Raw genomic sequence first — 72089 nt, 5'->3', positions numbered from 1 at the left:
TCTTGGCTCTCTCCTCTGTATTCTCCAGTAAATATACACCCTTGCTTGGCACAAAAGAGTGCAATATCATCGGCGTGCTTATTGCCGAGAGAAACAAAATCCGTCCCGCTCCCATGTGCAGTACATTTCCCAACAGCAATTTCTTTAGGGCACTGCAAAGCTTCTAACAGTTGTCTAACATATTCCCCATTCCTGATGGGAGAACCAGATGATGTCTTATACCCTCTCTGAGACCATAGCTGTCCGAAATCATGAACCACACCAAACCCATACTGGCTGTCGGTGTAGATGAAGATTCGAATCTGATCAGCTGCCATACAGGAGCGAGTTAAGGTAATGATTTCTGCCACCTTTGCTGAGTTTATTCCTTCTAAACAAGCAGCTTCAACCACTCCTGTGATGGTACATACAGCAAAAACTACTCTCAATTGACCAACATTGTCTCTTAGGGATGAACCATTGACAAAGAAGATTTCATCAGGGTCAGGTAGAGGTTCATCAACAATGTCAGGTCTCGGGTTTGGTGCAAAGTTCAGTCACATCAAGACAAATTCTTCATTATCTACATTTGGCAAAGGCATCAATGCAGCGGTATTGAAGACCGAAAACCTTCTCAGAGTCAAATTCTTTGCAGCAACTATGACCTACTCGTAGCCTGTGAGTCTGTTATTGGTCAGGTGCTGTGTCTTAATCCTCGTCATCAACAGTTCAACTGAATGCAGAACATACACTATCAAAGGTTGAATCATAACAATGCTTTCACATCTCTCAATGCTGGCACCTGTTGCAGCAACGGATTTGAGTCATCCAGGCAAAGCTGAAGCTACTGGATCTAAAGTAGCTGAGAAGTAGGCAACTGGTCTACGGACATCTCCACGGTTGCCAGGACTGACAATGCGCTTCCTTCCCTCTCACAACAAAATAGTGAAAACGACTTGTTGTAATCAGGCATTCGCAGAGCCGGAGCACGACATAAGCCCTCTCTCAGGTCTAAGAAAGCCCTCAAACAGTCATTGTCCCATGATATAGGATTGCTCACATCTTTGTGCGTCAGCCTCTGCAAAAGCTTCGGCTTCAGGGAGAAATTAGGAATCCATTGCGACAGTAGCCAACCATCCCTAGGAACATTCTTAACTCCTTTTGAGTGGTAGGCACAGCCATACTCATATTTGCCTTAATGCGATCTGGTGACACCTTTTTCTTGCCTTTCTCATTTCGATGACCCAAATATTGCACCTTACTCAAACAGTACTGCAACTTGTTCGGGGACACCTTGGGGTCAATTAGGATGGCCCGCCACCCTAGCGGTGCTGGGACCGGCCGCCAGTGGTGTGGCGGTCTACGCACTGGCAATTAGGATGCCACTGCACAGTGCCAGCCACCTTGTCCACGCCAACATGTACCCCCTCCACCCTCCCAACACTCTGGGGGCTCACTACGGGCCCTCACATGAAGAAACCGCATGCCTTTCCTTGGCAGAAGGCACATTCCCTCCTGCATTCTAATATGGATGATGGTATCTTGCAGACACTGCCACCATATTGAGCCCCTTTTCCGCCTGGTCGACTCGTCCACGGGTGGAAAACCGGCAGAATGTCTTTCCATCCGCCGGGATCCACCGCCATCATAATATGGCGGGGGGAATTGGTAGGGGGATGGTGAGTAATGGCGGGCGGATCACCACCGCCATATGGGCAGTGGCGATCGACCCACTATTCTAATAGACCCCCTTGTGTTCATTCTCTGCTAAGTGATTCAATAGGGCAATCGTGTCAATCCTGCAAGCATCCTCCGCTTCTGATGCGACCAAGAGGTCATCAATGTATTGCACGAGAACAGAGTTCTGCAGCAACAAAAGACTCTCAAGGTTCTTTTTCAAGATCTGATTAAAGATTAATGGACACTCTGTATACCCTTGACGTATATGACACCATGTTAACACACAGTCTTCCAGCCCGAAAGTGAACAAAAATTGTCTTTTCTCATGCAGGGGTATCTAAAAAAAATGCTTGACACAGGTAAATTATAGTAAACCACTCGGCCTCGCATAAAATCTGGAATAGTATCACCGACGGATTTGGTACCCCTCGACAACATGGAACAACAATCGCGTTGACCTTTCAAAGGTCTTGCACGAATCTGAATTTCCCACTCGGAGAATTGCATGGACTGCCCATTATCTCCTTCAGAATCCCTTGCTTGATCATGGACTCGATTACAGGTTTAATCCCTGCAAGTGTCTCTGGTGACGAATTGTACTGGGGTGTTCTTCGGAAATCAACATTTTGCTTGACCTGAATTTTAACTGGCTCAACACCCTTGATCAGTCCAATCTTTTCTCCTTTAAAAATCCCACACATTCAGTGAGACAGAGTCTTTTAAGTCGAGTGGAAGCTCTTCCACTGTTAACACAGGATACATCTCTATGCACAAATGCTGATTTGCAACCTTAAAGGTGACCTCATCATCATAAGTCTGCCATTCAGCTCCCTTAGGGGTGAAATAGATGGCATAATTGAGCTTGCACAAGGGGTCTTGTCCTAAGAGACAGACTGGACTTGAGTCGCACACCACGAACTGGTGTTGACCTCGGAAAGTCCCTATTCTTACAGGAATTGGCCCAGTCAGTGGGTTAGTCATTTTCTAGTTCCCTACTCCTCCGACTTGGATTGATTGTCCTGAGAGGGGTAGGTTGGGAACAACTGCAGATCTAACAGTAGAACGGGTAGCACCAGTATCAGCCAAAAAGGTGGTAGGATGACTGTCAACATCCGCCTCTACAAACGGTCCCCTCTGGTCTACCTCTAAGACTGCCCCAAGAGTGCAGTCCTCCTACCCCTGAGGCACCGTCATTTCAACGTGACTGAGCTTTACTCATCTAAGTATTCAAAAAGGGGCATCTGTCTGTACGTTCTAGCTCCCTGTGGAATACTCGGAGGTTGCGGAACTTGCACCTGTGGCGCCAATGTCCCCCCTTGCATAGACCTGGGTCTCATCACCATATTCACAGCCTCAGGTACCTGCACCACTTCCTCTTTCTCCTGTTGGACCTGGTTTGCTAGATTCAACCTAAACTCACATTTCCAGTGCCCTATTTTGTGACAGAGATGACACGAAGTAGTCTTTTTCAGTGTCGCCACATCCATCCCTGTCTTGGGGTCTACAGGCGTTCCCTTTCCTTGGCCCTGGGCATTCCGGGATCCTCCCTGATTGTCCCCTGTCTTCTTCCTAGCATTCTTCCACTTGGCTGTATCTGTAGTTCCCTATCAGTAGTTTGCATTTGGACTAACACCAGCTTATCTTTAAGCTTTCTGTGCTTCGAGTCCACCTCATCACTGCAAAACCTGGCATATCACAATATTTCATCCACTGACTTATTCTGCCAGCAGATCAGATGATGCTAAATCATGAAACTAATTTCTGGTCTTAAACCCAAGACGAACTTTGAAATAAACTGTCCCATATCTTTGGGGTCTAAGGTGTCACTGTACTGTTTAAAGGCTTGTAAGAGCCTCTCATAATACTCATGCAGTGTTTCCTTTGGTTCCTGAATGGTTCAATCTATCTTGACCCAATCAATATCCTGTGGTGATATCTTGGGTTTCAGCCATGTGATTACTTGCTCAAACTTTTTCATGACAATAGCAGGATCCCTATCTGGTTCAGAGGTTGGCCAATCAACTGCGACCTTACAAGCTGCCCACAAGTCACCCGGTACTACAATGTTAAACAATGTGTTCAAGTCAACCCACAACACCTTCGAGATCTTAACAAACCGATCTACCTCTTTGTACCATTCGAAAGGGTTTTCCCTTATCTGTGCAAACTCATTCATAAAGGCTGCCAAGTCACCTCTCTACTCCTACCATACCCTCTTCTTGAGGTGGTGTTTCTCCTACTTCCTTTTTGGTGCTCTTCTTTTTGGACTATCCTTCCTCCCACTTTTCAAGCATGCTCCATGCACGTATTCCTATGATCAATTCCCGAATGTGAGCCTTCCACCTTATAACTCTTTTCTCTTCCAATTCCTGGTCACTATACTACAATTTATGACTTCCCTGCAACATCTTAGTTTTGGACAAATCCACCTCATACCTTTTTTGCCAAATTGGTTAGTTTCCCATGTGCTGACCTTGCCTTGCGAGTCACATCTTATGCACAAACAGCACTTCGTCAGGTTTGTATTAATCCACCATCTCCAGAGGCAAGTTCCCATGTATGATTTCATCTACTTCAGCTTTCAACCTCACCACATCCAACATCTTTGCTCTTATTGCAACTTTCAGCGTTCCTCGACTAGATGCTCCACTCAGTTCCTCATAGTCATTACTCTGACCTTCACATTGGTTCCCTTCCGCAATGTCCCTAAGAGCCGGTCTATTCCCTGCATTTCCATGATCCCAACCTCCTGTCATCCAATCATTCTGATTCCACATGGGTGGCTCCCACATCCTTAAATTAGATCTTGAATTGGCAAGGGACCTTTGACTCACTGTCCTTACATCCACTTGAGGTGTCCGCAGTGGCTGGCATGGGGTACTCAATTCTATGGATGGGTCTCGGTAGGTGAGCTATTCCACTCACTGTACCATTTCCTCCTGTCCCAGTTCCTTCTCCTGCTACTGACTGTGCTAGACTCCCATTCCTTACCTGGTCTGGATCATACACTGACACTATGATAACAGGCACTGTAAGAGCATGCGGCAACCTTGTGACACCTGCAACTCCATGAGTCTCTGATCCCGCGGGGGTCTGCGTTCCCATCCCTTCTGTTCCTGTTGAAATTCTCCCAACCACTGTCTTGCTATTTTGAGTCTGATTTGATTAATTTTTATTGTTTGGTTACTCAAAACCATTACATTAAGTACAAAGTTACAAAAATTAAAACATCAAGTGAGTCAGCAGGCAAGTCTTTATGGTGGATCCCTGGATGCTGGTGGGCTAAAGGAATAGTATCCATGATAAAAGTGGCCCAGCGTGTATCTGCAAAGTCTCTATTCATTTGTGGTTACTCAAAACCATCACGTTAAAACCAAAAAACAAAGTTACAAAAATTAAATCAACAAGTAAGTCAACGGGCAAGTCTATATGGCGGGTCCCTGGACGCTGGTGAGATCAGAGGAATAATGTCCATAGTAAAGTGGCCCAGCGTGTGTCTGCAAAGTCTCTATTTATTTGTGCCCTGGATTGCCATCAGCTTGGACCGTGTCTGTTGGATGAACTTGCCGAATGAGGCCATCTGCTTTACTATGGTCAATGTGTATAATTGATAGACCGCCTCCTTTGCGGTACATGTCCCCACCTGTCTTAAGATGGGCCTGAGGTAAAGGTTGCGTACTGCGCCCAAGGCCGGGCAGCAAAGTAAAAGATGATCCAACGACTCACGTTTGTAGTTGCAGAGCCTGCATTCCGGAGCTCCCGATCCTGCCCGTTCGAAGGCATATAGTTCTTTAAGGGGCAAGGGGTGTAGTCTGTAGGCTAAGATGTTGTGAAGGGCTGAGCGGCCCACGGCCTGCGTGAGATGGTGTTTGGGGTTGTGCACTGTGTGCGGCAGGCGTAGGGACTCATGGAAATCTCGTTTTGCCAACGACTCCAAGTCCAGTTCCCGGGAGCGAATGCGAACTTGTTTTTTAATCGCGTTTTTGATTGCCGTGTAATTGACTAGCTCAGGGTCCCAAAGCTCGATGGCGAGGTTGAGGAGATCCTTCACCGCGGTAAGGGTGGCTGTCCAAAGGTTCTCAGATTCCGTGAAAATATATTTCAGGACTGCCTTCAGTGTCTTGTCTTGTGCCACTGTTGTGAGATAGTAATATTTGCTCAAGGCAGCCATCTCTTCCAGCTTTTGTAGGTTGAGCGCAAATTCTAGGCGGACAAGAGTATTTCTAGTGCACTTGGGTAGTTGAAATAGTCTCTTATAGGCTCTGCAGTTGATTTTTTCCAGTTCCTTATTAAGTTTGCCCGGAAACGCTTGTTAGGCGTAATTGAGGGCCGGCGTTAGTTTTGCCTTGAGTACTCTTTGAATGACCACTGTAGATGGACTATGTAAGGTGGTTTGTAATTTGCAGAGGGCATCGGTGATAGTTTTCCCTGTGCATTGGATTTTCTTTAAAGGAGTGCCAGAAAGCCCTGACTCGTGGTAGCAGACGCCAAGATAGGTGTATTGCTGTGTGCTTTCCAAAGACAGGTGACCAAGCCTCCATTTGGCTAGTTTGTTTTTTTGGATAGCGCCCAAAGATTACTATTTTTAACTTGGAAGGGTTAGCTACCAACCTGTTTTTATCGTTATAAATTGCCAGGGCAGTCAGCTTCTTTTGTAGGCCTATCTTGGTGTGATCCAAGAGTACCAGGTCGTCGGTATATTGCATGAACTGGATTTTGGTCCCCCCGATCCTTGGAGTGGCTAAGGCTGCCCCGGACAGGGCTATCTCCATATCTGCTGTGTATAGATTGAACAACAGTGGTGCTAAAACGCACCCTTGTTTTAGACCTCGATCCGTGTCAAGCTTCTCAGATGCATGGGCACTCGAGAGTTTGATTCTGATCCACGTTTTTTGGTACAGCGACTGAATTGCTCTTAGCAGGGTCGTATTGATATTCCATTGTGCTAGTTTTCTCCATAGGATGGCGCGATCTACCCCATCGAACGCTGCAGAGTAGTCAATAAAGCAGGCAAATAAAGGGAGGCTTTTGCGCAACCGTGCTTGTTAGGCCAAGTAAGAGAGTGCGGTGATGTTATCCACGGTTGAAGACCCGGGTCTAAATCCGGTTTGACAAAGGGGCAAAAGACCTTCTTCGCTTGCCCAATCTGCAAGATCTAACAAGATGGCACTGGCGTAGGCTTTGCCCTCGATGTCCAGGAGGGCAATCATTCGGTGGTTGGACGGATCTGATTTGGGCCCTTTTTTGTGGATTGGGTGTAAGAGCGAGCCTCTCCAGGAGTCTGGCACTTCCCCCAGGAGCCAGCATTCAGCGTATAGGTGGGTCAGGTTTTCGGACCAGAATCCTATGTTCGCTTTAAACAATAGGCCTGTGAGGCAATTGGGGCCCGGAGCGCCGCTTTGCCTGATTTGTTTTAAGATTTTGGACACTAGCAATTTTACAGGGGGGGCCTTCTTGTGGGTAATAGCAGCTGGCTCTTCTCTTGCTGTGGGTGCGTTTTTTGGGTGGGAGGCGGCTTGGTCTTCGTTGTATAGAGCTTTTACGTGGGCGACCCAGGTAGAGGCCTCGAGGGAGTTTTCTCTGTGATTTGTGCCTCGTCCGAGATTGCTTAAATAGCTCCAGAACTCTTGCGATTTCCTAGGGCTCAGCAGGTCAAAGATTTTCAGCCATTGTGCTTCGCAATGTTTGCGTTTTGCGTCCCACACCTTCTTTGAATGGTTTTTTGCGGCCTCTTGTAGCTGTTTTTTGTCTGAAGCTGTGCCATTTTTCCTGAATGCTTTTCGTTTTATGTTCCGGTGTCCCTGGGCTGTTCCTTAGATGGACTGAGTGTGCTGTCGCCAGTTTGTAAGATTTTATTAAGGCGTTCAGTGCATTGCTGCCCCCAGACTGGTGACTTTGTGTGGGTGTGACCCTTATGTTGTGTATGTTGAGGTCACCGAAAATGATGCAATCCAATGACGGGAATTGTAGTAGTACGGCCTCTAGATGATTTATTAACATGGGCAAGTTGGCTGAAGACCCATGCGGGTTATGGTAAATGTTGATCACTAAGATAGAAAAAGTTCCGTTGGTCGAGAGGGTGCCTTTCAGAATGCCCGCCTGGAGCATGTTGGATTGGTTGTTTATTTCCCTGATTCAGCGAGTGCTTGATATAGACACATATCCCCCCTGATGGTCTTCCGAATATGTTGGTCTTTGTTGCAGGTTTGCCGTATTCTGCATATCCTCTTAGTGAGAGTGGATTAATTACACACGATTCTTGTATGCAGATAATATCTGCCTCCTCCAGGAATGTCACTGGGGCATGATTTTGTAACAGCGTTTTGAGTCCTGCGACATTCCAGGTCATGATTTTCAAGCTCTTAGTGGTCAGGGTTTGGTTTGTGTATTTCACTTGCACATTAGTCGTGCGTTGAGAGAAATAACCTATTTCTCCAGGGCAGTGCGTGTTAGGAGCTGGGGTTTAATGCTAACGGCAGCCAGGACCAGTCTTTACTCGCGCAGCCCCTTGTTACGCACAAGCGTTTGCCTTGACTCAGGTTTGTTGTTATCTTAATTGGGGTTCCGTTGGATAAGCCTGTGCTCGAGCTGCCTTTGGACTCCTGGAGAATGGACGCTGCATATGGGGCGTGGTCAGGGAGAGCGTTCAAGCGTGTGTGCCCCCCAGTTGGCTGTTCCTGGTTTTCCGAGCTGAAGAGCGGGTAATGAGTTTTTAAGATTAAAGGGTATTTTTGTACGGGCTGAGGCTTTATTTTTATGCCCCAGCTTTCCAGTAACATATGTTGTTTCTTCAGTGCCTCTACCTTGATTGAGCTGGTGAAAGTTAGCTCTGTAGTTTCATTTTTCTCCTCCAGGTCCGGCGGAAAGAAGTAAATGGTCTCAATGTCGGTGGTTTTTGTCCCTTCCAGCCCTGGGATGTTTCCGCAGAGTGTTAAGAGATTGCTGCGGTTGAGAATGTCCCACTTGCCCTGTGAGACGTATTCAGGGTACAGCATTATTTTCCAGTCCTGGGGTGTTGTTTGAGTTAGGTTGTTGGCAGAGTCCACGTCCTTCCAGTTTTTGGCCTGTATGCCGATGTGCGGTGGCTGTGCCGCACTGGGCGAATGGATGTTTGCCTGGTTTATTGGCCCTGTTGTCTGCTGGGGTTCCGCCACGAGAGTTGGGCTAAGTGGTCTGGTACTGAGTGACCAATTCCTGGCCAGCTCTGGTTTAAGGCCAAAAGTGCCTTGGGGTGCGTGCGGGGAAGTTTCCGACATTGCATTGGTCGCTATTAATTTGTTGGCGGCTGATGGCGCTTAGGTCGCTCTGCTCAATATGGTCTTTGTGTGAGCAGAGGGCTGGTAACTTGTTGGGCAAAACTCGCGGTCACTTAAAGGGGCTTGATTTGCTTCCCCATCGCATTGTCCTTGCGGGTCGGGCACTTGGTTTTGTGTTTTCAATGCCAGAGCTCGCTGGGGGGCAGCAGGGTAGGCCAGCATGCTCGGGTCTATTACTGAATTAGTTGTATGTAAGGCTTCCGCGGTTGGCTCAATTTTTCCTGTCGTTTTAGTATTGGCTGCCGGGTGGGTCACTTTCTGAGTCTCGGTGTGACCGGGCATCTGGTTGTTGGACAATAGCCATTGCCGGATTGAGCTGGTGGCGTGTGATTTATTTTTTCTCTCCTTGTTGAGTTTTTTCTAGTTTTTCCTGGATAGATTTTGGAGTTCTGGACTAGCCAGTTTGAGGGTATGAAGTGAGTCTTGATTGTTAGCCTGAGTCAGGGTAGCATTTGTTCCGCTCGCTTTCATCGTCGCTGAAGGCACCGGGCCCGCGGTCTTCTCCCCTTCAGGAATTTCTATGCTGCAAATTTGAGAATTAATTGTGCATTGTGTTTTTTGAAATGCACGGGCAATGTCCTGTGCTGGTAAATTCTGATTCTTGCTTACTTCGGTTTTAAGATCCTCGATTAATGTGGTCCTGATGTTTGGTAATTTTTCTAGACTGTGCAGAATTGGACTGCAACCACATGACTCTGGCTTTAAGTGAGTGCTGTCCTGTGCTCTCCGAATCAGAGAGTTCAGGTGATCAAATTTAGAGTCTATCCCGGAGATCAGACCTGCGACAATTTGTAAAATGTTGATTTGGGTGTCGAGCTTGTCCGCGTGCATTATTGCTGCGCCTGTCATTGAGATGAGGGCCTCGTTAATCAGCGATAGATGGTTTGTGATCAATGGGGCTTCTCCGCCTTGTCCGTGCCTCTATTCGCAGGAGTTGGAGGCTGGGCCATTTTGTCGGATTCCAGGGCGCTCGATCTTGATAAGTTCGGAGACTGGGTTTGTGGAATGCCAGGTGATGTCGGAGTTCTTCCTTTATTATCGACATAAATGCTATTAGGCACGTTGGGCATAGTCGCTCCGTTTGGAGTGGGGCTCGACTGAGGGTCCTCCAGGCATTGATGGATCGGAGCTGGGAGGCTTGTATGGAAGGGCCCAGGTGGAACCACATTTGGTGTCGCAGGCTTGAGAGATGTTCTAACGTAGAGAGTAATTATTTTTGGTGAAAGAGGAATGCCGAATGCCCAGGAGGCTGTGGGGCTCGGAATCTGCCCGTCCTCCGTTGCCTTGTTGATTGGTGAGTTGATCGAAGTCGGGCGGGGTTCAGCTGGTATGGGTGCTTTGGGGCTCAGGAAGTCTCTTATGTCTCTGTTTCCTACTGGCCCGGTGGATGTTTCTTTTGCACTAAGGCAAGACTTGTGGGCTTTTAGGAAATTCAGATCTCTCGGGCGCACTGCCTCAGTTTTTACGTTACAGTGTGTGATGTGGATGGTTGGTGTGTAGTGCGTGAAGAGCAGGCGGAAAAACACCCTTAACCGTCTAAAATAGTCAGGAGACTAAACATATATACACAGCTATGCTCTCGCAACTACAATAAGGTATCACATATACAGTACAATGACTGATGAGTATCAAAGAAACAGAAGCAGATTCTTTAGTGTGTTCCTTGTCACAGCAAGAAGATGGTTTATTTTCTCCAGACTTGAGGAATGTCAAACAGAGCCGACACGTGTTTCGTCGTGTACAGTTGAGTCAACACGACTCTTCAGGGCTTAGGGTTCAGCTCAATCGAATGGATTGAAAATAAGTCTGGACTTAGTGTTCATGTTCTATATAGGTAGATAGGAGAGAGACACTTGTTTCTCAGTTCGTGACTAATTAAGAAGGGTATGTTCAAAAGAGTCACGTAAAAAAGCACTTTTTTCTTTGCATTCGTACCCGAGAGACGACGACCGGGAACCACAGGAGGAGGGATACCATATCACGGCGCACCGCCACAAAGGAAGCGCACCCGTTTCCTGCGAGCCTTTCAATAGATGGATCCCCTCCCGGTTACCACCTGATACACACCAGTATTCAGAGTGCTAACACTCGAAGATTTTCTCCTAATACAATAAGGCAGAATACAAAGAAAAAAGTGCTTTTTTACGTGACTCTTTTGAACATACCCTTCTTAATTAGTCACGAACTGAGAAACAAGTGTCTCTCTCCTATCTACCTATATAGAACATGAACACTAAGTCCAGACTTATTTTCAATCCATTCGATTGAGCTGAACCCTAAGCCCTGAAGAGTCGTGTTGACTCAACTGTACACGACGAAACACGTGTCGGCTCTGTTTGACATTCCTCAAGTCTGGAGAAAATAAACCATCTTCTTGCTGTGACAAGGAACACACTAAAGAATCTGCTTCTGTTTCTTTGATACTCATCAGTCATTGTACTGTATATGTGATACCTTATTGTAGTTGCGAGAGCATAGCTGTGTATAAAGACTTGTGGGCTGTTGACTTAGGTGGGCTGTGTGTCTTCCCTGGTGGGGCTACTGGTATCGGAACTGGAAATTTCACCGGAAATTCCAGTGAGGTCGGTGTTACTCCGGTTGCTCCGGCTGCTCCTGTTTGTTCTCCATCTCTGAGCCCTGGCCCTAGGTAGGATCCCCCTATTTCTGGGGGGTAGAATAGCTTCACCTTCTGTCTCCTAGCTGGTCTGTGAGGGCGAGGCTTCTCCTGTAGTTGTATTAGGTTCGAGTTTCTGGTCCTAATTATTTTCAAATTTTGGTTGTCTCACCTGTTTTGACTGGGCACAGCACCCACAACTTAGGTGGGGGGCCTAGGTGGAGCAAGCCTCTCCCCCTCCAACGACACCGGGATCTGCGGGCTCCCCTTGCGGGGGGGCAGCCGGGGAACCTCGGCGTAACTGGTGAGGCTCTCACTGCCCACCCACGGCTCACCGCACGCTTCTACTGCTAGTCTCTCTAGGAAGAGGCGAGGTAAAGCGTCTCCGGCATTTGCCTGCAGCGTTTTCCTACTCCCTGCGAGGGAGGTTGGCTCACAAGCTGGCGCTATGTGTGATGGGAGCGACTGGCCACTCGGCGTTTTTCTGCGGCGTTTTCCTGCTCCCTTCAGGGGAGATCGGCTCGCTTTGATAGAAGCGGCTGGCCACTCCTGGCCACTCCTGGTGCTGGAGGGAGATGGAGATGGCCCCTGCCTCAAGATTGCCTTATTACCGCTTCCACTGTGGCTCCCGCTGCCTCATCCGTGTCTCGGCGAAATCCGGGCCCCCCGGCGGGGAAACAGTCAACCGCCCCAAGCCACGGGTTGCCTCTGCCGCAGGATTTCCTCTGCCGCCGAGTGCACAGGAGGCGGCTGGGGGGGGGGCGTCGGTTGGTGCTCACTGCCACCGGATGGGAGCCCGCGGCTCTCTCGCTTGACTGAGCCCAGTCCGACTGGTCCGGGATTGGCTGGCTGGTTGAGGTCCAGGTCCGGGTCCAGGCTCTCACCAGGCTGTCTCTCGCAGGGTGCGGGCCACCCCCGGGACGTTGGATCAGACAAGCTGTTGAGACCGCCGGACTGCCGCAACCAGGTCCACGACTTGGGCTCACCGCAGCACACTGCCTGCAACACTGCCTGCGAGAGACAAACCAGAACCGGAGCAAACCTCGGTAGCTCCTGTCTCCAGCTAATGCAGATGCTGTGGCTGATTCGCGTACCCCAGCAGGCCTCCTGCTCCTTCAAATCCACGCTGGTCTGCTAGCTTCCCCTCACCGGACCCGCCTCTCCACGGCTCTCCTTACTCACCGGGTTCAGGATCAATTCCGGACCCGGGCGCTGCCACAACCGCTGCCGCAACCGGATCCGCTGAGAGCCCGCTGGGAGGAGGTTTAGCACTCCCGCAGCCTTCCACTGATCTATCCAGCCGGGCGGCTTACCGGGAGCTTGGCGCGGCGGCGCTCGGTGCTGCTCGATGGAGTTTCGGCGTTTGGCGTTCTGTTCTGTTCTCTGCTCTCTACTGCACTCTGCTGGGGACAACTAGCTGCACACCCATGAACAGATTGTTTTGAGTCAGTGACCATCCATTTCCCTCTGCAGTTCCTGCCTTTCCTTCTATTTAATTTGTATTGTATGGAGGTGGCCTCTCCGACAATAGTCTATCTATCAGCCTGCCATCGGTATCGCTATCGTCCTCCTCAACACATTTCTTTTGGGCATTTCCTACCTTTACCAACAATGAGAACAGCCTATCTCCCTCGATAGTTTCTACTCTCCATCTTTTCTCCAACGCGTCCCATCACGCATCTTGGAATGCCCTGATCGACCTTTTCACTCTTTCCTGACTTCGATATCTGTTCCTGTCATGGGCTGCTCTAACTCACGCATGCAGCACCTCAAACTGTGTTGGTCTGGGTAGGGGTCGTAAGAAAGATATCATTGTTTTAAATTGATACCACACCTCCAACCTGAAAGTACCATAGCGGGGAAAAGTAAATTCTTCATTTCTTTCAGTCATTTTATGCTAATTCTCGAGCCAAAGTATGGTGTGCAACCCCACATTAGTGGCCCTGTAATCGGCTGGGGTATCCTCGGGTGGAGCTTCTTCTCCTCCTCGAGAACCACCCTTCTATCTCCTCTACACATATCTCATAAAACTTTAAAACAATTCATGGTGAAATCAACTTTTTACTCTTTCCGTAGAGTTTAGTTTGCTTTCTGATCTCAATCCACCAATACCAGTGTGGTTTCACACCAACTGACCTATCACAGTGCGGCACTCTCTGTCTTCACTCTTCATCCGCTTGCAGCAGTTCCCCTCCTTTACAATCTGTCTCTCACACACTCACGCGTCTTTTTCATACAAATGAAATAACTGTCCGGAAACGACTTCTCTGACTGTCTGTCCACCACACGACAGTCTCTCACAATTGTCGACCTCAACACTGGCAACTGTCTGTCCGTGAAATGACCGGACAGCTGCCACCGACATCTGTCCATGAATGGCCGGACAGTCATGCACTTAATTGATAGGATCCAATCACTCTGGTTTCACATGCAGTATCCCATGACCTGCGTAGGTTACCCACGCACTCATACACACATTTCTCTATCACCAGTAGTTTGGTCAATGACATCACATGACTCCCACAATCTCATGTCAGACAATTTCAACTCTGGGTGTCTTCTACACCATAATCTCTTATCCCAGGATATCAAAATCAAATTTCATGGACCGCACGCGTTCGGCACAAAACCAAAATCACTCAACCCTCATTCCAACTCCGCAAGACATCACAAACCAAAACAACACTGCAATCTAGCAGACACCAAACCCTGTTCATACTCTCCCACGAACTGCTGCTTCCGCCTTACCGTCACTTTCCATCGATTTCCATCCGTCGTCCTCCGCTCGCGATCCGCCGGACAACCATCGCCTTGGGCTATAGTAAGACTGACTCAACTGTTAAAGAAAATGCATCAAGGGTTTCCAAATTAGAAGCTAAAGTTGAGGATTTGGAAAATCGGGCACGGAGACAAAATCTCAGACTATTTGGAATTCCAGAAGGAATGGAGGGGACCGACCCGAGAGGGTTCGTGGTGAAATTATTTCAAAGAGCCTTCAGCGACCTTTCAGATTGGGATTGGGACTCCCAGTTACAGAGAGTACATAGGTTGCCTTTGTTTCAAAAAAACAAAAACAGTAAATTCCCCAGACCATTTTTGATTTATTTTGGGAATTTCCTATTGAGACAAGCCGTCTCATTTAAAGCCAGACCAAACAATCCTATAACTGTTGACAACCTTACCTTTTTTGTGAAATCTGACCTAAGCAAAGGCACAATGGATAGACGTTGGGAACTTCGAAAAATGATAGACGCTTTCAAAAAATTAGGATGCATGGCTTATCTCCAAGAGCCTGCACGTCTCAAGGTTATACATAATGGTCAAGTGGCTTTTTTTACTGATTTCTCTGTGGCAGAACAAGCTTTGGAAAGAATCTCGTTGGAAAAGGAAAAGGAAAAAGAAAAAGAGGATAACTGAACTACAAAACTAGAACTCAATATTAATGATACAACTCCTTTTTTTTTTTGACCGCTCTTTCTGATATAACATTCAAATAACTTTTGGCTTATATATCTCTTTACCCTAATATCTCATTTCCCATTACCGTCATTCTTTTTCTTTTGAGCGTGGGCTTATATATTCCTTTCTTTTTCTAGGTGTGGTCAAATATAGATATACATATGATGTGGTAGGGGCAGCTTCTCATGTAAGCTCCTTCACTACGCTGCCCATCCAGCGGCAGCAGAAGATAGAGGGGTGCTCCACCCTAAGGGACGTGAGGGTGCGAGGGTGGGGGGGGGTTCTTGCAAGGGAGGGGGTGGTAAAAGGTGGGGGGAGAAAATGTGGAAAAAATTGATTGCAAGATTCGACTATGTCTTAAAGAACACTAGCAAATACGTAGCTAAAAAAAAGAAGGTACCGACAGAGGGGAACCAACTACACTGGAGAAACACTTCGATATCAAAATGCTCAAATTAAGTTTGCTAAGTTGGAATGTAGATGGTTTAAATAGTAAAAACAAAAGGAACTTAGTACAAGAAGAAATTAAAATGTACAATCCTAATTTTGTACTTATTTCAGAAACCCACATTAAATATCAGGATAGAAAGCTGCTTTCTCAGATAGGATATCAATTGGTTGTATGCTCCACGCTAAATGAGACCATTAGAGGGGTAGCTATTTTAAAACAAAGAGGAACTCGATTTGATACTATCAAAACTGCTTCAGATGCTCGGGGCAGGTGGGCAATAGCACAGATGCAAGGTGATAACAAAAAATTTGTTTTATGTGTAGTATATGGACTGAACATTGATGATCCCAAAACATTTGAAGAATTGAGTTTAGAGCTACTTGAATGGGAGGGAGAAAGTATAATTGCTGGGGACTTTAATTGTGTTATTGATTATAAAGTAGACTCTACAGGGCAAAGCAACTCTAAAAGAATGTATAAAGTTCGATCAGCAATTGTAGAATTAGCAAGATTAAACAATCTGAGAGATCTATGGCGGTCTAAACATCCCCTGATAGCAGGTTATACCTATTATTCTGCGCCACACAGATCTTGCTCTAGAATAGACATGATATGGGCATCGGACCAAATAGTAGACAATTGCAAAATTGAAATCTGCCCAAAAATCACTTCAGATCATAATCCCCTGCTACTCGAATTTGTAATAAAAGAACAAAAAAAAAGAACCACGAAATTTCACATTCCCAAGATACCTACTGGCTGATACAAGATTTGTAGCACTATTAAATAAACATATACAAGAGTTCATCTTGTTAAATATTAACTCTACTAATATTAACATCGTATGGGATACTTGTAAATGTAGCATTAGGGGGTTTGCTCATCAATATATACTTAGGTCAAACGCAGAGAGTCATAGAGCTAACAAGAGAATTATTTCTACTATATTAGATACTGAACTACAACTTGCTGACGCAACACGACATTCAAAAAATGATATTGAGGAGATCAGACTAAAACTAGTCGATTTACAAGCAGGACTAAAAAAACTCTAAGAGAAAGATATAGTGCTAAAATACACAAATATAAGTTTGCTCAATACGAAGGCGGTGATCGCATAGGCAAAGTACTTGCTTATAAAACTGCGGATAAAAAAGCCAAAACTAAAATTAAGGCAATAATAGGAGCAGATTTAGACACTTATGAACAAGCTGACCAAATACTGAACCAATTTGTCAAATATTATCAAAAACTTTATACCCCCGAAACTACACCTTCTAAAACCGCAATATTACAATATCTCAATAAACATTTAACAACACATAGGGTGCCAAATATAGAAGTTCTCCAACAATTAAATTCAAAAATAACTTTAGCTGAAATAAAACGTGCAATTGATAATTTACCTTTAGGGAAGGCGGTTGGAGAAGATTGTTTGCCTTTAGAAATATATAAATCTTGTGCCCAAGAACAACTACCATTATTAGAAAATGTGATAAACTCAATCCTTCTATCTAAACATTCACCAGCATCTTGGAAAATTGCTAAAAAAAATTTTTTTCTCAAAAAGGGAAAACCTGAAAAAGAGTGTGGATCTTACCGCCCAATTTCTTTGCTCAATTCAGATGCCAAAATTTTCTCTAAAATCCTCGCCAACCGCTTAGCCCTTACAATGCCAGATATGGTTAACCTACAACAGCATGGCTTTGTAATGGGTAGAGACACCACCACTCATGTAAATACGTCTATCACAGCCTTCGATGTGGCGGAAACAACTCGCACCCCACTCGGTATGATTATGTTAGATGCGGAAAAGGCATTTGACCGAGTGGGGTGGGAATACTTGTGGGAAGTTTTAAAGAAAATGGGAATATCTGGTTCCTATTTGGAATGGGCAAGCTCCCTATACGATGAACCACTGGCCAAGATAAGTTACGGAGGCAAAGACTCAGTTTGTTTTAAGATAGGAAGAGGAACAAGGCAAGGGTGCCCCCTTTCCCCATTACTTTTTGCTCTCTCTCTTGAACCCTTTCTAAATGCATTAAATGATCAGGCTAATATCATCCCAGTCAATCATGGGGGCAAATCCCTCAAATTAACTGCCTTTGCTGATGATATCGCAATATACACAACGGACATAAATAAAGCTATGCCAGGGATCATCAATGAAGCGGAAAATTATGGAAAAGTATCAGGGTACAAACTCAATGTGAGCAAAACACAAATTATTGTTAACTATACCCCTGATGAACCTATCTATGATATCTGCCAAACTGCTATATATTTAGGAATTAAACTAGCTGCTAATGTGGGAAAAATATTAGAAATGAACTATGAAGCTTTTCTAAAGGAAACTACCATAAGTCTTAAAATATGGCATAAAATACCTCTTAGTTTATTAGGACGACTTAATTTGATCAAAATGAATATATTACCTAAATTACTTTACTTATTTAGGGCTATACCACTTCAGCCGAATAAACTTTTTTTAAAAAAACTAGATGGTATATGTAGCAGCTTTCTATGGGGGTACAAAAAAGCACGAAGGGCTATTAAATTTTTGAAATTGCCAACATCTAAAGGGGGACTTGTTTTTCCGGATTTTAATCTGTATTTCTTAGCCACTTTCTTTGGTCGAATAAGGAGCTTAATAAAAAATGAAACTCCTTTATTTTTTCATCAATATATGTTAGGCTCTGAATGTAAACAATTCCTACTTCGCGTACACGACCCAAACTACTTTAAACGGGTCAAATTCAAGACTGCCAAGCACATCATAAAAATTTGGGATAAAATTTTGCTCATTGACAAGAGCTAATTTTTTAATGCCGAACTTAGACTCTGGAACAATCCTGGTCTCCCTGATATCTTCTCGGATGGGACAGGAAATCGTTGGGTTAGCCATGGAATAATCACATTGGGGGTTCTTTATGGATCAAATGGTATGTTAGATTTTGAAAACCTGAAAATAACAAACGGCATAACTAATGATATGCACTTTAAATATAGACAAATACGACATTTCTTTTATAGCAAAATGAAAATAACGGAAGTTACTCAATCAGACTTACTAGAGTGTATATATTCAGACAAAATTAAATCACTAATAAAACTGGGTTATCAACACTTAATTAAGGGCAAAAGCGATAATACGAATAAAATTGCATCAAAATGGACTGGTAGACTTAATCTGGACATACACCCTACACAGATTGCATTTGCACTATCTCATTTAAATAATATAGTACACTCTTCCAATCTCAGATTGCAATCCTATATAACAATTACAGAACTTTATTATACACCACAAAGAATCTCTACCTGGACTCAGGGGAACTCTACAACAGATAAAACTAAATGTTCAAAATGTAACCTATATGCTGCCGGAATTGAACATATGTTATTTTCCTGCCCCGCATTATCTATTTATTGGAATGGAATAATGGAAATCTTAAGAATTAAAGAGATAGCAACTCCGGCACTCTCTGCACACTTAGTTTTACTAGATATTCAAGAACTCAACTGTCTCAATAAAGATCTCATAACCATACTGTTTGCATGTGCAAGATTAGTTATAGCTAGGACATGGATATCTAAGGACCCTCCAAACGTTGCAGAATGGTGCGCTTTGGTTAGCGAAATAAGAACTATGGAACTTACATTAGCTAAACATAGAGGCCCAAAAGCCTTTATTAAAAAAGAAAAGATTTGGAAACATTTTTTTGAATTATAAAAGTAGGAATTTTCATCTATAGTAGACTATTTACTCTTTCTGAGAACTTTTCCTTTTTTCTTTTCATTTGGTTTCTTATCCTATCTGTTGACCTTCTTGAATACTTTAAAATCTAATACAAAGCTAATACTATGTCAGTTTATTGTTATATGATTTATATATTTGTTTTATCATGTTGTATGTCTTATCTTGCAATAATAAAAATAAAAAATAAATAAAAAGACATCACATTTTTCTAATTCGTCACCAGTTTTGTGGGTATTCCTTTTCACTTCCCATTGAAGAAGTGGATTTCCTCTTGCTATTGACAGGAGTTTTTCAATGCAGGGCATTTGCTCCCAGTAACACACATTTCCTATCTCCCCAACAAACCTGGTTGTAGATTTCCTGACACAAAAATCTTTGTGTGAGTAAAGCCATATACATGTGCTAAACTAACTGTTCTGAATTTAAAAAAAAGAAGATTTTCACATATAAATATGTCTATTTCAACGTGTAAGAAAAGCTTTGGGGTAGATTTACAAGCCCCTTGCGACACTTTTGCACTGCCATTGCATCACTTTTGTGACGCAGCTGCGGCATAAACAATGCGACCAATTAACTCCATGACGCATCTAGGGAGATGCGTCACTTTGTAAAGCCCTGCGTCATATTATACCTGCGTCACTCTTCATCCGCTTGCAGTAGTTACCCTCCTTTACAATCTGTCTCTCACACACTCACGCGTCTTTTTCATACAAATGAAATAACTGTCCGCGAAACGACTTCTCTGACCGTCTGTCCACCACACGACAGTCTCTCACAATTGTCGACCTCAACACTGGCAACTGTCTGTCTGCGAAATGACCGGACAGCTGCCACCGACATCTGTCCATGAATGGCCGGACAGTCATGCACTTAATTGATAGGATCCAATCACTCTGGTTTCACATACAGTATCCCACGACCTGCGTAGGTTACCCACGCACTCATACACACATTTCTCTTTCACCAGTAGTTTGGTCAATGACATCACATGACTCCCACAATCTCATGTCAGACAATTTCAACTCTGGGTGTCTTCTACACCATAATCTCTTATCCCAGGATATCAAAATCAAATTTCATGGACCGCACGTGTTCGGCACAAAACCAAAATCACTCAACCCTCATTCCAACTCCGCAAGACATCACACAACCAAAACAACACTGCAATCTAGCAGACACCAAACCCTGTTCATACTCTCCCACGAACTGCTGCTTCCGCCTTACCGTCACTTTCCATCGATTTCCATCCGTCGTCCTCCGCTCGCGATCCGCCGGACAACCATCGCCTTGGGCTCTACGGCTATGGGGACCCAATGAATACCTTCCTCTAGATCTTCTCTTACTTCAGAGATAACCAGCTTACTCTGCTACCAAATGATTACGCCAGATCCATATCTCAATTTTTATCAGATCTTACCATTTATAAAGATCTTCGGTTGACTGGACCTTTTTATCTGCTGAGAAGTATAAATGGGAGAAAACCAATACAAACGCCTTCATCAATTAGACTCATCAGTTTAGACTCGGGAAAGATTACTGACTCCGACTTTACAATTTAAGGGTTTTATTACAAAGACAAAAATAACTGAACATACAAGCACCTCATTACGAGGTTGAAAAAATATTTAGGCACTAGTACAAAATTCATTCTACGGATTAACCTATTTCAATGCAACATGAAAATGATAAGCAATTCCAAAAAGATTAGGCAAGCAACAATTGATCCAATATCCAAATTAGTCTTCATCAGTTTTACAGAAAAGGAAAATTAATCAGTTAATTCGGTCCCTACTCTAACACTAAGGTAACATCTGTACAAAGCAAAGTCGAGAAAAGCTGTCAGCTCATGAAGACTTCCTAAGTGCATTCATGTCGGAAAGGGTCAGAGGCCAAAGCTAAGTATTCATTCTAGAAATTGATCCCTTCTCTTACCTTCCTAACGTCTCTCTGCTCTCATCTGCCCTCTCTGCCTCGTGTGCCTCTCCTCCCTCTTGGCACTGTCTCTAATACAAAATGATCAACTCAAAGAACACACCCCAAAACACCTCCTTTGGATGGACTTCTTCGGCAGGTGGTTTTCCACAACTTGCGCTTTGTCCAAGAATGGTTGAGTTGTCCTTGGGTCCCAGACTTCTCCAGCGAGCTTCCAATTATCAAATTCTACTGTAATATTGTAACAGGTCTCCTCCATACATAACTTTTAAAACAAAGAGCATCAGAATAACTACTGAGAAAAATGTCCTTACACCTGCAACAGAAAGCATATGAACAAATCAACCTTGCGCGTACAAATCTGCTGACTATTCCTTCCCAAGGAAAAATACTTCAGGCCTACTCAATTTTGCTAACATAAGAAACCACTGACAGGCCTTCCATGACAAAACGTACATTTTCATTTTCAGGCCTTTACACATCCAAACCTAAACAATTAATAATGTTACAACTGTAAACATTAAATTTCTATTAATTTAAGGCAGAATTAATCATCTCTACACATGCAAACTTTTATAGCGCATGTTTAAATCTAATGGATTGCATTACACAAGACTGATTCGTGAAGCACTTGCAATTGAAAATTACTTTTTAAATGTTGTTTACACTTTTCTACCTACATGAACTAATTTTCTAGCATTACACATACATTGTTCATTATTACATCCACATTTTCTAATGATTAATACTTAGTTCAACCCAGGATATATATGGGTGTGGACAACCAGTGACTATGATGCACCCCTACAAATTTCAGAACAACATGACACTCTATCCCTCCTATAGAAAATGTACATCTACTTGCTGATGAAAAGTAAAACAAACATACAAATCTCTAAAATATAGAAGGCAAATTAAAAAAGTGAATGTTAATGTTGTCAGACATCAGCCTTGCCTGGGGGTCTGTAAAGAGTCAGTATTTGCTGTCAACTCTAAATCTAAATTCTATGCGAAGTCCATATTTTGAACAGTAAAGATGCAAGAGCATGATGATAAAAAGTTCCTGAAGTTCAAAGTGCTTGAATTTTTAATGAAGGAGATTTGACTTTTGCACTTTTATGTATTACTACACTTGCACATTGGATCTCTGACAGAATATCGACGTAAGAAATATCGATGTTCAAAATATCTGAAAAAAAATATCGACTACAAAAATATAGACTCAAATACCTTGACAGGTAAGTACCAAAATATTGAATCAAAATATCGAATGCTAAAAATATAGATGTAAAAATATTGACTTAAAAACATAAATAAAATTAAAATATTCTATGTTAAATATATATAATATTAACATTATCTTTAACAAAATTAATTAAATGTAATATATATTTTAACTAAATATAAATAAATAAACTTAATTTCCAAAATATATACACACAAACAAAATATGTTATACATATACATATAGTTACTTTAAAAACATAATTAACTATTATCTTCATTTAATTTTTAAACTTTTAAATTATATAATGTTTTTTTTTTTTTTTTTTAAACATTTCTGTATGTATTTATCCCTATTTATTTTGTGGCCATCTCATTAGTATTTATCTATAATTATTTTGTGGTAAGGGAATAAATAGAGTCATAATTGGTTCATTTCCACATTTATTTGACTAATAAACATGAGCTCAAACTTTAATGCCTGTCACATTTTAGCAAATTCAGCAAGCAAATATTGCAAAACACAGGTAATTATTAGCAAGTTACTACACATATATTTTATTATATACCTGTATTTTTAAGATATCTTAACCTGTTTTTTAACTTCCCATGCTATATATCTGCTCATCTGTTGACTTGGATTTCACAACAGACAGCCTGGAAAGTGACTCATTAGAAGCACAATTTTCAGTATTTTTCCACTTTTAAAAATAGATGTAGATGAATTACATTTATTTATTTCTGAAATTCCCAAACGTTTTTCTGATTACACCAGAAAACATTCCCCAGCCCTGGAAAACTTGCGAATTATGTTTTTGTACACCCAGGTATATGTCGTTATCTTTTTACCTGCAAAAAATTCAGAGGGGGTAGACATACCTTTTGCTCTCCTCACGTAGCTATTACCATCTAGCCCATCACGGTGAAAAGCACTTTTTCTAATTCGTCACCAGTTTTGTGGGTATTCCTTTTCACTTCCCATTGAAGAAGTGGATTTCCTCTTGCTATTGACAGGAGTTTTTCAATGCAGGGCATTTGCTCCCAGTAACACACATTTCCTATCTCCCCAACAAACCTGGTTGTAGATTTCCTGACACAAAAATCTTTGTGTGAGTAAAGCCATATACATGTGCTAAACTAACTGTTCTGAATTTAAAAAAAAGAAGATTTTCACATATAAATATGTCTATTTCAACGTGTAAGAAAAGCTTTGGGGTAGATTTACAAGCCCCTTGCGACACTTTTGCACTGCCATTGCATCACTTTTGTGACGCAGCTGCGGCATAAACAATGCGACCAATTAACTCCATGACGCATCTAGGGAGATGCGTCACTTTGTAAAGCCCTGCGTCATATTATACCTGCGTCACTCTTCATCCGCTTGCAGTAGTTACCCTCCTTTACAATCTGTCTCTCACACACTCACGCGTCTTTTTCATACAAATGAAATAACTGTCCGCGAAACGACTTCTCTGACCGTCTGTCCACCACACGACAGTCTCTCACAATTGTCGACCTCAACACTGGCAACTGTCTGTCTGCGAAATGACCGGACAGCTGCCACCGACATCTGTCCATGAATGGCCGGACAGTCATGCACTTAATTGATAGGATCCAATCACTCTGGTTTCACATACAGTATCCCACGACCTGCGTAGGTTACCCACGCACTCATACACACATTTCTCTTTCACCAGTAGTTTGGTCAATGACATCACATGACTCCCACAATCTCATGTCAGACAATTTCAACTCTGGGTGTCTTCTACACCATAATCTCTTATCCCAGGATATCAAAATCAAATTTCATGGACCGCACGCGTTCGGCACAAAACCAAAATCACTCAACCCTCATTCCAACTCCGCAAGACATCACACAACCAAAACAACACTGCAATCTAACAGACACCAAACCCTGTTCATACTCTCCCACGAACTGCTGCTTCCGCCTTACCATCACTTTCCATCGATTTCCATCCGTCGTCCTCCACTCGCGATCCGCCGGACAACCATCGCCTTGGGCTCTACGGCTATGGGGACCCAATGAATACCTTCCTCTAGATCTTCTCTTACTTCAGAGATAACCAGCTTACTCTGCTACCAAATGATTACGCCAGATCCATATCTCAATTTTTATCAGATCTTACCATTTATAATGATCTTCGGTTGACTGGACCTTTTTATCTGCTGAGAAGTATAAATGGGAGAAAACCAATACAAACGCCTTCATCAATTAGACTCATCAGTTTAGACTCGGGAAAGATTACTGACTCCGACGTTACAATTTAAGGGTTTTATTACAAAGACAAAAATAACTGAACATACAAGCACCTCATTACGAGGGTGAAAAACTATTTAGGCACTAGTACAAAATTCATTCTACGGATTAACCTATTTCAATGCAACATGAAAATGATAAGCAATTCCAAAAAGATTAAGCAAGCAACAATTCATCCAATATCCAAATTAGTCTTCATCAGTTTTACAGAAAAGGAAAATTAATCAGTTAATTCGGTCCCTACTCTAACACTAAGGTAACATCCGTACAAGGCAAAGTCGAGAAAAGCTGTCAGCTCATGAAGACTTCCTAAGTGCATTCATGTCGGAAAGGGTCAGAGGCCAAAGCTAAGTCTTCATTCTAGAAATTGATCCCTTCTCTTACCTTCCTAACGTCTCTCTGCTCTCATCTGCCCTCTCTGCCTCGTGTGCCTCTCCTCCCTCTTGGCACTGTCTCTAATACAAAATGATCAACTCAAAGAACACACCCCAAAACACCTCCTTTGGATGGACATCTTCGGCAGGTGGTTTTCCACAACTTGCGCTTTGTCCAAGAATGGTTGAGTTGTCCTTGGGTCCCAGACTTCTCCAGCGAGCTTCCAATTATCAAATTCTATTGTAATATTGTAACAGGTTCCCTCCATACATAACTTTTAAAACAAAGAGCATCAGAATAACTAACGAGAAAAATGTCCTTGCACCTGCAACAGAAAGCATATGAACAAATCAACCTTGCGCGTACAAATCTGCTGACTATTCCTTCCCAAGGAAAAATACTTCAGGCCTACTCAATTTTGCTAACATAAGAAACCACTGACAGGCCTTCCATGACAAAACGTACATTTTCATTTTCAGGCCTTTACACATCCAAACCTAAACAATTAATAATGTTACAACTATAAACATAAAATTTCTATTAATTTAAGGCACAATTAATCATCTCTACACATGCAAACTTTAATAGCGTATGTTTAAATCTAATGGATTACATTACACAAGACTGATTCGTGAAGCACTTGCAATTGAAAATTACTTTTTAAATGTTGTTTACACTTTTCTACCTACATGAACTAATTTTCTAGCATTACACATACATTGTTCATTATTACATCCACATTTTCTAATGATTAATACTTAGTTCAACCCAGGATATATATGGGTGTGGACTACCAGTGACTATTATGCACCCCTACAAATTTCAGAATAACATGACACTCTATCCCTCCTATAGAAAATGTACACCTACTTGCTGATGAAAAGTAAAACAAACATACACATCTCTAAAATATAGAAGGCAAATTAAAAAAGTGAATGTTAATGTTGTCAGACATCAGCCTTGCCTGGGGGTCTGTAAAGAGTCAGTATTTGCTGTCAACTCTAAATCTAAATTCTATGCAAAGTCCATATTTTGAACAGTAAAGATGCAACAGCATGATGATAAAAAGCTCCTGAAGTTCAAAGTGCTTGAATTTTTAATGAAGGAGATTTGACTTTTGCACTTTTATTTATTACTACACTTGCACATTGGATCACTGACAGAATATCGATGTAAGAAATATCGATGTTCAAAATATCCGAAAAAAAATATCGACTACAAAAATATAGACTAAAATACCTTGACAGGTAAGTACCAAAATATTGAATCAAAATATCGAATGCTAAAAATATAGATGTAAAAAATATTGACTTAAAAACATAAATAAAATTAAAATATTCTATGTTAAATATATATAATATTAACATTATCTTTAACAAAATTAATTAAATGTAATATATATTTTAACTAAATATAAATAAATAAACTTAATTTCCAAAATATATACACACAAACAAAATATTTTATACATATACATTAAGTTACTTTAAAAACATAATTAACTATTATCTTCATTTAATTTTTAAACTTTTAAATTATATAATGTTTTGGTTTAATGTTTTTTTTTTTTAAACATTTCTGTATGTATTTATCCCTATTTATTTTTTGGCCATCTCATTAGTATTTATCTATAATTATTTTGTGGTAAGGGAATAAATAGAGTCATAATTGGTTCATTTCCACATTTATTTAACTAATAAACATGAGCTCAAACTTTAATGCCTGTCACATTTTAGCAAATTCAGCAAGCAAATATTGCAAAACACTACACCACAGGTAATTATTAGCAACTTACTACACATATATTTTATTATATACCTGTAATTTTAAGATATCTTAACCTGTTTTTTATCTTCCCATGCTATATATCTGCTCATCTGTTGACTTGGAATTCACAACAGAGAGCCTGGAAAGTGACTCATTAGAAGCACAATTTTCAGTATTTTTCCACTTTTAAAAATAGATGTAGATGAATTACATTTATTTATTTCTGAAATTCCCAAACGTTTTTCTGATGACACCAGAAAACATTCCCCAGCCCTGGAAAACTTGCGAATTATGTTTTTGTACACCCAGGTATATGTTGTTATCTTTTTACCTGCAAAAAATTCAGAGGGGGTACACATACCTTTTGCTCTCCTCACGTAGCTATTACCGTCTAGCCTATCACGGTGAAAAGCACTTTTTCTAATTCGTCACCAGTTTCGTGGGTATTCCTTTTCACTTCCCATTGAGGAAGTGGATTTCCTCTTGCTATTGACAGGAGTTTTTCAATGCAGGGCATTTGCTCCCAGTAACACACATTTCCTATCTCCCCAACAAACCTGGTTGTAGATTTCCTGACACAAAAATCTTTGTGTGAGTAAAGCCATATACATGTGCTAAACTAACTGTTCTGAATTTAAAAAAAAGAAGATTTTCACATATAAATATGTCTATTTCAATGTGTAAGAGAAGCTTTGGGGTAGATTTACAAGCCCCTTGCGACACTTTTGCACTGCCATTGCATCACTTTTGTGACGCAGCTGCGGCATAAACAATGCGACCAATTAACTCCATGACGCATCTAGGGAGATGCGTCACTTTGTAAAGCCCTGCGTCATATTATACCTGCATTAGGAATAATATATGAAGGGTGGGCGTTCCCACGCAGGAAAGTCTTATAAAAGTGACGCAGTGAAATCTGCAAGATTTCACTGCGCCACTTCTAGGACGCCACTGAGTTAAAACCTTACGCCTGCTTAAAGCAGGCGTATGGAGTGACTCAGTACAATAAGTATAGGCCTCAACATGCACTGCTGGAGTTGATTCGTAACTGTGCCACGACTCCAGCAATGCGTGACTTTTGGGAAAACAGATGCATCATAATTTCTGATGCATCAGTCAATCCTTGCTCCATGGTTCGCCGTATTGTGAATACGGTGCATCCATGGTTATGCAAGGGTATCGTAGGCTGGCGCAGGGAAACTGACACATCTGTACAGATGTGTCAGTTTCGTGTAAATCTGCCCCTTTGAGCATTGAGGTCCATTCTGTTTTTATAACTCAACTTCCAAACATATCACATTTTCTCAATTAAGTTGTATGTGCTGCACCTTAAGTGTGAAATCTTCATAAATGAGCTCGCGAACACACACACACTTACTTTCTCTCTCTCTGTCTCTCTCTCTCTCTCGGACATTTGACTCAGAAATTCAGAAAAATGCTGCGGACAAGGATTTTAAGAATGATCCTTTTTGTTGATCATTAGTAGCCTAACAAGAAATACCAGTACTGAGCAGGTGAATACATTCATCCATAAACTGCTGAAAAAGGCCATCCTAATTAATAAACTTAAACATTGGGAAATATCTCCAATAGATTTCCCGTTAAAAATGGGAAGGTTAATGAAAATCACAGATGCTGATCATTGCAGTTGCAATAATGACAAAAAAACCTCCCCAAAATACGTCCAGGAGATATTTCTACCTTACTCAAAACTTAGACGATTACATTAAGTACTTTGCTCGATTAAGACGTGTCATCACCTCTAGAGAATTGGAAAAACACATGTATTGCCTCCGGGTGTGCTTCGTGGTGGGGAATTTTTTATGATCTTCAAATTGTCCTATCAATTTCAATATTGTGCTAACTTTCACAAGTTAAAAATTTCGGAGATATTTAGATAACAGTAGGTATTATCTCCCCTTCGAGTATCACACAAGCATGAAATTAAGACTTTTCCCTAGGCGGATTTGCAGGTCACACTAGCCTCCAACAGTGAGTACTAAGTCTACTGAGCTAGCTAACTATCTTGCATAGTTTTTTACAACCAAATGTTATTGCTTTTTCTAATGTACACAATAAAAATCAGGTGACAAACCACTTGTGGGGATAGTGTCCAACAAATAGGTAAAGCCCATAGGTAACATCAAACATCCTCAAAACCGAAGCCCTGATGGGCCAGCCATTTACCCTAGACCCTCTTAACCTTCCATGGATACCCTCTCGAAGTGTAAATCATTCCTAAAGTTTGTCACACCAGTCCATTGCGTCTCTCCAGCCTTCCAATGGTGGGGAGAGAGCCAGAGTTTGGCAAAGTCTCTTTTGGCAACTACTGTCCCAATGCCTAGGAGGATGCACTCTTCCCTCAATCCCCCCACATCTACAATGAAACTGAGCAAGGCAACCATTAGGGAGGGCCCTATTGGTCTTCCGATCCCCCTGGAAAGGGTTGTGAACACCCTCCTCCAGTATCTCTTTATAACAAGGTGCTGCCATGTCATGTGATAGAAATGAGCTTCCGTGCCCAAGCAGCGACTGCTGTTCGGGGCGAGCAATACTCCAGCCCGCCACAGCTGTAGAGGTGTGAGATAGGCCATGTGGAGATACTTAAGCTGGCCGAGCCAGAATCTGGAGGGAAATACCAAAACTCTGGTGGCCATACATGCATCACTCCAGTCCAAATCATCCATCGGTCCTACCCATTCCTTCCATTTAATTTTTAGCTCTCCAAAGGAATTGGGGCATTGGTGACTAGGGTTTCATATATATCTTGGAAATACCTCCTTTCGATATAGGCCCTATCAAGAGGCAAGCTTCTGGGAGTTGTAGTTGGACATGGTGTTGAGGAACTCGTGGTGAGAATAAAGAGTGTGCCTCAATTGTAGGTAACAAATATTTGGGACTTTTGTAAGGAGAATTACCCCCCGGTCCCTCCTGACCTCGTCCCATTCCTTAAAATATGGAGATGACCATCTCCACGACAGAAAAAAGAAAAGTTGCATGCTGGGATACCCTACCTGCTCCCTCCCACTGAGAGTACATAAGCGGTACCAGCCCAGTATGCAGCCTGTTCTTTTTTCTGTCTTCCGACAGAATTGATGTGGAGTTTTTGCTTTCTCTTACCTGCGGTGGCTTCAGGGTCGTCTCGTCGGGCTGCTGGGCTGTCCTCTCCGTCCCTGATGTGCTCCTCTCTGTCACGTCGTGCTGCTGGGCTTCACGACGTCCTGCTCCGCGTTCTCCTGGCCTGCCGGGCTTGCCAGGAGCCGCGTCGGATGCCGCCCGGCCCTTTGCGGCGGGGGCGCTGGTTCTCCCGGTCCTCTTCCGGGTTACTGTGCGCATCTCCCTGAGGCTTGGCTGGCTGTGGGAGGCGCGCTACTATGGGTGTTGGCGGGTCCTGGGGGCTCTGCCGGGCTTGCTCCTGGGATTCCGGCCTCCGTGGAGTTTGCTCACCTTCCCAGGCCAGGGTTCGAATCCTGCCTCTGCTGTGACGCCATCGGGATTTTTGGATGAGCTGTGCCATGCCACTGGGATGCGTTCCCCTCATACTGTGGGGCCTTTGCATTGGCAGTTCCCATTTGTTTGGGGCTGAGTCGTTGCAGCCAAGTGTTCGCCTTCCTCCGGTTGATGCCACTTGTTGCTCCAGTGGTTCTGGTTTCTTCGGTGCTGTGGTCGCAATGGTGTGGTCTGCACTGCCTGGCGCTGATGTCCTGGAGGGCACCTGGGCAGTATATTGGGGGCGGTGAGCTGTTGGGGCGCTCCTCCTGCCCTCCTGGTGAGTACCGGGTAGCGGTCCCTGTTTCTTTCTTTTTTATTGTCCGGGTTTCCTGCTGTCTTTCTTTTGCAGGTTCCTCCTGGGCCTGGTCCTTGGCTCCCTGCCTGTGGCCGGTGTGGATCTTGCTGTGGCCTCGGCGGGGCGGACTCCTCTGCCCGGCGCTGGTGTTCTGGTGGGCGCCTGGACAGTCTGTTGGGGGTGGGGGTGGGGGTGCTGTTGTGGCCCTCTTCCTGCCCCCCTGGTGAGTACTGTGTATCGGAGGTCCCTGTTTCTTTCCTGTTCACTGTCCTTGTGTACTGTATGGTGGTTAAGGCTGTGTATGGGTGGGTTGGCCTTGCTGGACATGGTTCCGTCTCTTGGCCTGCTGTTGTCCGTGACTGTTGCTGGTGGGAGTCGTCCTCTGGGCGTCTCCCTGCCGGTTGAGTGTGGTGTGTGCTGTTTCCTCAGTTTCATCCGCATGTCACTTGGTCTCCTGTGCTGCCTTGGCTCTTCTGCTGCTGGGGTTGCTGTTACATGCTTGCTGCCTTGGTTTGCCTTCCCCATGCCTCCTCGGCTGGTTGTGTTCTGTTGGTCAGGGCGGTGGGCTGGTGGTGCGTTCTTCCTGCCACCTTGGAGTCCTTTCTCCTCCTCTTGGGTTGCGTCTTTGGAGGGGTTTTGGGTGTTTCTCCTGTTTTAGGGGCCCCTGCTACGTTCGGGTTGGCCCCCTCCTTTTGGCTCTCTCAGGAGTTCTTCGGCCTGACTTTTTTGCGGGGGGGGGGTCCCCTGTTGCTCGGGCCCCCCTGCAATGCGGTTGTTCTGCCCCTGGTGGGGTGCACTTGTGCCCTTGGAGTGGTGTACATTCCCCCTTTTTTTCTTTGGGGTTGGGCTGTTCTCGCTTCCTGCCTGCGCCCTGGTTCCCTGTGTTCTTTTGTGTTCCGGGGACGCATCTGTTTTCTCCTGTGTGCCGTTGGCATGCCCCTTTGGTTGGCTGGCCCTTGCAATGTGGATTGGGCTTTTTCTTCCTGTTCCCCTGGCCTGAGTGCTGTTTTGGGGGTTCCGGTTGGGCCTTGACGGGCTTGTGTTCTGACTTTCTCCTGCTGCTGCGGCTCCCTGTGCTTTCTGGTTCCGGGGTTCTTGCTGGCTTTCTTTGCTGTTACCGTCTGGCCTCTCCCTCTGGTGCTTGCCGCTTGGTGTAGGTCAATTGCCGCTTGTGCTGTGCTCTGCGGCTGTGTTGCCCTATGGCTTTGGCTTTTGGTCCTCCTGTTGCCTGGCCGTCCCTTGTGCGGTGTCTTCCTGCTGGGCCGTGGCTCGCTTCTGCGGCCTTCTGCTGCGACTTCCTTTCACCCCTTGGTTCCAGCCCTTCTGTTGGTTCGAGCGGGGTGGGTGCCTGTCTGGGTGCCGGCCTGCCTGCCTGCCTGCCTGCTTGCGGTTCTGCGTGCTCGGGGTGTCTACCTTCTGGTGGTGTCTCCCCCTGGTTTTCGGGGGGGGGGGGTTGTTGTGCCTTTCCTCTGTGCTGGTGGGCCTTGGCCTTTTGGTGGTGTTGGCTCGGGTTTCTTCTCGCCTGCCGCCCTGTTTCCCTCCGGTGGTGGCTGGGATTTGTTGGTATTCCTTAGCTTTTGCTTTGGGTGGCCTCTTGTTCTTTGGTTGTTCGGCTCTTATGCCCTGCCCTGTTGGCCGTGCCTTTTCCCTACTTGTGGGGTTTGGGTGTCTGCCTCCCCTGGTGTGTGGCCGGGTTTCTGCTTCCCGCCCCTCTCGCTCTGCCTTGGGTTGCGGTTGGCTTTGCTTCGGGTCCGGGGCTTTGGGGGCCTGGCGTTGGCCCTGTGCTCCCGCACGGGATGTTTTCAGCCTGTGCCCTGTGCTCTCTCGTTGGTGCTGGGGTGTTCCTTCCCGCTCCCTTGTTGAGTGGTGCGCCTTGGGCTTCTTCGGGCTCCTCTCCTTTGCTTTCGGTGCCGGGGTTTTTTCCCGTGTGCTCTGTGGGCCGGGGCTCTGCCTCTGTTGGTTTTGCCTTTCCGGTCCCTGTTTTGGCGTCTCGTTCGCTTTGCGTTTGGGTAGCTGGTGCGCCTCTTGGCTTAGTTGGGCTTTGTGCTGTGGGGCCCTTCTTTGCTTCGGGTCCTTTTTTGGTCCCTGCTGGGGTCCTTTCCTGGCTGCTCCTTCTCTTGGGCTTTGTCACGGTCCTGGGTTGGTCTTCGGTCCTTTCTGGGTCCGCTCCATTCGGTTGGCTGTGGCGCTGGGTCCGTTGTGTGGGCTCTGGGCTTCCTCCCTCTGGTTCTCCTTTCTCGGGGAGGTCTGGCTGTGGTTGGCTGTTGTGCCTTTCCTGTGCCCCTTCCTGGTTGGGGGTTCCTTTTTGCCTCTCCTTCTGGGTCCTGGTGGTGCGGTGTTGTGTACCTCCTGGCTGGCTGGCCTGCCTGTTCTACGGCTGGTTTCTTGGGGTTGGGCTGTGGGCCTTGTTGTTGGCCTTCTGCCTTTGGGGTTTCGCCTTCGGTTGTTCCGTGGTGTCTCCCTTTTTCCTCCTGGGGGTTGGTTCCTCCTTTCCGGTTCTGGGGTTTTGGTTTCCCTGGTTCAGTGTGGGACTTTGTTGTCTTTCTTGGTTGTGCCCTGGTTTTTGCCAGTTCTGTTTTTGGGTTGGGCTTTTTGCTCTCCCTGACCTCTGTTGTGGAGGTTGCTGTTTTTTTGTCCGGCTGCCTCCTTCTTTGCGGGGTTTGCCCCGGTCTTGGTCGTTTCTGGGGCGCCGGGTTCTTCTCCCAGTTGGTTGGCCTTTTGGCTGCTGCTACTCTTCGGAGTCTCTGCGGGGGTGGGCCTTTGGTCGGTCCTGCCCTGTGGCCTGGTTCCTCTGTGGTTCCCTGTTGCTGCCCTCTTTTCGGTTCTGCTGGGGGCTTCCCCTGCTGTGTTGTGGTCGTCCCTCTGCTTTGTTCCTTCCTGGTCCTTCGGCTCGTCCGCCCTGTGCGGGCTGTTCTTTTCTGCCCTTGTCCTTTGGGCTGGGTTGGCCTGTTGGTCCCTGGTTGTTTGGCCGCCTGGGTCCGGGGGCTTCGCCCTTGGGGGTTTCTCGCTGGTTGGTTGCCCTTTCCTGGCTCCGTTCTCTGTTGGGGCGCACATGCTTCTCCTGGGCTTCCTTTGGTCGTGGGGGGGGGGCCTTGGTTTTGGCCCCTCTGCTTGCTCCCTTGGGGGCTTGGCTCTGCTTCTGTCCCTCCCTTCTGGCTTGCCTGGTTGGTGGTTCTTGTTTCCGTGGCGGTCCCCTTCTGGCCTTTGGGGTCTTGGTTCAGGCCTGTGGGGTACTGTTTTTTGGTCTGGTGCCCTTGTTGTTGGTGGGGTTCAGGAAGGCCGGGTTCTCTGTTTTGGTATTCTCCATATTTTAAGGAATGGGACGAGGTCAGGAGGGACCTGGGGGTAATGTCCTATTACTTACCGGTAATCTTCATTACTCCTGGTCCCGTTGACCTCGTCCCATTCCTTACTTCCCTCCCTCCCTCCCTTGGGGCCGGCCTTCCTGTTGGCTTGGTGTTTTCAGGCTGCATGCTGGGCTGGTACCGCTTATGTACTCCCAGTGGGAGGGAGCACGTAGGGTATCCCAGCATGCTCCTTTTCTTTTTTCTGTCGTGGAGATGGTCATCTCCATATTTTAAGGAATGGGACGAGGTCAATGGGACCAGGAGTAATGAAGATTACCGGTAAGTAATAGGACATTCATCTTGGAGGGTTTGAAAGGACTTTAGATGAGATATCTTCCACACATCTCTCACGCTTTTGATCCCCACACTGTTCACATTTTTCAAGGCCTGTGAGCAATGCTGTGGGATGTATCCAATTACCCATCCAGAGGGGTGTTTCTGTAGTGATTTTCCAGACCCATACAATCCATTTTTGTGCGGAGCTCCAGGACCAGAGGACTGCCTTAGTCACGTCAGGAAGAGACTGTGGGATCGGGCTACCCTATAATAGTTTGAATATGTTGTCAGTCTCCCCCGATCCATGACACCTCCGGGCAGAACATTGGATCATTTCAACCCCTGCTCAGCTACTCATTGATTTTTATAAGTTGTGAAGCCCAGTTATACAGACGTATGTCAACCATGCCCATTCCTCCATCGTATAGTGACTGGATACATTTCAGGAGTGCCATCCTGGCGGTCGGTTTGACCTTATATCATGCATATTTAAAATACTTATTTCAGGATTACATCGAGTTCATTTGCAGGCTGTGGTTTCCCCCTCTGAGAAATGAAAACAACCATTGTGCAGTTTTAAGCTTATAAAAGACATTTTGACGTTTTCAATAAAATCTTGGTCAGCACAGGAAATATCTAGGTTGAGAATGCACATGCGGAAATCCCTCGTTCAATCAAAGAGCAAAACTTGCCACGTCATTGCAAAAGCACGTGCAAGCACCTCTGGTTGTTTTTTAGGAGCTCAATTCATCATGGAATTCGTTCAACTGGTATCAGACACGATTATGCTGGAATTGTGTATTGTAGTATTATGGACACAATTGGTTACGTTTGACCAGCTTCATTTTCTAACTTTAATTTGAATACCATATTCATATTATGGGTATAGCCGCATTCAGTGGAACCCACCAACTGAGGGCGACGCTACATTAATCTCACCCTTCTGCGCAGCTGCGCCAGAAGCCTGATTACTGTCCGTGTTCAACAGGAGCTGGCTGGCTGCCACCGTCTCAACTGAGGTGCTCGCCTGCGATTCCGCAACTCGTTCGGGCTTGTCTTGCTGTGCGTCCCTGAAACGTTCGGGTGTCTGCCTTGTGCGTTTAGAGACCGGGGCCTCCTGCTGTGGGCTCGCTCTAACCCCTTGCGCCAATGTTCACAGTGCCCAATCGATGCTGCCTTTTTTTGCGACATCCCATAATGCTGTCAACAACCAAAATTCCTCTGGTGTAGCTGGGGCCTCCTTGCCACCCGTGCCTGATTTGGTGGCATTCTGCGCAACTGAGGAAACAAAAGAGAGTTATCCATTGGCCAATACCTCTTTCCCTTTGCCCTCTTGACAGGCCTTGTGATTCGCGCGCACCCACCTTGCGCTCCCTCTTGCTCGCCTTGTGCTCGATCTGCCCGGGCAGCGGGAATACTTACAACCCTAGTGTCCCTGGTTAGCATCGAGACCCCCCCACCCCCAGGGATACTCAGCCTACTCACTTAGCCGAGTGTCCCTAGGGGTTTGCCATGCTTCTAAACCCCCAAATCCACATGCACTTTATGTCATACAGGCAGAGCGTGCCAGAACAATCCTACCTGCCAAATGCTGCCAATGCAGGAAAACTCTGCCCGAAGGGGACATATTTCATTTGTATTCATGCCCCCAACTCCACAAGGACTTTAGGTCATTATTGAAAATTTGGCCTTGTGCAATTAACATTCCTCTGCACAAATACTCAGAATGTCCTCTCAAGATGATTAAATGACCCACTGCCTCGTGGTTGATGGTTCCCAATTGTGTGTTACTCCTCCCTTGTTTATCTAGTGAATGGCATTGTGCTTACAGCAGTGCCTTGTTACCTTCTTTTTTGTTTTTCTTCACTTGAGCGGCATATCCGAGTACGCAATAGAGAGAAAAAAGGATCCCTTTACATGCTGCGCACTTGCCTGTCCATGGCAGCGCTTGGCTCTACCCGCCAACCACGCACTCTTAGATGTGGGCCATGTTGCGTCGATGCACCCGGTTCGACCCCGGCTGGTGCCTAAATATCACTTGCATTCCCCTCCTAGCGGGCCATAATGCGCATGACTCTCAGCATGCTCTGCTCCGACCAGGGATCCCTCCCCCTCCATCATCATCCCATTGCCGAACGTTAACGTGGGGAGCTAAACTCCTCGCCCCTCCATTCCCAATTCACCGGGCCTGCATTTCCTCATTCTCTGGGGTAGGCTTGGATCAGCAAGTTCAACCAGCGCACAGCGCCATGCCTTATGGTCACACCCACGCTACATAAGATGGCTTACTTCTTCCATAGGAGTGCGCAGAGCCATGCCCTATAGCCGCCCTGGCGGCTCACGGCCCCCAAAACCCTGGCATGCCATACTACCTAAAAATGCTTATTCCTTATCCTACTAACCTTTCCCTTCCGATTTCTAAGCAGATAGGTCCTCTCACTTCGGCATGCGCCCGTAACTTGCTGGCGGCTCTGATGCGCCGGGTACCCATGGCGAGAGGACAAAGAGGGCTTCCCCCAGTGTCACGCCCTTTTATCTCTTCCCAGGGAGGGGTTTGCCTGCGCACCTTGGTGACGCATTCCAGTGACCTCTCCCGCTTTTTGGGGAGCGCCCTCTTCTACCCTCTAAACCGGAAGTTCCCAAGGCTGCTCACGTCTGAGATGCCAGTAATGGCACCCCGCCCCTAGGTGTAGGGGGTTCCTACCAGGAACTCAATTCATCATGGAATTCTTTCAACTGGTATCAGACACGATTATGCTGTAATCGTATATTGTAGTGGTTTGGTGTAATGGTTTGGCGGTCTAGCTCCCCGCAGTCACGTGACCCTGAGGAGATATCGCGAAGGGGCGTGACACGGGGATGGGAGCAGAGCGGCAGTACAGAGACTGCCGATGTGACCGACTCTCCCCTACACAGAGAATAGCATAGATAAAGGTACTGTTAACCAGTCCCATAGTCCTGTACTCTGTTCTGTGCGGCACTACACTAACCCCACAGTGCGACGAGGCTGACTGACCGGCGCCCCGGCCCAACGGCTGACAGGTAGGGGAGAGCCAGCATTACTCCAGGCGAGGCTGCGCACTACTTTCGCGCTCTTCAGTGTCCTCGCTCATAGCACCCCCCCCCCCCCGGCTGGGAGGCTGTGGTGCTCCTTCCAGTGCAGTGCCCTGCTCGGCGCTTCAATCTTGGCGCACATCTCACCACTGAGCTTCTACTCACAGGATACCAGCCTCTGCACCACACAGCGCAATTGCTCCCATGGTACTGCAGCCTACAGTTGCATTTTGAGGCTCTGCGCAGTGGGCCTGCCCCCAGGCCTGCTTTAACGTGATTCTTCCCCCACCAGGGGATAGATTGGCGTGCGCCACCCTCACTGTGCACCATTGGCAGGCAGTATCAAACACGGGACACCCACCCTATTGGATCCAGGTCTCCCTTCTTGCACCCAGGAGCCACAAAGCCTCACTGTGGTCTACCCACTGACACGTGCCAGCCGGTGACCCTGGTAGCAGCGCCCTCCAAGTCCACACAGGGCCGCCCCGTCCTCATGACCAGCAGTTGTCATCCGGGCCCTACAAGTGCCGTTCAGCTCCACTGCAGTCCTCTCCACACGAACTGTGTGTGCCCAGACCTTTTCCTTAACCAACCCCGTGCCCTTCCTGCCTAAGCCCGGGGAACCAGCCATGAAGTGGGCCGATTGGAAGGGGTACTTTGAATTACCTCTCAGCGTTAGAGGACGAGGGCGAAGAGGAATTCTCAAGCAAGCGGAGGAAGAAGATCCTACTACATAATTTAGGACCAAAGGGCTTGTGCGTTTACGACCAGATGGTAAAAAAGACCAGGGCCTCGACCGACGACGATGTCTTCCAACATGCCCTCGAAGATCTGGACAGCCATTATCAGCCCGTGATATGCACGGCCATAGACCGTTACAACTTCTTCCAACGGAAGCAGGTGGAAACAGAGTCAGTGGAGGACTATGTGGCGGTCCTCTATAAGCTAGCCATTAACTGCAAGTTCAGCACCCTGCACGATAACCTCATATGGGACCAAATCATCATGCACTCCACCCACATGAGTGTCCAGGTGAAGTACCCCTTCCCGAGATCATCGCAAATGTGAAACCTGCGGAACTATCCAAACGATGCAAACTCGCAGCCAAGAAAGACACTGCACCACAAGCCACAGTGTGCAAGATCTCCGACTGCAAGGTCCCATCATCGAAAACCGCGACGGACTCTGTCTCCTCTGCCAATCTACGTCTAGGAGCAGAGGTCCCAGTCGCACCCCTCCGGGAAACAAGGTGCCTGTTACAGATGCGGCAGCCACTCCCACATGGGCAACGACAAAAGATTCCCAGCGTTCCATGTCAAGTGCTCCATCTGCAACATCACAGGACACTTCGGCAAGGTTTGCCATTGGAGGCCCAAAAACGCAGCAGTTACATACATCCAGAACGTCTCTGATGAACAGGAGTGGGCGGAACTCCCAGACCCGGATAGCATCCTGGGTATCGAAGACCACATTCTGGGTGTAGGGGCGGTCCTACACAGAAAACACCATCCTGCAGGTTGTCCATAGGTGGCGTCCACGTTGTCATGGTGGCGGACTCAGGCTCGCCCTACACCATCATCCAGAAACAGATTTTGGATTGAGACACGCCCAAGTGGTGGGCGATCGGCTTCACCCTATGGATGTGTCACTTGCACAGGGGAAGGGATCCCCATGGTGGTTTTCTTGCAGCTCCCGTTTGAATTCTAAGGACGGCACACCACAGCAAAATTGTGCATGGCTAAAAAGGGCCCTCAGTCCTAGGTTGGGCAGACCAGGGGCGCTCGGGATTCAGCTCAACCCCGGCGGTGACATGCAAGTGCTTCTGATGGATGACACACCCATGCCATCCTCACTCCAAGCAGAGTTACCCACTGTCTTCAGCGACCAGATTGGGAAGATGTGCAAGTTTTCCCACAAGATCATCCTAAAAGAGAAAGTGGTACCAGTCGCCCACAAAGTCAGGAACATCCCATTCAACTGCAGAGGAGCGGTACAGTTAGAACTCAAACATGTAGAAGACAGCGGCATCATCGAACCGATCGAATGCGCCGAATGGCTCGCACCTTTTGTGGTGGTGCGCAAACCAAGTGGGAAGATCTGCCTCTGCATCGATCTTTGTGAATTTAATAAGAATATCATCGTGGAAAAATTTCCGTAACCAAAAATCTATGAATTGCTCGCCCAGACCAAAGGTATCAAATGGTTCCACACCATCGACCTCAAAGCTGCTTACCACCAAGTGTCACTCCACCCGACATGTTGAAAACTTACATCCTTCATTACACCCTTTGGGTGCTACTGGTTCAGACGCATGCCCTTCGGGCTCGCCTCTGCAGTGGCTGTCTTCCAAAAACTTATGCACAAGCTGTTCCAAGGGGTCCACGGCGTCCTCTACTTTCAAGATGACATCCTAGTCATGGGAAAATCCAAAGCTGAACACAACGACATTCTGCACACCGTCTTACACACACTGGCAGCAAATGACCTCACGGCAGAATAAGAGAAATGCAAATTCGGTCTCAGCAAGGTCACATATCTGGGGCATGAAATCAGCGACACGGGCATCACCCCCAAATCGGCGAACATGGAGGCCATCATGTCAGCCCCTTTCTCCGACAACCAAAGGACGACGTTCGCTCATTCCTGGGCCTGGCGGAGTTCTATAGTAAGTTTGTCAGGAACTTTGCGACAAAAGACACACAACCTCTGCCAACTGCTCAAGGAAAGGAACAGTTTTGTCTGGTCGGAGGAAACGGTAGCAGAATTCTCAGCCATCAAATAGGACATCTGAAAGGCTGTTCCTTTACATGGGTTCGACGGCGCTGCGTCCAGCATCCTCACCACGGATGCTAGTGACAAAAGGCTGGGAGCGGTCTTCTCCCAGAAGGCGTCCAATGGCACCGAGACCACTGTGGGGTTTGCGTCAATATCCCTCACCCCCATGAAGAGAAGTGCATTGTCTTCGAGAAGGAAATGCTAACTGCCCTCTGGGTGATGGAGAAATTTTGCCAGTACCTATGGGGGTCAAGATTCACACTCCACATCGACCACAAACCCCTGATTAAGGTTCTTACATCCAGCTGCAATGTGACTGCCACACCACACATCGCCAAAATGACATTGCGTCTGTTGGACTTTGTCTATGATGTGGAATACATCCCGGTCCTGGAGAACAGAGTGACGGACGTTCTGAGTCTAGCAGCAGCTATGGAAGTCCCCGTCATGTCATCGGAGTGGGAAGAGTACAGTGTTGCCTTCATGACGGATCATGAATACACCATCAGTGCCCAAGACTGGGCAGACGCCTACACACAAGACACAGAACTCTCCCAGGTCAAGACATATGTCACACAAGGCTGGCCGGAAAAGAGGCACTTCGACAGTAACCTGAGAACAAAATATTGGGAACTCCGCAATAAACTTTCCATTGGCAAGGATTCCGTTTTCCTGCTACGAGGGGAGAAGGTGGTGCCCCAGAAGGTGCTGCACTACCGTATTCTTCACATCAACCAAGAAGGCCACCTGGGCATCGTGAAAGCCAAAAGGTGGATAAAACTGCTTTACTGGTGGCCAGCCATGGACATCCAAGTGGAAAGGTTGGTGAGGGACTGCACCCACTGCGCCAAAACCCTGGTCACTATGAGGCCCCCCATGGGCGAGTTCCCCACTCCCAACAACCCCTAGGAGTACCTATCCATCGGCATAGTTGGCCTGATCCTGGACACCTGGGGTACACCCAAACACCTCATTGTCATCGTGGACCGCTATTCCAAGTGACCAGAAGTGGAAATTTGCGACTCCGTAGACTCGGATTCCATCATCACCCTCCTCCACAACATCTTCCTGAGGGAGGGCATCCCCAAGTCCATCACCAGCGACAATGGTCCCAAGTTTATGTCGACCAAATGGAAGACATTCACCAACAGAAATGGAATCCGGATCAAGCACACCCCAGTTTACCACCCAGCGGGTAACGGCCAAGTGGAACGTTTCAACTGTGTGATAATGGGCTCGATCAAAGCAGCCATCAGCGCTGGAAAAAAGTGAGAATCCGAAGTCAGGAACCCGGTATGGGCATACCGCATCACTCCCACCTTGACAGGCTACAGCCCGTTTAAGATCTTAAAAGGCAGAGAACCCTTCACCAGGGACAACACAGCATGGATGACAATGAGACTTCAGAGCAAATGGTCTCCAGCCATTGTCCGCAGCAACATAGCGAAGGCACAAAGCATCTACCTAGCACATTACGACAAAAGGAACCAGGTGCGGGACACCTCATTGGCAGAAGGGGAATGGGTCTGAGTCAAAAAGGGTCAATCAGGACTCAAAGGAGACAGCAAATTCAGTGAGCCCCGGCGGGTGGTGGAAGCTTACACCCGCTCTGCCTTGTTGAGCGATGGCAAGGCCTGGTCCCAATCCAGAATGGCCAAGTGCAATAAGATCCTGCATTGGGGCATGGGCGACAGTGAACCAGAAGAAAGCCCCCGCGTAGCGGGAGCGGACACACCTCCTACAGACCAAACGAGTGAGACTGGACCAGCCAGCATGCAGGGAGAAGCACCTGGACAAACAGCGCCAGATCCACCCAGCCAGGACACCGATGATGGGTGCATCCCGGGTGTGACACTCAACGCCTTCCGGAGAGATCAAGAAGGCGGCACAGGGTCATATGGACCCCGCGGAAGAAGAGAGCAAGAGACCACAACGCATACCCAAAGGGGCCGTGTAGTGAAGCTACTGAAACATCTCAGTGACTTTCAGTTGTGAACTCATCTCTCCCTCCCTCTTTCTCTCTCTTCCTCTCTCTCTCTTGCTCTTGCTCTTCCCCCACACCTGTGGGCACAGCTTCAGTTGTTCAATATTGTTAAGAGGGAAGATGTGTAGTGTGTGGTCTAGCTCCCCGCAGTCACGTTACCCAGGCGTGATATCGCAATGGGGCGTGAACTGGGGGGCAGGAGCAGAGCGGTATTACAGAGACTGCTGATGTGACCAACTCTCCCCTACATAGAGCATAGCATAAATAAAGGTACTGTTAACCAGCCCCATATTCCTTGTACTCTGTTCCGTGGGGCATTACACTAACCCCACATATGGGAGCATTTGGTTACGTTTGACTAGCTTCATTTTCTAACGTTAAATTGAATACCATATTCATTTAGTTTATAAAGAGTATTGACAGCAAATAACCCACAACAGAATGTAATCAGATTCAGCCAGCAATGCAACCGTAACTGTTACATACCTTGGGTCCAATCATTAAGTCACCCAGTGTATGTAGTAAGAGAGTAAAAAAGTGCACATGTAAGTCAGAGTGATTTCGGATGCTAAGCCACATTTATTTCAACACTTTGGCATGGATGATTAGTATTGTTTCTGCAATCATATTAATTTGCTGCTTTTTGCTATTTATATATAAAAATATGGGGTAACATATTTGTTTGTTGTAAAATGGTGATTTGGCACCTGGGGGAGTGTAGACTCTCCCAATTCATAGGTTACTGCTTCACTGTCAATCAATGCAGTACTATGTTAAATCAGTATGTGTTACCTAGCAGTGAGGCTTGAATTAATTCATCAGATGTTTTTTTTTCTTTCCAAGCATGGAAATGTTGAAGGCTGCTGAAAAAAGCGTTAAACACAACATTAAAAATGAACTTTACAATTAAACTTTTTGTCTCCACTGCTGCCTCAATTTCCCTTTTTCTTGTCTTTGCTTCTCTCTCTAAAGACTCTCTTCACACTGAGATAATTGTGAAATCATGTGGGCATTGTTTGCATAATTGAAAGCACGCCCTCAAATGAGACTGGCACCACTTGACAGCTCTAGTAATTACCTGGTCAAATGGGACTGTTTCTATTATAGGCTGTAAAATGGTAGCAGAATTCAGGTTTTACTCTTTATACGTTTAATTATGCAGCTCCATTTGCATGCAAATAGAGATATGATTTTCCTCTTAGATCTTTTGATTATTATTGTGACAGCATAGTTAAATAAAGTTTTTTCCCTTTCAGTACTTATACATTATGTTACAAAGACATAGGGAAATAGAAACGCTCTATGAAAGAAGTGAATGTAATAGCCAAAGAAAACAACATTATTCTACTGAAGATATTTAAAGAGTAAACTGAAGTATGTATTGCTGTTTAGTGAGTTTTATCAAATTTGTGGTGATATAGGGCTACCCCCCTTCATAACGCCTAACAAGTAATAATTAAGGGACATTGGTGGCTCCTCCGCTAAGGTGGAGGAGCTTGCTCCACTGATCTTAGAGCAGTGAAAAAGGGAAAAATAAAATGATAATAACTGAACGTTATTATCATTTAATTTGTGGTTGCTGCGGGGCTGGGTTAGGGCGGGCGGGGCTGGGCTGGTGGCTCAGGCAGGAGGAGTGGACTATGCACACTATGGGAGTCATTAGGATGGCGGGCCATAGGTGTGGGGTCCAGTTGCAGAGATTAGAATGCGCCCGCCACACTGGTGGGCACATTCTGCATTCCTGACATTGCGGCGGGCGGTGCACTCAGCACCGCCCACCACCATGCCAGGAAGGTATGTTGTGCATGGAACTGCAGGGGGTACCATAGGTACCCCCCATGTGCACCCCCACTCCCCCGGAGTCCCGGGGGGCCAGGTACGGGCCCCGCAGGCCAACTCCGCATGACTGAAAAGCATGTCTCAGGACACATTCTAATATGGCTGGCGGTGTCTAACAGACATCGCCACCATATTGAACCCTTTTCCGTCAGGTCGACTTGTCTTTCCGTCCGCTGCGGACCCCCAGCCATTGTAGATGGCGGGGGGTCTTTGCTGCGAGGATGGTGGGCGGATCGCCCCCGCCGAGCCGGCGATGACTACCGCTGGCCCGACGGGGGCTATCTGCCCGCCATCCTAATGGGGCCCTAAGTGTGCATGATTTTTTGGCTGGCCGTTTTGGCCGGACAAGCAGTCATGTGCACTTTGCTTTTTACCACCAGGCTGTAATGTACAGCCTGGAAGGGGTTATGTACATGCTTCCTGTCCCAATCTGATCCACAGTGCTCAGACCAATCAGAACGCTGCATAGTAGCATTGTGCTTGGTTCTGGAGAGCTTGGGTGCCCGGGTGCTTCCTGCAGCTTCTTCCGCACTGGAGTCATGAAGAGCAGAGACGTAAGGAGAGATGCGTCTGGCGGAAAAGTTAGGTGTGTTTTTTTTAATATTTTCAAACTGGCCCCCGTCATCGCCGCCCTGCCCCCTGCCCCACCCGCCACCCCTATTCCTTACTAGCCACCACTGTTATACTGCCAAGGAATTCATTTAAATGTTGGCAGATGCAGACCATCAGCCAAAAAACTGTGAATTCCCCATTCCCCAATCTTGTGCTTCACCAATCTCATATACAGGTGGGCCAAGTGCTAGGTTTATAATGCTAGAGCCTCCGCTGGATTTGCTGGTGGAAGTCTTTGAGCCATGGCTCATTCACCAAAGAACCATCAGTCAACGTATTTCAGATTGTCAGCCCTTTGTGACTGTCCTACTGACATACATGTTTTCTGCTCCGAACCACCAGGGAGTACATGGCAGCCCCAAACAGGAACAAAAAGAAATGACCAGCACATTCTGCGAGGCAAGTTCCATTGTTATGTATGCACTGGGTGCATCAAATATTGTGCCTGCTTGGCAAATCATAACAGATCCCAATTTGCTTTGAGGCGATCTCTCAGTATGGTGACAGTTTTAGCTAGTGGAGCAGAGATCATAGCCTCCAACTAATGGTGGGGCGCGTTTCAAACTCATGCATACATGATCCTTCTAACCAACATCATTCAGTTTAACAAAATCATTGTCCTCCCCTAGGCCGGTCGACACGCAGCTCATTCTCAACCTCAAGGACAAGACGCCCAGTACCTGGCTCAGGTTCAATGCCTGCATGACTGAATACAGCCACTGGATGAAGACACAATGTCTGAAGATGAACAGTGACAAGACCAAAATCATGATCTTTGGGAAAGGCGTTTCACTATAGGACTCCACCTGGTGGCAAAGAGAGCTAGTTCTGACAACTCCAGCAACCTTGGAATCATCATTGGCTGCAAACATGACAAGGCCACCCAAGTTAACAACGTCATGGCACATGCTTCCATACCCTGAACATACAGATGAAGATTTTCCAATGGCTCCAAATCAGCACTTGGAAACCCACCATGCACACCTGTGTGACAAGCAAGCTAGACTATGGGAATACCCTCTATGCCAGGATCAACACAACACTCACCCCACGGCTGCAGACCATTCAGAACAACTAAGTGATAAGAGTCACTCTTAAGCTCCTATGCTGTCCTCACACAACACCTGAAGGAGCCACACTGGCCCCCCATACACAAACGAGCACAATTAAAACTACCAACTAACATTTTCAAATCACTACATGACACTGGCCCAGCACACCTCAACAATCTCACCTGCTTTAACTACCCTTACTGTCTCCTCTGCTCATCTGGACTCCTACTTGCACAAATCCCATGTATACAGAAAGTCATATACAGTAGTAAGATCTTCTCCTACATTGCTCTTAAATCATTGAACTTCCTGCCTGCTACACATAAGAGCCTACTCCTTTTTTCTTGAATTCTGCAAGAAGCTGAAGACCTTGCTTTTCAAATAGTCCCACTAGGCTATAGGTTTGGTTAGAATCACAGCTGCTCAATGCGAGGATACCCTCCAAGATGATAGTACACTTAGAAAAATCAGAATAACATAATACAATATACATCAGCCTCAAGGTTGTGCAAAGATAAATATGCTTTTTGCATGAACATCGAATGTCAAATGGAAATAAGAAAGGTCTGTCGTTCCATGCAACCTTTATTGTACATCAGCCTTTGTAAACGGAGAACAGATTCATGTCTAAGTACTAAATTTAGTTCAGTTTTCTTTGCATTCTGGTACTTGAAGTCTAGCTCTTACAAGGGGGCAAAAATAGCTACAAGAACCAAACTTTGTCGAGATAATAATCTTGGACTTAATCGTAAACTCATGCGTTAACTGGGAAACGTGTGTGCTTTCTATATGTCATACTTTGTTTAACTGTACGCTGCAGTTTATAGTCTACATATGCCAAAAACAAGAAACCTTGCACATATAAGCATGTTTTATGTTACCATTAGTTGTGGAAAGTTACAAAATTGCCAGCCTTGCAAATGTGGGTATTTTTTTTATATTACTGCTATGGTTTCACAAATAGTTGGGGATGAAAGTAAGTCATTGCACTCAGTGGGAACTGCCTGACTGGTCAGTGCTGGGCGCCATGAACTGCTAACCTTGATTTTGATGTGGCATTCTTAGACCTGGCACCTTGGCGTGGGTCTCCCTTCCATTTGTTGCTGTTGCCACATGTGTTTCTGCTGGTTATAGATGCTTTGGGCACTGTGCCACTGCTATCCAGTGACACAGTGCAAGTGCTCCCTATGGTAAATTGATTTATGGATTGGTGACTCCATTATTGGTTGCTTTTTCACTATTGCAAGGCCCTCCGTTCCCCATAGGCCAGAATGGGCAGTTTGATTATTACATCTTATAATCCTAACTGACTCAGGGAGCTAGGTAGAAATTCAAGTTTAGTATGCCTGAATTCAGAATGATAAAATAAATATTTTAGTGAAGTTGGTTTGAACATTCTGTGTTTGAAAAAAACACTTTTAGAAAGTAGGTATTTTCTTGTCTAACCATCCAAGCCTGCCTCTGCTAGGTTGTGTATTCCTTGTCTGGAGTTTGAGTGACAGGGGCTGGGGGATTCCAGGAGACAGGGTGAGTCAGCTCAGGGCTGAATAGGGAGATCTGCATGTAGATGTTTGAGAGGAGTTGCACCTGGGACCAGAATAGGGCTGTGCCTTCCCTCCACAATGCTGGCTCCAACTCCTGTGGTGTTTCTGATGTCCCTGGCCTGCACTGTAAAAGGAAAGAAAGAGTCTTGTCAACAAAGTGCTCCAGGACTGATCAGACCTGGTTTGGACTAGTCAAAGGCTTCTGCACCTTCAGAGAACAAAGGGAAAATGAGTATAAAATAGGGGACCCAAACCCCAGAACTTTAGATCACTTTTGGGATACAAGAAGAACCTTTGCTGAGTAGAGGAACCAGAGAAACTGAGGAGGAGACTATCCCTAAGCTGAGTGCTGTTTGGGGAATCGGCCTGCAGTGGTTGCCTGACTGCCAAAGAAAGGAGAAAGGACTTTGTGCTACTTTCAATTCAACTTGTAAAGGATCTCCAATGGCTTAAGATAGAGCTTCCCTCCTGCTGAAGTCCCAGGGACAACAGACTTCATCAACCAGCTCCACAAGAGTTCTTTGGAAGTGCCTGCTGTTGTGTTGGGCCTGCTGAGGGACTACATGTCACAAGGAGCTGGAAGCTTGAATCACGAAGAAGAAGCGTGTCGCCGCTGTTGTCGCATCACTAGGAGAAGGGTGTCACCGCTGTTGCTTCGCCTCGCAGAAGCGCCTCGCATTGCCGGAGAAGAATGTCGCCGTCGCATCAGATTCCGTCGCATCATCGGAGAAGCATGTCACCGCCGCAGCCGCTGTCGTCGCCTCACTGAAGAAGGGTGTTGCCGCTGTCGCATCGCATCTCATCGCCGAAGCGTCTCCCATCATCAGAGAAGAGTGTCGCCATCACATCACCTGAGAAGCTTGTCGCAGGGCCTGTCACGGCTCAGGAGAATCGTTGAGCCGCCGCACGGCCGTCGGGCATGCACGCATTGTGTCGCATCAAGGAGAAGATGCCATTTTTGTTTCATTGCACCGGTATTTTCATCGTATCACGGCGCTGCGGTCGCATCGCCACGGGAGTGCAGTAAGAAACCGACACATCACCTCCCCACGCAGAGAAGAACCAAAGCATACCCTATGCAGCAGTAGGGACCCGATGCTTAACCGTTCTTGCGAGTAAGGAACCAACGCATCACCTTCCCTGCAACACTTTTGTTGTATAGTGTTAAGCATCCAAAGGTACATTAAACTTAAAGTGTCGCATTATACATCTAAAGAGAACTAAGCTATTTCTACCATTTTTAAAGTACAGTATTATTAATTTTTGTTGTTTTTGGTCTTGTGTTAAGTCTATACAAAAATTCTTTTTTTTATACTACAACTTGTGTGGTGTCCATCTGTAGTGTTGTCACTGGGTTACTGTATGTGTTCACAAATGCTATACACACTGCCTCCGAGGTAAGCCTGCCTGTTCGTGCCAAGCTACCAATGAGGTGAGCAGGGGCTATTTTAAGACTGTACCCTCTTACCCTGACTAGGCGCAAGGGTCCCTATTTGGTCAAAGGTACCTACCGCTGCCAACTAGAGACCCACAAATCTAACAGGCATCATGCTCCATTTTTTCCCCTCTACAGCAGGAAACGCAAGTGCAACAGTTGAGTAGAGGCACTGCCTTTACCTGCTGGAAGGTGCTCAAAAGTAGAGGTTGTTAATTCCCTCCCCAGGATTCTGCTAGGACTTGGGAGGGGAGATGCCACCCTCCTCTCACAACTGCTCTAGTTAAGAGCATAGGTGGGGTGCTCTAAACCGGACCTCCTCACCTTGCCCATGGGGATTTACAGCCTCTCCTCCTCACCTTGCTGATGAATAAAAGGGGAAATTACATCAGCCATCCCCACCCTGCCCAGTGTTGAGGGTGGAAACATACTACCTTCACATTGCCCAACTGCAGAGAGCTGTAGGCTAGACTGCATATCATCTTGCCCAAGTTTAAAGTAACAATTACACATTCCCCCCAGCCTATTGGGAAGAAGAATTAACAAGAACACAGCCTGATTGTCCTAAAAGCGATTAGCAAGAGGGGTTCACCCTCAACCCCTACAAAGTTAATTAAGGGTGAAGGGAGATTTAAGAGCAACCACCCTTACTTTAGCCAATGTTAAGGACTCTTAAAAAATGGGTGAGGTGGCAATCTATTGAAAACATTGCTGGGGCCCAGGAGATGTGTGTTACCTGCTACCTAAGACCAGATCACCAATTGGAATGGGGTGAAAGAGCAAATACCAGTAGCTTTGGTCCTATATGGCCAACACTATTGTGCAGGGTTTGAGTGGCTCACCTGCAGAACCAATATCATGCATACACACACCTTATTATACTTCAAGAAAACCCCATCAAACACCAAAACGCTCACCATACATCCACAGAAGCAATATCATATGCCAACACAGCCACCATTTTATGATAGTGCTTCCAACATTAAAAGTACACACAACTAACATCATATCCTCCTACAGTCACTATGAACCAACAGCATACCCACCATAAGACTGCAATACAAGAAACATCTTAAGACCACTAACCCACCATCATATATCCTTACATTTAAATCTTACATTATACGACTACACAAGTCAACAAATGCCAAAAACATACAGCTGAATGTACACACAATCAACATAATAACTCAAAACATTCACCGTGATGCATGAACACACTCATGATTGTACATCAACCCAGGCAATATCATAAATTCACACACCCACTATCATATGTGGGGTGATTCATAAAAGCAGTCCTTTCTATTTTATGTTGCAATAGTAATATCTGCTCTCCACTCTGGAAAAACAGAGCTGAATGGAATGACACCAAATATGCCATGATAGTAAAACTTTACTCAAGGAGATGCCTTTGCATTGTTTGCTGTAAATCTTTTTTGTAGTTTTCAGCAAAAATCTATTTGCGTGGGCTTGAAAGCGTAGTGCAATCTAGAGTGTTAGTCCATAAAGGTTGATGGAGCTGGAATTGCAGACATTCCGCAGACCCAAATTAAAAAAATAAACAAGTTTGATTAGACAAGTGAGATTTTTCTGATGCTATCCATTTTGGTTTTGCTAAGCAAAAGTTGAATCTGCGTACTCAAAATTCTTTGATTGGTAGGTGGCAACTTAAAGAAAATGTTAAGACCCTCATCATATAACTAGTGAACTAATGTATTGGCTAGACAACAATCCATTGACAATACATGAATAATTAGTTAGTTGTGGGAAATTGGGTTGTTGGTTGACTGGAGTGTTAATCCTACTCAAGCAACAGCCACACTCCCTGTCAGGGTGAACCACAAACGTCATCAAATTAACCTGTGTTTAATTCTCTGGTAGCATGGCACAAAAACAGTCTGGCTTAACTTAGAGGCAATGTGTAAAAAGTTTATGCGCCACACACACAGTAATAAAGTTAAACACAACTCAAGAACAATCCCACACCAATTTAGCAAAATATAGTACATTTTAATAAGTTATTTGACACCAAAATGACAAATATCCAATCAGTAGAACTGGGGTTCTGAATTTTAAACATTGAGATAAAAAATATTGCCTGAAAGATCAAACAAGAACAGATATCTAGTTATGTGAAACTGAGTCAAATTAAAAAACTCTGGCCGACCGTACTGAAGCCCGAGTCGGATGCAAAAAGTAGATTGGGCCCAGCATGTGCTTACCTCTGGACTTAGAAGGAATTTCGACAAATAATCTATGAGAGATAAAAGTTCAGCAGGGCAAAGGTGCAGGCGGTGTCCAAGGAGGAGGCATCCTCATAGGGAAGCTACTGGGCGGAGTTGTGGTGAAGATATCTTCAATCTGACTTAGGGGCTTATTTACGAGTGATTTGCATCACTTTTACACCACGCTAAGTGGTACATGTGTGACGCAAACCTTCATTTAGGTTTATGAGGTCATGCAAGGCCACTTTCTGTGACCCTGAGTGGCTCAATGAATCTGGAGTAGAACAATACATCGCAAATCACTGTGTTGTCTTACTCTGCGCAAGGGAGGTGTTCCATGGGCTTTGCTTGGGTGTTCCCATGTAACTCCCAGGCTGTCTGAAGCATTCCCAGATTTACCAGAAATGGTAAACCTGTGAATGCACCAAAAAGCCACACCTTCCCAGGAGAGGCATAATAAGGAGACATTTCTTTATTTCTACTAGTGACTTCCTTTTTCTATTTCTGCAGCACACATGGAAAGAGGAATATGCCTGTTTATATTGTTTTTTTGAGGAAAGATGCCCTTTGCTGCACAAAAGTAATCCTGCATGCAACGCAGGCACCCTGGCACCATGGTGCCAGGGTGCCTGCACTGGCGCTAAGCTGCCGAAAGGGCACAAACAAAGTGGGAAACGCAGGAATGCATAGTATTGCCTTAAAACAATGCATTCCTGCTTTTTTCCTGTCATGCAGTGCAGCACAGCAAGGTGACTTGCTGTGCTGCACTGTGTGAGTTTTTTGGTAACTCGGCCCCTCAGTCCATTTTTGGAAATTGAAAATCTCCAGCAGGACAAGGCTGGAGGCTGTATTCCTAGAGAGTTCCATGTGGCCTGATAAACCTTCTGTAAAAAAAAGACCGCTGAACTGGATTTACTTCTGTGAATAAGAATGTACCGGGAGCAGTTGCAAAGTCAGGCTGACCAGTGATGCACTTTGGGTGGCTAGAAGGGCAGATTGGTCCCGGTCTCCTATTGTTCTCATAGCAGTTTTGGGCCAAAGCTTTTCTAAGTCCCAAGTTTTGGATTTTGCCTCTTTTTGCACCTTTAAAACCACAACCAAAAGGCCAGGACTGGAGGAGCACCACCTGTGGGTTTAGGACTCACTCAGGCTCGGTTCTCTGGGTTCTGGTGACTGTCTTGTCCCTGAGGCTCCTATCAGGAGGACAGCTACGTAGCTCTTGGAGTTACTTTGGTAGCCCTGGGTTCAAGCACTGCAAGAACTGTGAACTGTGGAGTGGGTCTGAGGGCCCTGTTTTTAAACCCAGTGCCTTCTTTGAAGTTGAAGAAGTTTTTAGAGAATTTCTTTTAAAGTGCTTGAAGTTGCCTGCTTCCCCTATTCCAGCCCCAAGCTGGTTGCTTGAACACTGCAAGTGTGAGAGGTCCGTTTTATGGAGGTTGATGGCCCATCCAGTCACACCCAATCTCTACACTGTGTGGCTGCCTGGAAGGAATAAACAAATTGCCAACTACACCCAGTTATGTGACCCAGCAACACGTTGCAAGCACCAAATATTTAGGGTAGGAAAATGCCAAAGTTCCTAAAGTCTCACTTTCCAAATTGTAACATAAAATCCAACTTTATCATTAGACATACTTCTTAATTACAATTTTTCAGACAGCAAACATGAATGTTTACCTGTTATCTATCAAAGGTCAGCACTTATTAAAGGTAATAGGGAAATTTTCCTTACCAGAACATATAAAACCTGACAGTAAATCTCAGCTGTTAGAAATGGAGGTCTCTAGTTGTCAAGGGTTTGCACCTTTGTCCAAGTAGGGACCCTTCTTTCTTGTCAGGGTAAGGGGCTACACTTCTCAAATAACCCCTGCTTACCCCCTTGGTAGCTTGGCACGAGCAGGCAGGCTTATCTCAGAGGCAGTGTGTAAAGCATTTGTGCACACATACAGTAATACAGTGAAAACAGTACAAATGGACACCACACCAGCTTAGAAAAATAAGTAAAGTCTATCTAAACCAAACAAGACCAAAACTACAAAAATCCACAATACTATAATACAAATATGACTTTTAAAAGGTAGAAACAGTTCTGTCCATAGCAAACTATACTTGCGACACTTTCAACACAAAGTACCTTGGATGCGTCAAAATCATAAACAAAACCAGCCACTGGGAAGGTGATGCACTGGTTCCTAAATGGGCAGGGAAGATATGCTTTGGTTCCTTACTCCAGGGGAGATGATGCTTCGGGTCCTTGCTGCCATGCAGAGTAGGTGATGTGTCGGTTCCTTACTGTGCAGGGAGGTTATGCATCAGTTTCTTACTATGCAGGGAGGTGATGCATCGTTTTTTTACTGCCTCCTTGGAGTTCTTGTAGACTTGGTGCCCCGGTGCAATGTTGGAGGATCTTCGATGCATCGTTTATCGATGCAGCGGCAGCAACAGCATTTGCATTGATTTCTCCAGCCACAGTCCCACGATGCGTTGGTTCTTGCAGCCACACAGCAGGGCCTGTGGCAGAATCGGTGTGGTGATCTCAGACTTCAGAGATCGGTGGCCCAGATTCGACTTGCAACAATTTCTCAAGCTGTGGGCAGGCGCTGCATCAGTTTTTTCGGTGATGCATCGGTAACAGGCGCAGGGGCATCGTACTTCTTGTAGTTGGATTACTTTTCCAGCTCCCACCAGCAGGAAAAACCTCCAGAGGCCAAACACAATCACAGGCACCTTTAGGCAGGTCCGAACCCCCACAAAGTACGTTCAGCGGAGTTGGTGATGGATTCTTTGTGCCTCCGAGACTTTATAACAGGAGGCAAGCTTTTCTTCAAGCCCTTGGAGATATTCTTGAAGCAGGATACAAAGCACACAGGAATGTTTTTAGTCCTCTCCTTGGCAGAAACAGCCACTGCAGGCCAACCCCAGAAAGCACACAGCACAGGGGCTGTACTTCTCCTTCGGCTTTTACAGGTCTTCTCCTTGTCAGAGGTTCCTCTTGAGTTCCAGAAATAATCTCTTAAGTCTTTTCTATCTCTGAGACTTCCAAGAGGAGGCAAGCTCTACTTCAAGCCCATGGTGAAAACTAACAGCAGGATGATGTAATCACAGTCCAGTCCTTTCCCTGCCCAAGAAAGAAGCAACCACTGCAGGCCAACCCCAACCGCACACAGCACATGGGCAGTATTCCTCCTTCAGATTTCCAGGTTCTTCCTTCTGGCAGGTTCTTTAGTTCAGCAGTAATCTAAAATAATGGGGTCTGAGTCCCAACATTTTTACAGCAAATTCATTTGTTCTCTTGGTGCAGAGAGGCTTTGTGCTCAGCCAAAACCAGTTCTGTCCTCTCTGGTCCAGCTTCTCAGCAGGAGGTGGAGAAAAGCATGGTCCAAGGCAAACAGGGCCTATTCAGGTGCAAGCCCAGGTCTATTTAGCCCTGCCCTCACTCATTCAGGAAAGGCAGTTCACACATCAGCACGCCCCCAGTGGCCATCTGGGAGAATGAAAGGGACTGACAAGTTCACAATCAACTCGTATACCTGGGCACAAGTGTGTGCTGTTATCCAGCGAAATATATTAGTAAGAAAATTAGTTGACGAAAAGTTCTTGTGTGTTCCTTTTTATTGGTAATCCATAGATTATTGCGACATTTTAATGTTGCTTCACATCAATTGTCTGCATCAATATTTTTCTTTACTTTTTGTTCATTTTACCAAAACATGGCCTCCAATGGCCTCCCAATGCATTTCGGCGCAAAGCCAGCGCCTTTATCAAGGGATCTGCAAGTTATAAATAATGATAATTACCACCAACTCGTGAACTACAAACAAAACTATATGCAGTACAAACATCCTGCCAATATACATTTCCAAAATAACAAGTTATCAAACATCGTTAGTTAAATGGTGACTGACGTAAAGCTGTTTACAAACGTTCTTCATTTGCCTCGAGGGATGGATTGTACGTATCTCCTGTATAAATCAACTAAAACATTGCGAAACATGATGCGCTGATTACCTAAAGTGTAGCTTAATCCTGTGTCTCTATGCGCGTTACGCGGTTAAAGGCGGAAATGCCAACATTGTAGCGAGGAACCGCAATATCTACTCGATAGATTTCACTGCGTGTTTCAAAGGCTCAATCCTCTGTCTCTATGCGCGTTACGCGGCTAGAGGTGATAATACAAACATTGTAACAAGGAACCGCAATATCTACTCAACAGATTTTACTGCGCATTTGAAAGGTGACGCCCTATACAGTTGCTCATAGGAACGTTAAATATGGTCGCGCTTACCGGAAAAAAGTAGGACGCCGCTTACAAAGGTCTGCTAGACTCAGGTGCTTGCTTCGCATGGTTGCAGGGACGGTTAAAAAAATGATGGTAGGGGAGGAGTTAAGGTAATGGCCTAATGCTCTGAATTCTGGTACTTTTAGGCAAATGTGACCACTAAAACCAAATGTTAATGCGTGTAAGTACAAAACGAAGGTTAAACTATCCGCTATACTTTACAAGTTGAAAAATGTATTCAAACATGAAATCAAAGTACATCATGCAAAGGTACATCACACAATAATGATAACAACAGTCATAATATTTACAGATAGCATTGAAACTCCACCCTTTCATTGAGGCCGAACGGCTTCAGGGTCCTGAGACGATATATCCAATGATTTTCTCTTTTCAACAATTGGACTTTATTGTTGATCCCTTCATGTCTCTCCACATTTTCCAGGATACATGCTTTCAGATCACTGATTTGATGACCTGCTTCCACAAAATGTGCGGCAACCGTTGATTTCAGCTGTTTGGTGCGAATGTTACTTTTATGCTCATTCAAGCGTGTTTTCAGTTTGCGTTCTGTATGGCCAACATAATGCAATTTACAAGGGCAACTTAAAATGTAAATCAAATTAATCGAGTCACATGTACCATTCACTTGTAGATTGATGTTATCTCTATATTCTGGGGGTGATAGCTTATTGCCCTTCTTGATGTTCCCACAGTTGCTACAATTTAAACATGGTAAAGTTCCTCTCCAGATCGTGAATGGGTTGCCTTTAGAACCTGTTCTCAACAATTGACCAATGTTTTTGGAGCGTGTATGAGCAAATAGTGGGTCTAGTTCAAAAGCTCCCTTAAAATCAGGTTCAATCCGCAAAATAGACCAGTGCTTCCTAATAATGTTTTTAAAAGCTTTACTTGCAGTGGAAAATTTGCTTACACATGTTATCCGCTGTTTCTTAGAACTCGGTTTACTGTTCAACAGGGATTCTCTTGTAATTTCCTGAATTCTGTCTGTAGCCTCTTTCAGGACTGCTTGAGGGTTACCTCTTTTCTCAAAACGTGTGGACATTTCTGTCATCTGAATGACTGCTTTTTCTTGGTCCGAGACGACCCTTTTCACCCTCATAAGCTGAGAGAATGGCAAATGTCTTTTGAGTGCTGGAGGATGAAAGCTCTTGAAGCTCAAAAGATTATTACGATCTGTGCTTTCCCTATACAGAGTAGTATCAAAGTTTTGTTCACCACGGGTGACCTTCACATCTAGAAAGTTAATAGATTCATCTTGAATATCCCAGGTAAACTTGATGCGTTCATCAATCTGATTCAATTTGGAAATTTCAGAAGACAAAGTTTCCTTGGCACCTTCCCATACAATAAAAATGTCATCGATAAAGCGTACAAAGAGTTTAGTGTGCGTTTTCCAGACCTCTTGATTCAAAATATTCATCTCTTCAAAAATCCTCATAAAAATATTGGCATACGTCGGCGCAGCCGAATTTCCCATGGCTGTACCACTTTTTTGAATATACCATACTTCACCATGCTTAAAGTAACTGTGCATGAGGGTGAACTCAAGAAGCTCCAACAAAAAAATCTTCATGGTGTCTTCATAAGTGCTAGATAATAGGACTTTCTCTACTGCCTCAATGCCTGATAAGTGAGGTATCGACGTGTACAATGCTTGAACGTCTATAGTGGCTAAGTAAATAAGTTGTTCTTTACTGATTTTCACGTCTGCCAATTTTTTCAAAAAATCTGTAGTGTCCTTGATATATGACTGGGCTTCCACTGCAAATGTTTGTAGATATTTATCAAGGAATTTCCCCACTGGCTCATGTATGCTTTTAACAGTTGACACAATGGGTCTGCATGGAGGTTGATATAAATTTTTATGTATTTTGGGCGTCATATAAAATGACGGGCTCCGTGGGTCTGTTTGCATGAGGTATTGTTTGGTCTTCTCTTTAATAGTGCCATTTTCTACTGCTTTCTTCAATATTTGAATCAAAATGTCTTGTATTTCTTTGGTTGGATTGTATGTGATACTCATATATAGGTCTGTATCATTAAGATGTTGGTTGACCATTGAATCATAGTAAGCTCGGTTCATAATGACAAGTGCGCCACCCTTGTCGGCTTTCTGACACAGTATGCTTTCATCCTGACTAATGTTTCGAATAATCTTTAATTCTCCTGATGATATGTTGCTGTATTTTTTACGCTCCGGGTTAATCATATGTAAATCCTGCTTGCAGAGGGTTTCAAAAAGATCAATAGCTTTATGGCTAACTGGGGCCATATATTTACTGGATGTTTTAAGGCCTTTCAATTCATCCGGTTCTATACTGGTGGTTTCTGTGACTATATTATCAAAAAAGTTTCTGAGGCGTAATTTCCGAGTGAGCTTGAACAGGCTCACTTCAAGTTCAAGAACATCAGTTCCCGTGGTAGGAATAAAGGACATACCTTTTTGTAGCGTTTGCAATTCTTTGATGGTCAATGATTTATCTGATATATTGATAACAAGGTTATTTTCATCCAATTCTCCTGTAGTTATTTCCTCCTCTTGGGTTTGTCTCTCGTTGTCGGTTGATCTTGCTCTTTTTCTATGTTTTTTGCCCCTCCTGGGTCTGCCCTTTTGTCTGGGCCTGACTCTAAAAAAGACGTTTGTGCGGAGGTAGATGGGATTTCTTTTGGGTCTTGAGACTGTGTCTTCTGTTGTCCACTTCGTGTGGATGCCTCACTCCCTGTGGAGGATGAATCTGTCTGTGAATTTTGTCCTCTATTAATCCTTCTTTTTGCATAGACTTCCGCCCATGAGTAAACTTCCTCAAGTTTGTAATCGAGGGTATCTCGACGGTACTTCCTAATTTTACGCTCGTTCACTTCTTGTGTGTGTTTAACCAATTGTTGGTTAATATCTTCCAGTGTCTTAGCGAGTTCTTCAGAACTCATAAATTTCTTGAGCTCTTCCTGAACTCCCGTGATTTCAATAGCCAATTCTTCTAAGATTTTAGATAACTCCTCGATAATTAACAAGATCAAATCCAGGCTACACTTATTCAAGATTGCGTACCATTTGTCGACAAACTGTTTGCTATTTTTACATAGTGAAGGTTTCAGAGGGATCCTGAGTCCTCTTGGGATCCGTTGTGATTTATGGTACCTGATGAGGGTACTCGCATGAAGTCTTTGATTAATGGTCTTTCTTGTTAAATATAGTAATTGTTTGATATGTTGCTCTTTAGTTTTGTTGGTTGCGAATTCAGTGGTATCTTCTTGTATTAAAGAGTAAATACGTGCACTTGCATCTTCATCAAAGGCGAAAGTATCCGCCCTACTTTCGGTCATATGGGTAATATCATCATACTGCATCTTTCTTGTATGGCGTGCCTCGAACCTAACTGAGTAGGTACCAATAATAATTAAACAAGTTTAGTGATTCGAGCACTGCAATGAATTCTAAAAAATGTTCAAAGGTTTACTGTGCTCCAGGAACACCCTCTACTCCGGGGTGCGGCGTATAATCAAAGGGACTGACAAGTTCACAATCAACTCGTATACCTGGGCACAAGTGTGTGCTGTTATCCAGCGAAATATATTAGTAAGAAAATTAGTTGACGAAAAGTTCTTGTGTGTTCCTTTTTATTGGTAATCCATAGATTATTGCGACATTTTAATGTTGCTTCACATCAATTGTCTGCATCAATATTTTTCTTTACTTTTTGTTCATTTTACCAAAACATGGCCTCCAATGGCCTCCCAATGCATTTCGGCGCAAAGCCAGCGCCTTTATCAAGGGATCTGCAAGTTATAAATAATGATAATTACCACCAACTCGTGAACTACAAACAAAACTATATGCAGTACAAACATCCTGCCAATATACATTTCCAAAATAACAAGTTATCAAACATCGTTAGTTAACACCTTAGCTGCGATGGAACGTCCAGCTCCAGTGCTGGACGTTCCATTGCGCAGGTGCAGTTGGAACGTTCAATGGCCGACGGCAGCACTACGGAGGTAGTGGTGCCGTCGGCTGTTGGTCGTGCGCAGCACTTATGAGGTTAAATGGTGACTGACGTAAAGCTGTTTACAAACGTTCTTCATTTGCCTCGAGGGATGGATTGTACGTACAATCCATCCCTCGAGGCAAATGAAGAACGTTTGTAAACAGCTTTACGTCAGTCACCATTTAACTAACGATGTTTGATAACTTGTTATTTTGGAAATGTATATTGGCAGGATGTTTGTACTGCATATAGTTTTGTTTGTAGTTCACGAGTTGGTGGTAATTATCATTATTTATAACTTGCAGATCCCTTGATAAAGGCGCTGGCTTTGCGCCGAAATGCATTGGGAGGCCATTGGAGGCCATGTTTTGGTAAAATGAACAAAAAGTAAAGAAAAATATTGATGCAGACAATTGATGTGAAGCAACATTAAAATGTCGCAATAATCTATGGATTACCAATAAAAAGGAACACACAAGAACTTTTCGTCAACTAATTTTCTTACTAATATATTTCGCTGGATAACAGCACACACTTGTGCCCAGGTATACGAGTTGATTGTGAACTTGTCAGTCCCTTTGATTATACGCCGCACCCCGGAGTAGAGGGTGTTCCTGGAGCACAGTAAACCTTTGAACATTTTTTAGAATTCATTGCAGTGCTCAAATCACTAAACTTGTTTAATTATTATTGATACTTACTCAGTTAGGTTCGAGGCACGCCATACAAGAAAGATGCAGTATGATGATATTACCCATATGACCGAAAGTAGGGCGGATACTTTCGCCTTTGATGAAGATGCAAGTGCACGTATTTACTCTTTAATACAAGAAGATACCACTGAATTCGCAACCAACAAAACTAAAGAGCAACATATCAAACAATTACTATATTTAACAAGAAAGACCATTAATCAAAGACTTCATGCGAGTACCCTCATCAGGTACCATAAATCACAACGGATCCCAAGAGGACTCAGGATCCCTCTGAAACCTTCACTATGTAAAAATAGCAAACAGTTTGTCGACAAATGGTACGCAATCTTGAATAAGTGTAGCCTGGATTTGATCTTGTTAATTATCGAGGAGTTATCTAAAATCTTAGAAGAATTGGCTATTGAAATCACGGGAGTTCAGGAAGAGCTCAAGAAATTTATGAGTTCTGAAGAACTCGCTAAGACACTGGAAGATATTAACCAACAATTGGTTAAACACACACAAGAAGTGAACGAGCGTAAAATTAGGAAGTACCGTCGAGATACCCTCGATTACAAACTTGAGGAAGTTTACTCATGGGCGGAAGTCTATGCAAAAAGAAGGATTAATAGAGGACAAAATTCACAGACAGATTCATCCTCCACAGGGAGTGAGGCATCCACACGAAGTGGACAACAGAAGACACAGTCTCAAGACCCAAAAGAAATCCCATCTACCTCCGCACAAACGTCTTTTTTAGAGTCAGGCCCAGACAAAAGGGCAGACCCAGGAGGGGCAAAAAACATAGAAAAAGAGCAAGATCAACCGACAACGAGAGACAAACCCAAGAGGAGGAAATAACTACAGGAGAATTGGATGAAAATAACCTTGTTATCAATATATCAGATAAATCATTGACCATCAAAGAATTGCAAACGCTACAAAAAGGTATGTCCTTTATTCCTACCACGGGAACTGATGTTCTTGAACTTGAAGTGAGCCTGTTCAAGCTCACTCGGAAATTACGCCTCAGAAACTTTTTTGATAATATAGTCACAGAAACCACCAGTATAGAACCGGATGAATTGAAAGGCCTTAAAACATCCAGTAAATATATGGCCCCAGTTAGCCATAAAGCTATTGATCTTTTTGAAACCCTCTGCAAGCAGGATTTACATATGATTAACCCGGAGCGTAAAAAATACAGCAACATATCATCAGGAGAATTAAAGATTATTCGAAACATTAGTCAGGATGAAAGCATACTGTGTCAGAAAGCCGACAAGGGTGGCGCACTTGTCATTATGAACCGAGCTTACTATGATTCAATGGTCAACCAACATCTTAATGATACAGACCTATATATGAGTATCACATACAATCCAACCAAAGAAATACAAGACATTTTGATTCAAATATTGAAGAAAGCAGTAGAAAATGGCACTATTAAAGAGAAGACCAAACAATACCTCATGCAAACAGACCCACGGAGCCCGTCATTTTATATGACGCCCAAAATACATAAAAATTTATATCAACCTCCATGCAGACCCATTGTGTCAACTGTTAAAAGCATACATGAGCCAGTGGGGAAATTCCTTGATAAATATCTACAAACATTTGCAGTGGAAGCCCAGTCATATATCAAGGACACTACAGATTTTTTGAAAAAATTGGCAGACGTGAAAATCAGTAAAGAACAACTTATTTACTTAGCCACTATAGACGTTCAAGCATTGTACACGTCGATACCTCACTTATCAGGCATTGAGGCAGTAGAGAAAGTCCTATTATCTAGCACTTATGAAGACACCATGAAGATTTTTTTGTTGGAGCTTCTTGAGTTCACCCTCATGCACAGTTACTTTAAGCATGGTGAAGTATGGTATATTCAAAAAAGTGGTACAGCCATGGGAAATTCGGCTGCGCCGACGTATGCCAATATTTTTATGAGGATTTTTGAAGAGATGAATATTTTGAATCAAGAGGTCTGGAAAACGCACACTAAACTCTTTGTACGCTTTATCGATGACATTTTTATTGTATGGGAAGGTGCCAAGGAAACTTTGTCTTCTGAAATTTCCAAATTGAATCAGATTGATGAACGCATCAAGTTTACCTGGGATATTCAAGATGAATCTATTAACTTTCTAGATGTGAAGGTCACCCGTGGTGAACAAAACTTTGATACTACTCTGTATAGGGAAAGCACAGATCGTAATAATCTTTTGAGCTTCAAGAGCTTTCATCCTCCAGCACTCAAAAGACATTTGCCATTCTCTCAGCTTATGAGGGTGAAAAGGGTCGTCTCGGACCAAGAAAAAGCAGTCATTCAGATGACAGAAATGTCCACACGTTTTGAGAAAAGAGGTTACCCTCAAGCAGTCCTGAAAGAGGCTACAGACAGAATTCAGGAAATTACAAGAGAATCCCTGTTGAACAGTAAACCGAGTTCTAAGAAACAGCGGATAACATGTGTAAGCAAATTTTCCACTGCAAGTAAAGCTTTTAAAAACATTATTAGGAAGCACTGGTCTATTTTGCGGATTGAACCTGATTTTAAGGGAGCTTTTGAACTAGACCCACTATTTGCTCATACACGCTCCAAAAACATTGGTCAATTGTTGAGAACAGGTTCTAAAGGCAACCCATTCACGATCTGGAGAGGAACTTTACCATGTTTAAATTGTAGCAACTGTGGGAACATCAAGAAGGGCAATAAGCTATCACCCCCAGAATATAGAGATAACATCAATCTACAAGTGAATGGTACATGTGACTCGATTAATTTGATTTACATTTTAAGTTGCCCTTGTAAATTGCATTATGTTGGCCATACAGAACGCAAACTGAAAACACGCTTGAATGAGCATAAAAGTAACATTCGCACCAAACAGCTGAAATCAACGGTTGCCGCACATTTTGTGGAAGCAGGTCATCAAATCAGTGATCTGAAAGCATGTATCCTGGAAAATGTGGAGAGACATGAAGGGATCAACAATAAAGTCCAATTGTTGAAAAGAGAAAATCATTGGATATATCGTCTCAGGACCCTGAAGCCGTTCGGCCTCAATGAAAGGGTGGAGTTTCAATGCTATCTGTAAATATTATGACTATTGTTATCATTATTGTGTGATGTACCTTTGCATGATGTACTTTGATTTCATGTTTGAATACATTTTTCAACTTGTAAAGTATAGCGGATAGTTTAACCTTCGTTTTGTACTTACACGCATTAACATTTGGTTTTAGTGGTCACATTTGCCTACAAGTACCAGAATTCAGAGCATTAGGCCATTACCTTAACTCCTCCCCTACCATCATTTTTTTAACCGTCCCTGCAACCATGCGAAGCAAGCACCTGAGTCTAGCAGACCTTTGTAAGCGGCGTCCTACTTTTTTCCGGTAAGCGCGACCATATTTAACGTTCCTATGAGCAACTGTATAGGGCGTCACCTTTCAAATACGCAGTAAAATCTGTTGAGTAGATATTGCGGTTCCTTGTTACAATGTTTGTATTATCACCTCTAGCCGCGTAACGCGCATAGAGACAGAGGATTGAGCCTTTGAAACACGCAGTGAAATCTATCGAGTAGATATTGCGGTTCCTCGCTACAATGTTGGCATTTCCGCCTTTAACCGCGTAACGCGCATAGAGACACAGGATTAAGCTACACTTTAGGTAATCAGCGCATCATGTTTCGCAATGTTTTAGTTGATTTATACAGGAGATACGTACAATCCATCCCTCGAGGCAAATGAAGAACGTTTGTAAACAGCTTTACGTCAGTCACCATTTAACTAACGATGTTTGATAACTTGTTATTTTGGAAATGTATATTGGCAGGATGTTTGTACTGCATATAGTTTTGTTTGTAGTTCACGAGTTGGTGGTAATTATCATTATTTATAACTTGCAGATCCCTTGATAAAGGCGCTGGCTTTGCGCCGAAATGCATTGGGAGGCCATTGGAGGCCATGTTTTGGTAAAATGAACAAAAAGTAAAGAAAAATATTGATGCAGACAATTGATGTGAAGCAACATTAAAATGTCGCAATAATCTATGGATTACCAATAAAAAGGAACACACAAGAACTTTTCGTCAACTAATTTTCTTACTAATATATTTCGCTGGATAACAGCACACACTTGTGCCCAGGTATACGAGTTGATTGTGAACTTGTCAGTCCCTTTGATTATACGCCGCACCCCGGAGTAGAGGGTGTTCCTGGAGCACAGTAAACCTTTGAACATTTTTTAGAATTCATTGCAGTGCTCGAATCACTAAACTTGTTTAATTATCATCTGGGAGAATGCACATCCCCAGACCCTGTCACTCCAAAGCCAGGCAGTTACACCAAAACCAACAGAGGCTCACAGAACATATAAATCATCTTTACCAAAAGATGCGTAGTTACATTCTGAGTCGAGGCATTCTAAACTTTACTTTCATATCTTGTCCCAATGGAAAGTTATGTTTATAAGACGTTATAAATAAACTCACATTCTATCCAACAGGACAAATAGCCTTTCAGTATTGAAAAACAAAATACACTGTAATTCACTTACAGGACATATCACACACACCAGTACATGTCCTACGTTTAACATACACAGTACCCTGCCCAAACGGGTACCTTTGGCCTACCTTAGGGGTGACTCACATGTGAGAAAAGGGAAGGTTAGGACTTAGCAGTTGCCAGGTCGACATGGTGGTTTACAACTGTGTGCACACACAATACACTGGTAAGTCTGATATACTTTCACAGGGCTACTCATGTGGGTAGCACAAGCAGTGCTACAAACCCAGTGGTAGCAATTTATTTACAGGCCCTGGTACACACTGTGCACTTTAATAGGGACTTACCAGTGTATTAAATATGCAAATCATAGATAGCCAATCATTCATAGCCATTTACAGGGAGAGCATATGCACTTTAGAACTGATTAGCAGTGGTAAAGTGCCCAGAGTCATAAACCCAACAAAAACATGGTCAAAAACAGGAGGCCAAAAAGCAAAAAGTCTAGGGATAAACCCACTGGGCAAGCCAGGTCTACCATCAACCTTTCAGTTACAATGCACTCTGCCCTATGGGCTACCTAGGGCCTACCTTATGGGTGACTAATATGTAACAAAAAGGGAGTTTAAGTCTTGGCAAGGAGGTTATATTACCAAATCAAATTGGCATTTTAAAACTGCAGTCAGGTTGCAGGCCCTGGAACATTTTTAAAGGGCTGCTTAAGAAGGTGGCGCAATATATGCTGCCGTCCCACTAGGAGCATTTAATTTACAGGTTCTGGTTATATGGTATACCACTTTACTAGGGACATATACGTGAAGTAAACATGGCAATCAAGTGTAAGCTAACTTTACCATGTTTTAGGGAGTGAGCACAAACATTTTAGCATAAGATAGAAGTGGTAAGGTGCACAGATTCTGAAAGCCAACAAAAAAAAATCAGCAAAATTGGAGGATTAAGGCATACATTTTGGGTTAAGGGCACCCTAAGGCTGACAAGCATAAAAAGCCCCCCCAGCTGAACGTGCACATGGACTTTATATAGGCAGACTATAAGTTGATGGCCCTGTCAGACACAACTTCTTTGGAGAACCCTACGCTGGTAAAAAAAAACATCAGGCCCTAGCCACTGCAGTCAAAGACCTCAGAGGGATTGTCTCTGAGTACCTAGTGGTATAGTCTACAAAAACCAGGACAAAGCTATTGCCTAAGGCAGTTTTGGGGTCCAAGGAAGGGCTTAACAATGTCGATGACCACCCTTTCAAAGGTGGTGGCAGCGAAAGGTAAGGAATGCAGGGGAGCTTTCAGGTCTTTCACTTTTTTCCCTCTTCTTGGCAGGAGAGACAGGTCCTTTATAAAACATCTGAGGCTATCCTCATCCCAAGCCAATAAAAGTGGGAGACAATCCTGGCACAGTTTTTGTATTGCCCCAGGTGTCCTGCCGGGGAGAATTTATGAGCCAGAACCAGTAAGATGGCCTTGTACCATTAGGGGACCAACAAAAAATGTGATGCGCAATGCTCAGGAACTATATGCCCCATACAGAGGAGGTAATTCTCCCAATAAATTGGGTGATCTCCAGAGGTATCACCAGCTGCCTGTGCTTCAAATTGACTTCTCATGCTCTTTAGGGTTGGGCACTCCTCTTCTGACAGAACTGCTCCGTGGTGGGCCCACCCTCTACTTGCTATCCAGCAAGTTGGGTCAGATCTCCAAGGGAAACAATATCCTCCACTGTAGACTATGGGATGGTCGTCTATGATGCTCCATCCACCTGTGCCATGGGAGTTTCAGGTGCTGGTTTCCCATGCCCCCTGTCCTTTCCTTTCTTGGAAGCTACCTGTGAAATTCTTCTAGGCTCCAGGCTTCCTTGACTCCCCGCTTGGACAGTCATGGACCTTGTGGTCACACAAACCCACTCATGTAACCCCAACATACCCAGGTGTGACCTGAGCTTCACTCTCTTCCAGGCAGTGCGCTTCAGTGCCTGCCCTAGCAAAAAAACACACTGGCATGGCATATCTCACAGATACCCTAAGAGATCCAGAGACCCCCCTCCCCTTCATAGGGAACAAGACACATTGTGTGGTTGCTCTCATGGTTATATGTGTACTGGCTTCCATGAGTGTCAATTACCACAACCTGGTGATACGTATTCAGCATCACCCGCCCTGCGGACACTACATGACACCTGCCAGTAGTCATACTGGCTCCCGTGTCCCTCACAGCTTCTAATCTCTTCTCATTGCTGGTCACTCATCGCCTGTATTTGGAAGTATTAGAAGGCATGAGGGATTAGGTCACCATCTTTCTGTCACCCAAGGACCTTAGGGTAATCTCAGCTGTCTCCCCCACACTAACTGGGGTCATCTCCTCAACAAGTGCTACCCTGGCCACCTAGAGATCTGCCCATCACTAGAGGGCTGTGACCTGTTGGGGCACTTGGCTTTACCCCTGGTTTGCCCACAATGGTAACACTCATAACACTTTAGGACAAATGGAGCAGTATTCTTATCCATCAATACCTTTTTCTGGACAGATTGGGGCTCGAACCCTTTCAACTGAGAATGTTTTTGGGGGCCTGAGAGAACTCCCTCCTAGTTTTAATGCCCCCTTCTTCTGGTGGGAACCATGACTGCTTCTTACCCACTTATTTAACCATGTAGCTACTCACACATTCACATATTCACCCATACAGTTACTCACACATCCACTCACAAACTCATACACACTCAGATGCCACTCACACAAGAATACACACAGTCACACAGCAACTCACATAATATATGTTAACAATGGAATCACTTATTAGTAGTACACAAAATATATTATTCTGATGCTCTAATTCACATATCTACTCAGACACTCACGTACCCACTCACACACCCATTCAGACGCTCATTCATCTGCTCACAGACACACTCATATGTAGATCCATTGATATTCTGAGGCACTCACTCAGGGACCCAATCAGGCACTCATATACAAAGTCACACAAACACTCACACGCTGATGCACCCAGTCATAGACCCATTTACACATACATGCATCCACTCAGAGACCTCGTTAGAGACTCATGTGTCCCAGTCACAGACCCAGTCAGAGACATCGACACCCACTCACAGACCCAGGCACTGACAAACCTACTCACAGACCCACTTAGACACTCATGCACTCCCTCACAGACCCATTGATATTCTGACACACTCACTCACAGACCCACTTAGACGCTCATGCACCCACTTGTGGTAAATAAAATAATTACCCTGGAATAATTTCTAGGCATTAACAATTAGCATTTATCAAATGAGAGGCAGAGAGTCCGTGGTGTCCAAGTTAAAAGGGCTTTATTCCAATAACTCGAGTTAAGGGAGAATCTGTTCCATCACCACTGAGGTTCAGGAAGGGTCTTCTAACATTTAATAACAATGAACAACATATATACATTTTGTCTTGTACATAGGGCGTAGGAAGGAACGCTCGAGGCAGAGCAGAGAAAAAAAACAGATAAGAGCATGTGGGCGTACATGTGGGTGTACACTTTATGAGTCATAGGTAGGTGATAGGTAGGTGTCATAGGTGGGTGGTACACAGAGGAGGAGTTTGCATGACCAGCTGGAACTTTGCCCTACTTGTGTGCAACTTGGTCATGACGTGCAATTGACGTGTAACTGGGAGGAGAGCTGACTTTAAGTCTAGTAGAGAGACCTTCAGTGTCAGGGCGACCAGCACGTCTTGTACTATCTGATATCTTAGAGATATCTAGAGTCGGGGATGTATTATCTGAAGTAAAGGTTGCTCGTCACTAGGAATCAGAAAAAGCATATATTTCTTTGTTCATTGCATGGGGGCTGTGAGCTTTTTACAGATGCAAGTACTGTAATTTCATTTAACCAGAGACAGAAAAGCTGGGCCCTATCTCAGCAGACGGGTTCTGTTTACCTTTTTCACCGGGCATGCAGATAACTGTTAAGCAAAATATACTGTCTTGGCAGCCCTTGCTGGATTTCTTTCGGCTGAGCTAGAAGCATGCGAGGTCAGAGATACGTAATTGCAGCTTTCAGTGTGTCAGGAGTCATGAAAAACCCTTATTTCAGAAAGTGGCTCAGCTGAACCACAAAAAAGGTTTCATCGTGATTTATTTAAAAGTGCACAATGTAAATACATGGGCCTTCATGTTAGCTTAATATTTCTTACATGGGAGACTTGATTTCTGGCATCCTAAAGCAGGACGTGATTGCAGAGGCCTCTTTGTTCAGGCCACTGAAAGAAATATGCATGGGTGACATGCACATATATGTAACACACATGTAACATAGGGTACACGTAGGGGACACATTGGTCAGGCAAAATTTCATTTTCCTCATTCCCTCCTTGTCCCCTACGTAACCCTTTAGGATACATCTATATTCATGAGACCGTATAGTTGATCATACAGCATCATTTGTTCGTCCTTAACCCTTTGTATACTTGGATGTGGAACACATGCAGTTGCACACAGGCCGCAAATGGCCGGGCCACACTGCAGACAGAGACAGCAACCAAATATCATAAGTAGGATCATTCCTAGGAAGGACAACACTTTCCATCCCCAAGCAGATATCACACCCCAGAGCCAACTGGACCAAGTCCATGTGCCTGGGTCTTGATGTATATCATGAGCGATCTTGTGGAGCCTTGTTATCGCTGCATACACAGATGGCGCGTTATTTGGGATGAAAACGCAACAACTAGATCGGATCACGCTACAAGCTCCGCCCCTATCCGCCAAGATGACGTCTAGAACGAGGCGATGTTGAAGAACAACAAGTCTCATAGCAGACTGTTCCTGGGTCAAGTTCGCCAGGGCAGATGCAGTCACATTCACTACTGCTTCAAGAGTCCTTGTTAACTTGCGTATCAGTTTACTGTTTTGGACGGGACCTATGAAAAAGAAGAATCCTTTGTTGAAATCTGTATATTTCTCCCAAGCTGTTTCAGTCTGATCAATCCCTGAGGCATCTGTCTCTCTCTTTACTCTAACATGTTCTAGTCGTGAATCTCTATGATAATGGGATGGGGCCAAGAATACAGGTGGCAATAAGAATGCTATATAACAAGTCCCACCCCAGTCTAAGGGCAGATGTACATAGGCTGTCTGACCGCAAATGAAATAGGTATGGCGTGATGTTTTGAAAGAAGAAAGTCCTTTATCATTAAACACTACTACAACTTTACACTCGCTGTGTCCCATATGTACTGAGCCTTTCTTATTAACACATAAATCACCTTTTGCTGGTAGAACTGAAATAAAAGGTGGACCTGTATTTTGCTTGGGCTGAACATTTAACATTATAAAATTAACGGATGCATTTCCCTGCTCGTACTCTTCATTCTCTAGATCGGTTCCCTTCCTTTGGGGGAATCCGTCTTTGTCTGGAAAACATGCTTCATTCATTACTTTATTCAGGTTTCCATATATCCAGCCACCTGGATAAGCTATGTACTTTCTATCTATTGAGGTCATTAAGGCAAACCATGCTCCACATGAACCATTGTGTGAGAACGGTAGAGGATAGAAGGGCAGAACTCCCTTCGCCTTTTGATAAGGTGGCAGTTGGCCACATACCCAGCAATTAGTCGCATTGCTGGTCTGATGAGAATGGTGTAACATTTGAATAAAAGTATTGTTACGCAATGCAAGTCGATATGACAATTCATGAGGTGGCAGGTCACTGAATGTATGCTCTACAGTATTGTTAAGGGATGAGTGCATATGTGAGGCAAGAGGAGGAAAGAAAACATGTAGTAATAAACTGACACAGATTATAACAATGCACAGAATAAAAAGAATGATCAAAGTAACTATACATCTACTGCGTAATAACTTGCAGTACTTTTCTCTCATTTTGCTCTTCTTACTATTCTCGTATGTGATCTTATACATGTCAGAAATCTAGTCTAACCGATTCACCACCGAGTGGACTTAGACAATTAAACTACGTCTGACTTACTAGATCTTAACTTAGATTTATACTCCTGCTGTGGAGTCCTTTCTAGCAAAGGCGGCGCAAAGTCTGTATCGTCCTTATTGTCTATCAAAGTTCCAGATTGTCCAAAGTACTTTTTGCAATGCTGAGCGTGAAGTTTCCCTTGCGTCCTTCGACTTTCAGCGCGGTCCTCGTGGTCAGTAGCACCAACTTCGGCGTCTTCCAACGTGGCTCAAGGGGGCTTGATCGATCAAAGTTCCGGACACAAAAAAACGAGGTCCCCAGGGACTATGGCGTGTTCCTTGACCTGGGTGTTGTCAGGGAAGGCGGTAGCAACCTGTGAACGACAAGAGAGTAGTGCAGACATCAAGGAAGCCAGGTAATCTGTCAGCATGTTACTGCCAACATCAGTTATATTTTTTGGCATAGGCGTACCCCACATATTTGGTGGTCTACCGAAGACTACTTCATACGGGGATAGGCCTGTTCTGGAATGAGCTACCATGCGCATGTAAAAGAGGGCAACCGGTAAAGCTACCATCCAATCCACGCCTTTTTATCTGCACATATCTTAGCAAGTTTTGTTTTGATTGTCTGATTATGTCTTTCTACAAGGCCTGCTGCTTCAGGGTGTCTTACACAATGGAACTTCCAATTATATCCTAACAGAAGAGACACTTGTTTCATTAATTCAGAGGAGAATGGCTGACCGTTATCGGAATATACGACCCGAGGCAATCCATACCTGGGGAAGTACTCGCGCACTAATTGCCTGGCTGTTGTCACAGCAGTATAATCTGGAACTGGATATGCTTCTGTCCATCTAGATAGTGCACACACAACTACCAAGACATACTTGTAACCTCTACATCTGTTCATTTGGATATAATCCATCTGGAGGACCTCAAAAGGGTGGTCAGGAGGATGAAATCCGCCTTGTTCCACCGGAATGCCTGGATTGAACTGGCAACAGATCATACATGTTCGTACTTTCTGCTTCGCTGCTGTACGCATGTGCTTGTTAAACCAGATATTCTGTAAGCTGTCTATCATTGCCTTTTCTCCCAAGTGTGCTGGACTATGTGCTGTGTTTATGATTACTTGTACCATGGAATCTGGAAGAAACCATGTACCTTTTCCCTTAGTCATCCAACCTTGTTCAGTCTGGACCCCTCCTTGTTCAGTCCATTTCTTTATCTCATCTGCAGTGGCATTTGTCTGTATGTCGAGTACATCTTGAGTGGGATCCCTGACTGTCATACATGTTGTCAGTAATGGTACCTCTGTCCTTGTCGTGTCTGTTGGTGTCTGGGCTGTCTGGGCTGTAAGTTTAGCAGTTCGGTCTGCCAGGTCATTACCCTGGGAAATGGTGTCTGTAACTTTGGTGTGAGCTTTGCACTTCAGGATAGAAATGGCTGTAGGTAAATATATTGCTTCTAACAAGGCTTGAATGAGCGGACCGTGCTGAATCTTGTTCCCTTGGGAGGTCAAGAAACCTCTTTCCCTCCAAAGTACCCCGAAATCATGAACTATGCCAAAGGCATATTGTGAATCGGTATAAATGTTTACTTTCAAGTGCTTAGCTCTTATGCAGGCTTGTGTCAGAGCGATGAGCTCTGCTGCTTGTGCTGATAGTGTGTCTATTTTCTGTGTCTCTTATGATTTTAGTAGCAGTGGTCACAGCATAAGCTGCTGCTACTAACTCTCCTGCACTCGTACTCATGCATGATCCATCTACATAGAGCGTTAAGTCTGGGTCTGGAAGTGCAATATCTGTCAGGTCTTGTCTTGGTTTTGTCACTATATTCATTACTTCCACACAGTCATGTGGTGGTGCATTTACTGTAC

Source organism: Lissotriton helveticus, chromosome 6, assembly GCF_964261635.1.
Source record: "Lissotriton helveticus chromosome 6, aLisHel1.1, whole genome shotgun sequence".
Classification (NCBI taxonomy): domain Eukaryota; kingdom Metazoa; phylum Chordata; class Amphibia; order Caudata; family Salamandridae; genus Lissotriton; species Lissotriton helveticus.
Note: the sequence above shows the minus strand (reverse complement) of the source record.